Source organism: Lycium ferocissimum, chromosome 1 (assembly GCF_029784015.1).
Source record: "Lycium ferocissimum isolate CSIRO_LF1 chromosome 1, AGI_CSIRO_Lferr_CH_V1, whole genome shotgun sequence".
NCBI classification, from domain to species: Eukaryota; Viridiplantae; Streptophyta; class Magnoliopsida; order Solanales; family Solanaceae; genus Lycium; species Lycium ferocissimum.
Window position 1 is genome coordinate 18,999,501 of NC_081342.1, and position 72,089 is coordinate 19,071,589.

Sequence of the window (72,089 nt, forward strand, 5' to 3'; positions counted from 1 at the left end):
ATCTTGTTCTTCACTTTGGCCGAACCTTCAACACTATTGAAGTGCTACACTTCTTTGTTTCGTTTCAACAACTACTACATATTCTTGTACACTAAATGAGGAGTTGATTTGAGGAAGAAAACTGATTTTTTTGATCAAAACATGAGGCTTCATTCTCGGCCAGCCATGGCCGAGAGTTTCTCTCTCTATCTTCTTGGCTTCTCTCAACTTTGTGAAGATGAAGAATGAGTTGTTTAGTGGAGTAAAGCAGATTTTTAATATATACATTCCCTCCATACGTTGGACATGTGTACCACACTAGTCTTGGGTCAATAACTTTTGACCATGGCACTAATTTACACGGCTACACATGGAACAAAAATATGGGCAGATTTTTTTTTGTTTCCAATCCCACTTATGGTTAGTTTAATCCCAACTTTCCATTTTGCTGCCCAAGGGGGTCTCACACGTTCCCCCAACTAAGCATGGGCAAAAATCTGATTTTGACACATGATTTGTGGGGCCACACGTCCACTAATACATAGCAATAGTCTTATGTTGCTGCATACATCCACTTTGTCCTCCACTATAGTACCAATGAAACCTTAATTTAATGCCTAGCTTAATGTAATGATAAAACATACCATGTGCTGTAATCCAACTCTTTTACAAAGCACAAATATTTTATCCTCTTGTGTACGCATGGAATCATGATGTGTACTCCTAATCCCTTTAATTAAAGAATGCCACATAACAATATATATAAATTTGTCATGCTAGTTGCTGCCACGTTAGGGGGTGACATCCAAAATAATTCATCCACTTAATCCATAATCAAATAATTAACTTCCCACTAAGTTCATCAAATAACCATTTACGCATAATTAATTTCTTAAGCACACTTCACATACTTGTTAATTAAATAACCGAATCACCCGTTATCGCAGACTATAGAAAGCAAGATTAGACCACGAAAAGGGTGTTTTAGGAATATTAGGTCTAAAAGTGCTAAACGACCAAATGGGTCGTTACACATACCAGGTCAACGCTCCTTTCGATAGTGTTTCCCCAAATTTTTTCAACAACACAGACTCAATTTCATCCTCTTCTACATCATTGCCTTTTATGGCACAGGTGTACGAAGTCACGTGCTCCTGCGGGTTCGTTGTATCGTCGTGTTTCTGGATATTCAGCATCTTGAACCTCTTCGGGATAAATTTCGGAGCCGCACTTGGAGGGAAAGGTCTTTAAATGTACCTCTTTGAATTCGGCCCTTTCAGAATCAGCGAAGCTCCCGGGATCTGATCCACTCGAGAGTTATACATTTCCACCATCTTCTTCGTTGAATCTACCCGCTTTGCCAAGGTCTAGAGCATCTTTAGAACTTTGGTGGATGATTCAGCTCCCGATCCATTACTCTCGACTATCCGTGTTTCATCCCTCCTTGGTTCGGTGACCCCTTTTGACCTTTCCGTAGCTGCTTTATCATTTTTGCTCTGCAGCTGTGCTATTGCAATCCCTTGTTTGGCTATGGCGGTCCCCTGTTCCTATAACATTTCAAAAATTAAACGTAAATTAATCTCATCCGGTGTTTTCCGGCCTTGAGCCCGAGATAAAGTAATCGAGTTATGAGTATTCAAGGGATCAGTAGATGGTAAGGCGGCATTCTCCTGATTCACGGTGTTCTTCCAGTTGAGGCCTTCTCTCGAATCAACAGGTTTGGATCAACTGGATCTGCAGGTAGGTTTCGCAACCCACTGTTCTTGTTTTCAGCCACAATTTCATTGTTGTTGACATGACCGGACTGTCCGCTGCTTGCCATTTTGTCCTTTTTTTTGCAGAGATTAGCAGATTCCTTAATCAACGGGTAAAAGAAGAAGGAAGCAAAGATTAAAAAACCACTATTAGCCTAGCCCCATGGTGGGCGCCAAACTGTTTACTCCGGATTTCGGTAACAATTAAATTTGTAAGTGAGGTATAGGATATGTGGATGAATTTTAATCTATTTTGGTTGGTATAAAATGTATATGGATTTGTTTGTTGCAATATATATATTATGAGTAAGTGTATTGAGATTGATGATTTAAGCTAAATATATATACTAGGCAACGTATTATGTTGAATGGACAAGTAAAACTAAAGAACACCACAAATCCGGACCAAAATCAGAGAGAGAGAGAGAGTGAGAGCTTCAATATATTTTGCTATTACAATGTTTGAGATCTGAAAAAAGCTAACCCCCAAAAAGTGGGAAAATGTCCTCTATTTATAGGTATGCCTCATGGGACTTGAATACAAAGCCCTTTTGAATAAAGAAACCCTAAAAAGGATAAGGTAGGACCGTACGGTCTGACACCCGTACGGTCGTTAGTACAAAATGGCAGAACAGTTTCTTGACGCGTGGCAGCATCGCAACCGGTTAACCGGACCAACGGACACCTTGAGTTTAGATCGGCGCACCCGGACCAATGGACACGTTGAGTTTAGATCGGCGTACCCGGACTAACGGACACACTTTTCTTGTATCGGGTCAGCTGCATTCGGTACAATACCCTGGTATGAAGAAAAGACCGAACATGCTCGTGCTCATTTGGACTTACCCTCGGGTTCAGACTCTCCGGTCGTACATTGACCCGATTTTTACCGTATACACTTTGGGCCCGTGCTTGCGTGGGCAAATCCTTTCTAGTACGATAAGAAGAATAAAAAATAAAGAATTGTTTGAGGTTCTTGGACGATGTTCTACGTGGACATCCAATGCATCAAACGTTACATAGGTGTGACACAATTACAATTAAATATAAAGAATTGTTTGAGATGCTTGGACGATGTTCTACGTGGACGTCCAATGCATTGCACGTTATATAGGTGTGACACAATTACAATTGAATATAAAGAATTGTTTGAGATGCTTGGACGATGTTCTACGTGGACATTCAATGCATCGCACGTTATATAGGTGTGACACAATTACAATTAAATATAAATAATTGTTTGAGATGCTTGGACGATGTTCTACGTGGACGTCCAATGCATCGCACGTTATATAGGTGTGACACAACTACAATTGAATATGCAAATACTAGGGGCCCATAACACTAAAATGGATAAAGATAAACTAAATATAAATAGATATACCGTCTCAAAAAACGTACAATGGGTTCAAATCAAAGCAGACTTAACTATAATAACTGAGCATAATGGATGCCGACATCGCTTATATAGGCCATGTGATATTGTTCAGTAGTTTAGATTAAGATTTAATTATTGGTGGTACTCCTCCAGGTTTAAAAAAATGCCCACTTAGTCATTTACACACCCTTTAAGGAAATTTATACCAAGTAATTAAAAAAATTCTCTCGCATGCACCTAATACCCTAAACCTAGATTGCCACCATCGACTATGGCCACTCTGGCCGGCGGCCAGCCTCCTCCGGAGACTGGTCAGCCTTTAAACACTTCTAGTACTAAGTTCCCACCATTGAACAATTTAATTCAAGTGATTGAAGAAAATGAGAATAACCCAAAGCCTGTTCTATTGAGAGATCTTTTGCAAACTACTATCAATGTTGACCCTATTCCTATGAAACCTATTACTTTTATTAATGGAGTTCCTAGAATTCAGTGGACTGAGAATGAAGTTGCTAGAATGAACATTATTGAAAAGTTACAATATGCAGTAGTAGGAAATTTTTTCCTACGGATGGCCAGATATTGAAGAACTAAGGACGATCATACCAGCGCAATGTGGGATGAAAGGAGAATGTAGGGTTGGGGTCTTTAGGCATAGACATGTGCTAATTCGGTTGTCTTTAATGGAGGACTATGTGAACCTTACATCCAAAGGATCGTATTATCTAAATTCCAAGGATGGATATTACTATCAAATGCGACCTTTGATCTATGATCCCAAATTCAATTTAGAGGAGGAAACTACAAAAGTCATGGCATGGATCTCATTTCCAAATCTATTACCTACATATTTTGTTAAAGAGTCTTTATTTTCTTTAGCTTCGGCAGTTGGAAAACCATTACATCTAGATCAGGCAACAATAAACAAAACCCGTCCAAGTTGTGCTAGGGTTAAGGTGTTGGTGGATCTCAAGTTAGATTTACCAAAATCTGTTCAAATGGATATAATAGATGAGGAAACTGGGGCTGAGAGGACAGTAGTGGTTGAAATAAGATATGACTATCTCCCCAGATATTGCTTTGAGTGCAAACTTCAGCGGCATAATGAGGAGGAGTGCAGGGTGCTGAATCCTGAATTAATACCTACAGAAGAGGAAACCATCAATAACAATGATAAAGGAGTTCAAGAGGGAAAACAAAATGTAAAGCAAGGGAATGATGACATGAGGAACCTTGACTCTAAAGGTGAGGAAAGAAAAGGAGGATACAGTTATAGAAATTATCATAGGTACCCCAGGAAGTTGACAAGTGGCAAGAGAGTTGGAAATTTACAGAGATGGAATCCTAAGAAGGATAACAAGGAGAATGGTACTGAGAAGAATACAGGAAAGGAGATAGTTAGAAAACGAACAAAGGGGCACACAAATGTTAAGATACAAACTCATAACAAGTTTGATGTACTAATAGAAGAAGGGAAAGATGATAATACAGGGGTGAATTCTGGAGACATCAACAAAGAAATGCAAACAACAGGAAGTCTAAATACATATGGAGAAGGCAAGGATAATACGGAGGCAGGGTCTGAGAAGAAGAATGCAGGAGGAGAGAAGAAGGGTGCGAAATCTAGGGTACAAGATAAATTTGGAAAGGTTCTCAATGAAGAAGGGGAAATGAAAAGCAACTATGAAAAACAAAGTGAATTATTAACAGATCCAGGAGATACTAAGTGTAAACGGGGAGACAGAGTAGAGGACATAGCTGGATTAGAAGCAGAGGAGGGTGATTCCTATCAAGAGGTTAATTCATCTTCATCAACATATGGGGATAATGAGGTCGACAGTGTTCCAAATATTCCAGCAGAACAAAAATATGAGAAGGAGGCAGGAAGGAGTGGCAATCAAGAAACTGTTACCTGTGGTTCATGCTCTAATTCACAGATAGGAGAGAATGAAAATAAGAAAATACAAGAGGGAGACAATTTGATGGGGGCACAAAAACCACCAGGAAGACCACCAGATATTCAAGAAGAAGAAGTGATGGTTAATGTGTTGCAGATAGAGGATGATTCCAAGGAAATTTAACAGAACACTATTAAAATATGTGAACACCAGGGAGAGAAACATACCATGGAAGTGGCTGCAGATAGTACTGATTTAGTAGAGAACCTTGGGAATTCCATAATATCATCTAAACCGGCCCCTGCAAAGGAAAAAGTAGATTGTGAGGAAAACATGCAGATTACAGTTGGTTAGGAGATCATCACAAATCTTTGAACCAGTAGAAGTATTGCTACCAATTGGAGAATCAGCTGAACAACAACCTGCAAGAGAAAGCAAAGGGGAAGAAGGTAAGCAGCTAGTAATCAAAACAACAACTCCAAAATCAAATGACATCCTTCAGGATATTGTTGCACATAAGGTGACAGAAACTGAAATACAACAATCATTGGAGGAATCTCAGCATATAGAAGAAGATAGAGGTATGAACGACAGATCACAAAATATTAAAAAAGTAGTTAGAGATGCAGATGTTTCACCAAAGGCTATAGCAAAGAGTGGAAAGAAGGCCAAGCACACAGAGATTCAACAGACCAAAAGGTCTATGCCAAAGAGGACCGCTTCATCCAAAAAAAAATGATGATTAAGGCTCTCATATGGAATATTAGGTCTGTTAATACTCAACAGGATATTCAGAGACTAATCAACATGCAAAGACAATACAAATGCTTCATAATTGCTTTAATGGAAACATTTCTGAATTGTAGGCATCTTCAAAAATATAAAAGAAGATTGGGTGTGGAGGCTGCTTTATCAAACACTAATGGAAAGATATGGGTATTTCTTGATTCTGAGATGCAATGGGAGATAGTGTTAGATACAGAACAACAACTTACTCTGAAGTTACAACATCAAGGCATAGGGAAGGACTTCTTGGCTTCCTTTGTCTATGCTAAATGTGATGGAAATGAGAAGCTGGCTTTATGGGATAATATTTATCAGATAGCAGATAGCATGAACCTACCATGGATGGTTAGAGGGGACTTTAATGTTATTTTAGTTGATGAGGAAAAATTAGGTGGATTACCTGTCACATTAGACGAATGTGAGGATTTTGCCTTTTGCATAAACTCTTGTGGTTAACTAGATATGGGATTCAAAGGAAGCATGTTTACTTGGTGGAATGGAAGATCAGTAGAAGATTGTATTTTCAAAATCTTTGGACAGGATCCTAGTAAACAATTCTTTGCAGGAGATGTTTCCCTAAATTGAAATTGAGCATCTGATTAGAACAGGATCAGATCATGCCCCACTACTTATGTCTTATGGAGAAGAAGTTACCAATGTTATTAAACCTTTTAGATTTTTGAATTTCTGGGTTCAGTATGAATCATTCAAAGATCTAGTTTCTCTTGGAGCGAATTTGTGGGTACTCCATATTTGGCCTTCAAGCAGAAATTGAAAAATTTGAAGAAGGCCTTGTCAGCATGGAGTAAAGAAACTTATGGGGATATTTTTAAACAACTTTCGATCAGGGAAGAGGTGGTGAAGGTGAAAGAAGCATTATTTGAGGAAGAGCCAAGCATTGTCGTAATTGTTCTTCAGAAAGCACAAGCTGAATTGAAGATATACTTACGCTTTGAAGAACAATATTGGAGACAAAAAGCAGGGGTTACATGGTATACAGAGGGAGATAGGAATACTAGCTTCTTTCACAATTATGTGAATGGAAGGAGGAAGTCTTTGTAGCTGAGCAGAATTCAAGATGGCAGTGGCACTTGGCTGGATACAATGGAACAAATTTCTCAAGAGGCGGTAAACTTTTTTCAGAATCAATTCACTCAGGATGGAGATACTACTGACTCTGAGATTCTGAAGCATGTTCCTACTATGGTAGATCATGAACAAAATATGGGCATGTGTACTTATCCAGACAAGGATGAAGTTAAAGAAACAATTTTTGCATTAAGTGGAGAAAGTGTTAGTGGTCCAGATGGATTTACTGGGATTTTTTTATCAGCACTGTTGGGATATTGTTGGAAATGATGTCCATGCAATAGTCCTAGATTTTTTTGATGGAGCTGCTCTTCCCAAGTCCTTAACTCACACTAATTTGGTCTTAATTCCTAAGAAGTACCCTGTTCAATCCTTCTCTGATTTAAGACCAATTAGTTTGTCTAATTTCATTAACAAAGTGATTTCTAGGGTGCTTCATGGGATATTGGAAAGGTTAATGCCAAGGTTGATTTCTCCTAATCAATCAGGATTTGTGAAAGGAAGGAGCATTTTTTAGAACATTCTTCTTACTCAGGAGATAGTTTCAGATATCAGACTTAGAGGAAAGCCTGCTAATGTGGTTATCAAATTGGGTATGGCCAAGGCTTATGATAGAGTCTCTTGGAAGTATTTACTTCATGTTCTCAGAAAGATGGGATTTGCAGAACATTTTATAAACTTGATTAGGAGGCTGGTTGATAACAATTGGTATTCTATTCTTTTGAATGGGCAGGCTACAGGTTTCTTTAAATCTTCTAGAGGTGTTAAACAGGGAGAACCTCTTTCTCCTGCACTCTTTTTCCTATCAGCAGAAGTGTTATCTAGGGCCTTGAACTCTCTTTTTGATGACAGTAGATTCATTGGATATGGGATGCCAAAGTGGACCTATCCTATGAATCATCTTGCTTATGCAGATGACACTATTATATTTGCTTCAGCTGATGATTAGTCTCTGAATTGCATTATACAAGTGCTGAGTGCATATGAGCAGACATCTGGGCAGCTTATCAATGAGGGGAAAAGCTCTTATTTTATGCATAGCAAGATTGGGAATGAAATGTTACAGAGAGTAGGTGATATAACAGGATTTGCAAAGGGACATTTTCTTTTTACTTATCTTGGGTGTCCTATCTCTCATGCCAGAAAAAAGAAGATATTTTATGCTGAGCTTATTAAGAAGGTGAAGAGTAAACTCCATTCTGGGAAAGGTAAATTGCTATCTTATGGAGGAAAGGCTATTTTAATTAAAAGTGTGCTTCAAAGCATGCCTATTCATCTTCTATCAGTGGTGGCACCTCCTAAATGTGTCCTCAATGAAATTCATAAAATATTTGCTAAATATTTTTGGAGTAACACAGAGGAAAGGTAATGTAGACACTGGGCAGCATGGCAAGATGTTTGCTTGCCAACACAAGTAGGAGGTTTGGGCTTTAAATCTTTATTTGAGGTTTCTAATGCCTTGTTTACAAAATTGTGGTGGAAATTTAGAACAACAGGCACTATGTGGGCTACTTACATGTGGAACAAGTATTGTAAAAAAACAAATTCTGACACTGGTGCAATGGAAGAGGGGATCACAAGTATGGAAGAAAATGTTGGAAATGAGGGAGGTTGTGGAACATGAAATCTGGTGGGAAACTAAAGGAGGTACCACTAATGTATAAGATGATGACTGGACCAAATTGGGAGCATTACACTATGTTGTGCCTATTGAATATCCTATTAATGAAGAATTAGTGGATGTAGCAGATTTAATAGAGGTGGATGTTGGAAAGATCAGCTACTGCAGTAATCTTTCCCAACAGACATAGTGGAGCATATTAAGGCTGAGATTCATATAGAGCAGTTACAAAGGACATGGGACAGACCATGGTGGATGCCAACTAGTACAGGAAAATTCACTGTTAATAGTGCATGGCAACTTGTGAGACACAGGGAACAGGAACAAGATGTTTATAGACAGATATGGATCAAAGGGGTGCCATTTAAAATCTCTTTTTTCCTATGGAGATTGCGGAAATTTAAGCTTCCTACAGATGACAAGTTAATGAGAATGCATATTCCTATTGTTTCTAGGTGTTACTGTTGTGATATTCCTTAACAGGAAACTATGCAGCATTTATTTTTGACAGGAATTTTTGCTACAGGGGTGTGGAAGGTATTTAAGGATGCTATTGGAATTCACATAAATCTGGTCCAAATTCATCAGGTGCTCCAGAATTGGTGGAAAATAAAATGTGCTAAGAAGTTCCAACCTATTCTTCATGCAGTGCCAGCAATGGTTACTTGGGAGTTATGGAAGAGGAGGAATACTATAAAACATAGAGGAAATGTTAGTTTTAGAAGGTTGATTCATGAGATTAATAATAATCTGTACTACTTGGCAAAGTATAGATATCCATGGTTGAAAAATATCTCCTTTTTATGGCAGAGTTGATCGCTTTTTTGGAGGAATACAAGCCCTTATTAATGACCAAAACTGTCTGTTGGAAAATCCCTTGGGAGAGGTGGTATAAGTGCAATTCTGATGAAGCATGGAGAGGGAATCCTGGCCCTAGCTCTTATGGCTTTTATGTGAGAAACTGGAATGGAGATTTAGTTTATGCCCAGTGTCAAAGTATTGGGCATAATACTAAGGTGGTGGCAGAAGCAAGAGGGGTTTTAGAGGGGCTACTATATTGTGTGGACAATGAATTGCATCCTTTGATTTTGGAAACTGATTCTATGATGATGAAGAATGTAATTGAAGGAAGATGGGAGTCCCTATGGTGTATTATCACATTAGTTGACAGAATAAGGAACCTAGTGGAGCACAATAATGTGATAGTACAACATGTTTTCAGAGAAGGAAATTCATTAGCTGATTTTTTAACTAGCCTTGCTTTTATTTTTGCAAGTACATCAAGATTTTATAATTTCTCAGAATTGCTTAGTGCAGGGAGGAGATTGTTGAACCTTGACAAGCACCAAATTGCTAATCTTAGAATTAGGAATGCCAAAAACACTGCTTTTACTAATTATTAAGGTTAACTGTGTTAATTCAATATTGTTAAGACTTCTAATGGTGGTATTAGCCTATGGCTCAGTCCGTTGAAGTAGTGACAATAGGGGATTAACATAGAAGCAGGTTTTTTCAGTGGTTTACAGAGGTATTATCAAGACGTGTAATTTTGGGGTAATTCTTGACCTTTCAGCAATTACAGTCTTCTACATTTAGTTCTAAAGGTTGAGAACTACAAGCTATGTCTGACAAAAGAATCAACGATCTTTACCATATGCAACAACATTCACACATTTCCACGAGGTTGATATGAGCTACGGATTTCAACTATAGAGATACTCTACGAGTCACATGCTAGATACATGGAATGGAGCTTCTATTCAACAACATCAGCACAGGATTAAGTAAGTTTTTGAAGGGATGGGTTGAAACTTTACCTCATAGATCAAGATCGAGTTTCCTCAGAGAATCAACTCCATAGCGATGGATTCACGGCACCTGGTGAGAGCTTGAGGTGCGAAGAAGTGCGTCCAGAGCGGAGAAGCTCGTATCGGAGCTATGGTGAAGTCCAATTCCATTCATTTTCCGGCCAGATCCGGCGGATTGGAATAGGAGAAAACCCTTAGGCTTCAACTTTCCTAATTGTGTGATGTTTTTTGTTCTGCTTTTTGGTCGGCTTAGACCCCTGACTCTATTTGTTTGTTTTGTCTTATTTTATATTTAATAAAATATCCCTCCACTAAGATTTCTTAGTGGTTGCTTAAAAACAAAAAACAAAAAAAAAACCTTTAAGAAAATACTATTTTTTATGCAAAAATATGTAGTTTGACTAAATTACCCCTAATTAAATAGTATTGTTATTTGAAATAGCTTAAATTTATCTTTTGTTACGTTTTTTGTCCAAAAATGTCAAAAAATACCCTCCAACTAGCTAAATAGCTCAAAATACCCTTCTTACTAACAGTTATTGCAAGACAAGAAAAAACGGTTTAATTTTAGATTGGGCTAAAATTATCATTTATCTATGGGAGTAGGTTCATTTTGGTCCCTCAAATATAACCCTAAGCATATTTGATCCCTTATTTATGGGAGTAGGTTCATTTTCATCTCTCAAATTTAACGTTAAGCATATTTAATCCCTTAATTATGCTAAAGTGGAGCACTTTTGGTTTCCCTAATAGAACATGTTTAAAAAGTAACGGTGTTAAACCCCTGTGACTTACGTGACTCGTAAGAGGCTAAATTCATTGGACAAAATGCAAAGCAGCATAATGGCATTTCTCTAAAAAATGTAACTCACATATAAGATATTAGCAAAGCAACTCATAATAGTTGGATCATATGGTTGGTAACTAACTCTTAAATGATAATGCGGCAAAGACACATAGAACCGTTCCACTTATTTTGGAAGCATGTTAATATAACCTTTTTGTTTGGTTAAATATTAAAAAAATCAAAATTCATTTTAACAACCGTTATAAATTATCTTAATTGGTGGAACCGCTCCAATTTTTTTCGGAAGCATGTGAATGCAAATTTCAATATATTGGATAAACTTTCTGTCTGTTTAAAAAAAAAAATCAGCTTCTTCTTCTTCTTCTTCTTCTTCTTCTTCTTCTTCTTCCAGCCAATTGAAGCTTTCAACAGAGAGGCTCGGGCTTTTTCCGGTGCAGTGTTTCTTCGTATGAAGTTGGGGGGAAAGGCGACTGAGTGTAGTATTTTTGTCTAATGGATTTAGCCTCTTGCAAGTCACGTGAGTGTCGCATGGGTTTAGCACTGTTACTCCTTAAACGGGTTCTGTTAGGGATACCAAAAGTGCTCCAATTTTACATATATAGTGAAGGGATTAAATATGCTAAGCGTTATATTTGAGGGATCAAAATAAGCCTACTCCCATACATAAGGGATTAAATATGCTCAGGGTTATATTCAAGGGACCAAAATGAACCTACTCCCACGAATAAGAGATAATTTTAGCCGAAAACTCGTTAATTGTACCCTGAAACTATTCGAAATGGGGCAGGTCTCGAAATGATATCTACCAATAAGCCTACGATCCATTATAAAATGTGAGATCTCAACTTTGATAATAAGATACGTTAAAAGTCTTAAAATTATTATTTACTCTGACAATATATACTGCTTAAAACTCCCTTCCTGAATCAACGGTCCTCGTTCTCCAACTTTTTTGGACCTTAAAGCGACACTATAAAGAGAAGGGAAAGAAATTAAGGTAGAGATCCTTCATTCGCTAATTACTCTTCAACAAGGCAATGCTTTCAACTACCCATCTAATGGAGTTGATCATAAGATATCCTGAGCTTTTTCTCATTTTAGTTCCAACTTTAGTACTAGTCGTACTAGTCTTCCACAAAAACACTAGGCGAAGAGTTTTCTTGGTAGATTTTGCATGCTATAAGCCCCTGAAAAACCAGCAACTTCCCGGACTAATGTTTCTCGATAAAAGCACCAAAAGTCTATTTTATAACAAAGATTCACTAGAGTTCATGGACCGGATCTTGCAACGATCCGGCTTAGGTGACAAAACGTACACTTTTAAAGGATCGTTCGAAGACCCTCCGGATTTGAGCGCTGAAGCTGCTAAAGAAGAAGTGAAGATGGCGGTGTTCGGAGCCATAGATGAACTTCTTCTCAAAACAAGTGTTAAATGTGAGGATATAGACATATTGGTTACTGTGTGCTAAGTATACAATATTATGCCATCATTGTCAAGTGTAATAGTGAAACGTTACAACCTGAGAGATGATATCCGCAGCTATAATGTTACTGGAATGGGTTGCAGTGCTGGCCTTGTCGAAAATCTGCTCAAGGTTTTGTGAGCTCTCAACTATTTCCAATTAATTTCCCTTTATCATGCAATATCTTTCTCTCTAACTTTTCGTAGTAAGCTTGATATATTAACTTGGAAACATAGGATTAATAATTTTGTTGCTTGCTCGTCTTAAATATGTCATGATATTTTCTGGACCATAAAAACATGTCGCTGAGAACAAAATGAAAATTTTAAAGTGAAATTATTTTCAAATGTAAAAGTGTTGTTCTTTTCAGAAAGAACAGAGTAATACAGAAAGTTTATGCGCTACGCAAAATGAAATAAACGGAATATAATAGTCTAGATTACAGTCATAAAGTTAAATTCACGTCATAATTTATTGTTGCGCAGGTGCATGATAATTCCTGTGCCCTAGTAGTTACCAGTAAACCCGTCAACCGGTTCAGTTGAACCGGTTAAAACCGGAACCGGAACCCGAACCGGTAGAATCGGTTAGCCGGTTCCGGTTAACCGTTAATTCTTTACCGGTCCGGTTCCCATTTTTTTGAAACCGAAACCGGACCGGTTAAACCGGTTTAAACCGGTTAAATTAAAAAAAAAAAAATTAAAGAGCCGTTGGGCTGGGACTGCTGGGAGTAATTGGACCGTTGGCAACGGTCCATTTGCAAAAATGGCCGTTGCCAAACGGTCATTTACTTAATTTTTGGCCCCCCAACCCCCCAAACTTTTTTTTTTAACACTTTAACCCATCCCTCACCCCTATATAAACCCTTCTTCATTTTCATTTTAATTCATACCAATTCACTCTTCTTTTTCTCTCAAATCTCAATCTCTCAATTATAGTTACTTTGCAATAATTAGTCACTTTATATTTCTCTCAAATAAATATTACAAAGTCTTATTATAGTTTCAATTATTAATTTTGCAATTATAATATTGTTGGTGGAGTTGGTGATTTTGCAACAATCCGAAGTAGCTTTGGTGGATTTGCAATTCTAGCCGCCTTCACTTTGTTTGAAATTAATCCGGCAATTTGGTACCTTCGTTCCAACTCTATCTTTATTTTTCGCAATTTAATTCTAGCAATTTATTTTTCGCAATTTAATTCTAGCAATTTAATTTGTTGTGATTTATTTGATTGTGATTTAAATTAATTCTATTTAATAATGTCAAAGAGATTAAGACGTGGTGCCGGTAGTAGTAGTGGTATTGTTAGGGGTGGGCTTAATGAGGAAACATTTGTGGAAGAAACACCTAATTTAGGTATTGATGTTGGAGGAAATAATCCACTTTTAGGTCATGAGGCAATGCAACAACATTTTACCGACACTTTTAATGAAGACTTAGATGATGATGATAAAACACAACCCCCCGAAAATTCCATAGGAGATACATGTCCTGCACAATCACATACACAAGACAAACCGCCTAGAACTCGTAAGCCAACAGCTAAAGTTTGGAAATTTATGACTAAGAATAGGGAAAACCAATCAGCTACATGTACCCTATGTGGACAAGTATTTAGTTTTAAGCAAGGAACTGGTAAGGATGGTGGAACGGGTACACTAAATGCTCATATGAGAACCAAACATATGGATGTTTGGGGAGAGCAAACGGGTTCAAATGTGGGGGGATTCAAATGACGATAGACCCACGAACCGGTAGAAATTTTAAGTATGACAAGAAAAAAGAGCGTGTAGAAATAGCTAAAATGGTAGCTTATGATTGTTTACCATTTTCCTTTCCATCGGGTATGGGGTTTGTTACTTACATTCAACGTTGTTATAATTCGTTATTTGAGGGTATTCCTAGAAGTACTTGTAGAGCCGATGTTATAGATTTGTTTAAAAAATATAGATTTTATTTGCGCCATGTATTTAATTCTTTAAATTGTAATGTTTGTCTTACCGCTGATTTGGGTCTTAGTCTTAACAAGTTAGATTTTTTTGCTATTACATGTCATTGGGTTGATGACAACTGGGTTATGCAAAAAAGAATTATAGCTTTTTTATATGATGAAGGAAAAGGTCGTCACGATGGAAAATTTTTAGCGGATTCAATGTCTACTATTATGAGATTATTTAACATTTATAGAAAAACACTTTGTATTGCTTTAGATAATGCTTCTAATAATACAAAGGCGATTGGTCTTTTAAAGAGAGAATTAAACCCTCCGCTAAAAAATATTTTTCATGTGAGATGTAGTTGTCACATTTTAAATTTAATTGTTAAAGATGGTCTTGACTGTTTTGACGATTCTATTCAAAAAGTTAGAGATGCGATTGCGTTTCTTTTTTGTAATGCTAATAGAGGAAGAATTAGAGATTTTAATAATGCTTGTGTGGAAAATAACCTTAGACCTAAGAAAATTCAAGTAGAAATTGAGACTAGGTGGAACTACACTTACATTATGCTACAACAAGCATATGAGTATAGGATTCTCATACAACAAGTTCACAACAAATATAATACTGATAGTGATGATTGGTTAAATTATTCGCATTGGGAAGATGTTAAAGAATGTGTTGACCTCTTAGAAAATTTTTATAATGCAACTCTTGCTTTTTCTAGACAATTCTATCCCACGGTAACCGGAATTTTAGCCTACTTAGCGGAAATAGCTAGAGTTTTACAAGAGTATAAATATAAACCCGGTTATCAAGTGGCTATTTTTGAAATGATAATCAAATTTAAGAAGTATTTTTTTCCCATCCCAACTTTATTTATATTGGGTTCTCTTTTAAATCCTTGTTTAAAAGTGTCTTATACTAAAAATTTGGTTAGTCAAATTTATAAGTTTTTAGAAATTGAAGAGGGAGTTCAACCATCTTTAGCTGAAGCCGAACTCGCTATTGATGATGAGTTTAGAAAAGTTTTTACTCATTATTCTAGTTTGGAAGAACGTGCTACACCAGTTGCTCCACGCCCTACTACTTCTCAGAGTAGCAAAAAGGGCTTGTCGAGTTTAAAAGTTTTACATTCACAACCAACTTCTTCTTGTACTGCAAACTTTAATGAATATAACTTTTATTTAATGCAGCCAAATATGGATATCAAGGAACTGGATGACTTGGACGTCTTAGCATGGTGGAAGAAGTACAAGGCAAGTTATCCGATACTCTCAAGAATGGCTCGAGATATCCTTACGGTTCAAGTATCAACCGTGGCTTCGGAGAGCGCATTTAGCCAAGGAAGACAGCAAATTAGAGACCATAGACACTCATTAATCTTCTTTAGCTTGCAAGTACTAGTGTGCATTCGCGATTGGATTAGATCGGAGCGACGCAACCAAAACTTAGAAGCGGAGGAAGGCGAAGAGGAAGAAATTGAAGATTTGATAGCTAGTGGACCGGACCAAATGGAAGGCTTTGAAGATATTTCCATGACCGAATATGATGTGGGGGAAATTAACGAAATGGTTCAAAATTGGTGATTTTATTATTCTACTATTTCTATATTGCTCATGTATTATTTGCAAGTTAAAAAAACTACAACTTGCAAATAAATGTTATCCAAGAATGAATAAAATATATGGCTCATTGAGCTTTCTTCTATTTACTTGTGTTCATATTTTTACTTTTATAAAGTTAGGAATATACCTAAAATATACTAAGAATATACTTAAATTAAAAACTAGAAAGTTAAGTTATATATATATATATATATATATATATATATATATACAAAGTTATACATATATATAAGTTATATATAACTTAAACATATTTATATATATTAAGTTATATAACCTAAGTATCGATACATATATTGATATATATATAAGTATATTCTTACTATATTTTAGGTATATATATATATATATATATTCGAATTTATAAACTTAGAAAAAAATTAAGCTATAAATAACATAAGTTATAATATATAAGTTATAAGTATGTATAGTATACTTAAAGTATGTATATACATATATATATAAGTTATAAGTATATATAGTATATAACTTAAACATATATCTATATATATATATATATATAAGTTATATAACCTAGGTCTATTGATATATATACGTATATTCTTACTATATTTAAGGTATATGTAGTATATAGTGTTAACTTAAGCATATAACTTAATATATATATGTATACACGTATATTACGTATTCTTTGACTTCTTTGTTAGCTTTGTTAGTCGGTAAATATTTAAACTTTACTTATAAACTTGTATAACATATATAAATATACCTACAATATACTAATAAATACTATAATATATATATATATATATATATATATATATATATATATATATATATATATATATATATATATATATATATATACAAAAAATAAAATAAAAAAAGGTTTTGGAGCATTTTAACCGGGACGGCTCCGGTTTGAGGTTTCAAACCGGTAAATCGGAACCGGTTAAACGGTTTCGATTTTTTAACCGGAAACCGGCCGGTTCCCTAACCGGTTACCGGTCCGGTTCCGGTTAAACCGGTTAACGGGCATAGTCACTAGTGAGAGCATTGCAGCAAACATATACAAGGGCAATGACCGGTCAAAATTGATAAGCAACTGCATATATTCCGCGTTGGTGGGGTCGCCCTTCTCCTCTCCAACAAACCGTCCGATCAGAATACCTCCAAGTATGAGCTCATCCACACTGTTCGTTCTCAAACCGCGAACAATGATCGCTCCTTCAACTGTGTTTTCATGGAAGAAGACAACGAAGGACATCGAGGAATCACCATTAACAAAGATCTCTTGTACGCAGCTATAAAAACTATTCGTCCAAACATATCGACCGTAGCTTCGTTAATCCTTCCTGTATATGAACAGATCCGTTATTTGATCAATATTATAATGCGGCATTTTAGCACAGGAAGTCACACTAAGCATTATAATCTTGATTTCTCCAAATCTATTGATCACTTCTTCCCACATGTCAGGGGAAAAATGGTGTTGGATGATTTGCAGAAGAAATTCGGATTTAGCGATGAACAAATGGAAGCTTCTAGAATGACATTGTACAGGTTTGGTAACACTTCCAGCAGTTCGATTTGGTATGAAGTGGCTTATCTTTGAGGCGAAAGGTAGGGTAAAAAAGGGAGACACATTATGGCAAATCATTTGGGTCGGGTTTCAAATGTAGCAGTGTGACTTGGCGAGCAACCCGATCCATTGATCGCAATGAGATGAATCCATGGTGGGATGATATTGATGAGTTCCCCGTGGATGTTAGCGAGATCGAAGTGCTTCCGGACCTATTCGTTGCTTCCAATTAGGAAAACTAAAAATGTGCTTACGTGCTCTCGTTTTGTGTCCCGTGCAAAATCATTTTTTTGCGCAGATTGCCCTTTTTTTTTGGGGTGGTCTTTAATTTTTGGCCCTCAAATTGGTGGTCTTTAATTTTTGTCTTTCACCTAATACCCTGCGATTCTGGGTTCGAAAGAGGCTTAGATTCGCAAGACAGAATTTTGCCTATAAAATTTTGCCTTAAGGCAGAGTTTTGCCCAAAACTCTACCTTGTTTGAAACTCTATCTGAAGCATGCAAAACTTTGTCTTGCGTGTTTTTTTTTTAAAAGTTTGACTGAGCGGGAGTTTGAACCCGAAACCAAGAGGTTCTAACGAAGGGCAAAAAATTAAAGACCAACAATTTAATGGGAAAATTAAAGACCACCCCAAAATATGGGCACTCCTGTGAGTTGCCCTTGCAAAATTTTTGTATGGACTTTCGAAAAGCCCAATTATTATTATTATTATTATTATTATTATTATTATTATTATTATTATGTACAATTTTAAAAGCTAAACTAGCACGAGTTCAATCCTAAGTCGAAGGAAAAAAATACGGGGAAAGAACCCCAATGTTCACTACACATAAAATAATTACCCTTCGATGCCCCCTTTACTTTCATACGCCCAAAAGTATTTACCCTTCCTACTCATTGTAGGGTTTTTTTCAAGTAATTATCTCTTTTTTCTTTCATTTTTTTTATTTCTCTACTTCTTATCTTCTTTTCTTCTTTACCTCTTTTCTTTTTCATTTTTTTTTCCTTTTCCCCTTTTTTGTTCATTTATTTCTTTCCCAAATCATCTATTTTTATTTTATTTTCACCATAACTTGATTCCATATTTAATTCTAGCTCCTTTATTTTTATATTTTTCTCTATTTTTTTAAAACTTCTTGTTCCTTTTTTGTTTCACCTATTTCTTTTCTTTTTGATTTTTATCTTCATAATCTAATTTCATTCACCTTTTTTGTTAGTTTTGTTTATTCTTCTTTTTTTTTTTTTTTTATTTCTGTGATATTTATTTGTTTATTTTCTTTTTTTCAATTTTTTTTCTTTAGTTCCTTTTTTTTTCTCTTTCATAATCTAATTCTACCTTTTGGCTCGTTTATTTTTACTTTTTTTATTTTTTATTTTTTATATAAATAAGAAGGATAATTGGTATTTTTTTTCCCTATATCTCAAAAAACAACATATTTTAGCATATAGTATACCAAATCAGTAGCAATTGAAGTATACTATTGGAGTATACTATGATGCCCACGTGGTATATACCATATACTAACATGGTGTCATAGGAGACTACCAGTTCATTTCTTCAAGAAAAATACTCAATCCTCTATGTGATACCCACATGGTATATATTATATACATATAAGATATCATAGAACGTTGGATCATTCCTTCAAGAAATACTACTTAGTCTTCAGTGATACCCACATGGCATATCATATATTGACATGGTATCATACAGGACTGACAGTTCACTCATTCAAGAAAACATTGAGTTCTCTATGATACCAACCTGGTATCTCATACACTAACAAGGTATTGTAGATATCAGATTCATTATAATGCGGCATTTTAGCACAGGAAGTCACACTAAGCATTATAATCCTGATTTCTCCAAATCTATTGATCACTTCTTCCCACATGTCAGGGGAAAACCGGTGTTGGATGATTTGCAGAAGAAATTCGGATTTAGCGATGAACAAATGGAAGCTTCTAGAATGACATTGTACAGGTTTGGTAACACTTCTAGCAGTTCGATTTAGTATGAAGTGGCTTATGCTGAGGCGTAAGGTAGGGTAAAAAAGGGAGACACATCATGGCAAATCATTTGGGTCGGGTTTCAAATGTAGCAGTGTGACTTGGCGAGCAACCCGATCCATTGATCGCAATGAGATAAATCCATGGTGCGATGATATTGATGAGTTCCTCGTGGACGTTAGCGAGATCAAAGTGCTCCTGGACCTATTCGGGGTCCGGAACCAAAATGCCCCCAAAAAAGTCATTTTGAACCAAAATACCCCAACAAAAAAAAAAATGTTACCGAAGTACCTTTAGCGCAGCAATTTACTACGCTAAATCAGGTAACGGGGATGGCTCGATTAGCGCTATAGCGCGATAATTTCTTGTGCTATAGTGTCCCCCCCCCCCCCCCCCCTTTTGGGCTCTTTTGGTTAACCTTTCTTCCATTACACTTTTTAACGTACTTTGACCATAGATTAATCATGCTTGGGGACCCCGAAACTTCAATATTTTATATAGAACCCTACTTATTTTTGTGCGATTAATAAGGTAGGATCAATACATCAAGGATACACAAAAGTTCGGATGGCCGTTTTAGTGGTTGAAAAGTGCTCGAACGCCATTTTCGTTTGAAGGCTCGGTGTCATTAGCTTGAAGTTCTTTACGAATACTTAAAATTGTTCATTAATAATTAATCAAAATTTAGTTAAAATGGCAGCAGTCATTAAAAAAAAAAAAAACTTAATTAAATTGCATCATTCATAACCTTGAATAGATGAAAATACTTAAACTTGTTCATATTATTCAAAATAACAGCATCATCATAAATTAAACTTAAAACTAAAATCATAACATTCTTAATCATCATCAGAGTACAAGTCCTCAATATCGTCCTCAGAAAAATATTGGCGGTTTCTTAAGACACATCTTTTTTCAGTAGCATTTAGTTCTCTACTAGTTGATGATGCTTGTTCTTCGGCCAACTTTAGCATGTAAAATCTACATCGTCTTGCCGACATTACGTTGTTTTCTTTTCTAATCCTTTGCACGGCAAGCTCGCAAGTTTATGGACCTACTTGAGGTATGGTTAAGGAGTACCTTGTTGGGATTGGAGAGTTGAGATTTTCCAAGTCACGAACAAGACGTTCTGATTCGGCAAGCCGATGTGACCATTCTCGGCATAAACCGCAATAATATTCCCGCGGATCTGAATATTTCACACTGCAGAAATCATCATTACGCTCTATAAGAAGATGGGGATTTAGCTCATCTAGTTTGAAATCACTGGTATCGCTCGAAAAGCTGCTATGATTTGAACTCTTATCATTCTTGCTTTTTGGTTCTTTTGGAAGGAGTACGGACAAAAGCCGAGTTTCTACTACTCGACATTGAATATGGTGTAGTCTAATAACAAAAGAAAGGGCTACTTATATAGTTGCAAACCCCCAAGTACCCTCGGGGGAGGGGGAGGGTCTTTATGACCCTACCTACTTACCTTATTATAAGAAAAATATTAATCTTCATCGGACATTTCACAGTCCGAATCTCACTTGGATCTAAATCTTGTGCTACCATGTATACCATATTCTACCCTACGGTAACGTATTTCCATCCGATTGTTCTCTTCGCGAAAACGATTAAGAGCAAAATTAAACTCTTGTGGAGTTCTGCGAAGCATTGACATAGCACGTTTTTTTGGGCGTTCCAGCCCTACTGACGCTAACTTGTGCTCCAGTCTTTGCAGCCTCCCTAACACGCCAATCCCACTTCTCTCTCATTTCATTATTGTATTCTTGATTAAACCTGTCGTTAGGGTTATTTGAGTAATGAAAATCATCATCATCTAGTTCCCACGTCCTACCAATTGCTTCAAATATGTTTCTTTGGAGTGAACGATATAACATGACTAATATCTCCAAATTGGTCAAAAAATGACATAGTAACTCAATTTTGTGTGGAATTTTGTGTGGTTGGTAACAACTATTCGTCAAATTACGTTATATAACACTTAAAGTTTGATTTGAATTATGACGTTTTTCTGTTTGACAGTTGAGGTGACAATATATTGCAGAGGTATAGCGCAGTAAAATACTGCGTTATGACAGTATAACGCAGTAAATTATTGCGTTATACTGTCATAACGCATTATTTTACTGCGTTGTGACAGAATAACGCATTATTTTACCGCGTTATTCTGCCGAGACCTGACATAACGCGGTTAATTCATGCGTTATGCAACACTCCGTACTCAATTCGATTTGACGTAACACTGCAAGACACACTAATTGCATGCATGCGTTGGTTCTATATTCAAACTTCAAATCTTATTAATACCGAGTTTGTATAAGGGAAAAAATTCTAAGTTTCATCCAGTTTTTTGTATTTTGTATTCATCCTAAATTATTCAAAATATGGCAGATGTTCCAAGAATTAGAATTTCTTTATTCTGGGACGGACAAATTATATTCGAGGAAAATAATTTGCGCTATGATTCTCCCCCAAAATACCATGTTAAGTTTCCACTTGACTTAAAATTCTCAAAATTACTCCAAGCCTTGTATAATAGACTATAAGTTAGTAGAAGTGATTTTGATCTAAATATAATTGGAAAATATCCAATGTCATTTACGCCGCAAGGTGTAACTAGTTATGGACAGTGGTACATTCAAGACGATGGTTCTTTAACTGATTATTTGAAGGCGCCTTATGATTATAGGAAATGCATAACTTTAAACGTCCTTGAAATGTATATAGAGAAGGTCCCCATTAATCGACTTGTATTCATGGGTAGGGCTCCTCGGGAAGCCCGAAATAGACCTCGTCGGGAAGCCCCGTCTATAATTCAGGCCGAAGTCACTCAAGCGGAACCTACTTATCAACACAATTACCCTAACATAAGTACTTATGAAAGCATTTTGACTAGCCAAATGCCTCTGGATAGTTTAAGTCAGCAATTTGATGGGCAGTGGTAAATATTCATTTTTTACAATATTATTATTATTATTATTATTATTATTATTATTATTATTATTATTATTATTATTATTATTATTATTATTATTATGTGTAGTGACACTTGAATGCTACTAATGATGTCGATTATATTATTTAGGGGTTATACACACGATATGGATCATATCGGACGGTCTCCTCAATCGGGATGGATGAATCGGTTGGAACATCCTCGCCCTATCCAACAACTCAAAGCGATGGTCCTTCCTCAAGTTTCGGTGCAGTTGATTACTATCGGTACGTCTATTTTTTTAACTGCGCTATAGTGTTATTTGATGTGTAGTAGTTAAAATACTCTAATTTCTTATGTAGGAAGAATGTGGTGGTTGCACCAAATTATAGGCAAAGGCATGCTATGGATGGTTCAGATTATCCGAATTATATAGTGACATCATCCAGCGATAGTGATGAAATACCTAATGCGGAGGAAAGTGATGATGAGCAAAGTAACGATGAGATTGAGGTTGGAACTAATCCTCAACATCAAGTAGAAGCGTTGCAAGACATGATGAACGATCAAGCACACCAGGAGGAACTGAATTCAGAGCAACCATTTGAACAGCAAGAGTCGACTCCGGTTCAGCCGCAAAGCCAATTTCAACAGCAAGAGTCTACCCCGATTCAGTGGCATTCCGATGAGATCCCTATCTTGATCATCTTCAAGATCGCCCAGATGCCTTTGTCTTTACTAGGGATGATGATCATATTCGGCGAAGTTTGTGGAAAGAGCCAGTGGATCTTTTAAAAAAAAAGGCTCATATTGAAAAAGGCGTGATTTTCACCTCGAAAAAATCATTGCAAAGGGCTGTTAAGATTTATTGCATCCAGGGGATGAGGGAGTTTAAAGTTGACGATTCCACACGAAAATTTTGGCAATTGGTCTGTAAGCGAAAATATCAAGGCTGCGAATGGATGCTCCGTGGTAAGGAAACTACTGAAAATATGTGGATTATTTCAAAGTTCTACACAAAGCACACTTGTGATATGGGTGACCTCCCAGATGATCATTGCAATCTAGATACTAATTTGATTGCGCGTGTATTAGTTCGACATTAGAAAAAACCCAAGGTATCCCTTCGCCTAAGTTTATTTTATTTTTGGTGTTAATATAATGTTCCTCGTTGTTATATCTTTGATATTTCAACTTTTTCGGGTTCCTATTAAAGATTGTATTACAAGTAGTCATGAAAGTATATAGCAAAACTGTTACTAAGAGGAAGGCGTATCTTGGGCGTAGGTGTGCACATGAGATAGTCTACGACAATTGGGAGGGCTCTTTCAAGAAGTTGCCGAGATACATGGCGGCTCTACAACACTTCAATCATGGTACTATTGTTGAATGGAAGCTCAAATCGAAGCTTGGTGTGCCCGGTAATATTTTTTATTTTGTGTTTTGGGCATTCAAACCATGCATTGATGGTTTTGGTCATTGTCGGCCTGTAATATCAATAGATGGAACACATGTGTACGGGAAGTATGACATAAAGCTGCTAATAGCAGTTGGAATGGTATATTCCCTCTAGCTTTTGCAATTGCAGCTAATGAGAGCATTAGTACGTGGGGTATGTTTTTGGATTACTTAAGGCAACACATTATTAAGGATCGCATGGGAATATGTGTGATATCAGACAGAAATCTTTGGCATATTGCACGATATGTTCAATTTACAGGGGGTGGCAGCCACCTTTTGCCTACCATCGTTATTGTTTAAGGCATTTGAAGGCAAACTTCCAAAAGGCATATCGAACCCCAGCACTTTGCAATTGGATGTGGGCGGCTGCAATAGAGCATCAGGAGAAGAAGTTTAACCTGCATATGGACATTATTAGGCGGGCGAATGAGGAAGCCTTCCACTGGTTGAATGCAATTGATAAAGACAAATGGACATTACACCAAGATGAAGGTAGGCGATAGGGTATGCTGACAACAAACAGCTCTAAGTCATTCAATGGCTTGTTGAAATCTGCACGGGGACTATCTGTCACTGCAATGATGAGAATGACATTTAAGCAGGTTGTGGAGTGGTTCGTCAATAGATCAAAAGAGGCCAAAGCACATGCAGCAGCAGGTCTAAGATAGATGCCAAAACCATCAAAACTGTTCGAGTACTACAAATATAAGGCTCAGAAACATGACCGGATGGAGTACAACTCTGCAGAGCGCATATTTGAACTCACAACAAGTGTGCACCAAGGTAAAAGAGGTAACATCCACACAATTTGTGAGATTCCAAGAACATGCACATGCGGCAAGTGGCAATCATATCACATGCCATGTTCTCATGCCTTCAAGTGTTTTATCGCAATGGGAAAGAACGCCTCCCCGTACATGGGCGAGGAATATACGGTTGAAAATTATGCAAGAACGTATCTTTGGAAGGTTCTACCCACTTGGTAGTGAGAGTTATTGGCCACCGGATCCATTTTCAATGGTTGCAAATAAAGCATTTATCCGTAAATTCAGAAAGAATGCATACTCGCGTATTCATAATGAAATGGATGTTCCACCGGGGAGATACACTCGAAAATGCTAATTTTGCAATTATGTTGGTCATGATAAGCGCAACTGTCCCTTACGGCATGGCGGTCAAACTATATCTCGCGGTGGAAGTACCTCTCGTGGTGGTGGCACATCTCGCGGTGGCGGCACGTCTCGCGGTGGTGGCGGAAGATCAACTCAAGGGCATTAATTTATGAATGTTTTTTAAGTTTTTTTCTTACTTTGATGATTGTATTTTAAAAAGTTTGGGTTTCTTATTAATAAACAAGTTTAAGTATTTTCATCTACTCAAAGTTATGAATGATGCAATTTAATTAAGTTTTTTTTTAATTATGTTTTATGAATGCTGCCATTTTGACTAACTTTTGATTAATTATTATGAACAAGTTTAAGTATTCGTAAGGAACTTCAAGCTAATGACATCGAGCCTTCAAACGAAAATGGCATTCGAGCACTTTTCAACTACTAAAACGGCCATCCGAACTTTTGTGTATCCTTGATGTATTGATCCTACCTTATTAATCGCACAAAAATAAGTAGGGTTATATATAAAATATTGAAGTTTCGGGGTCCTGAAGCATGATTAATCTATGGTCAAAGTACGTTAAAAAGTGTAATGGAAGAAGGTTAACCAAAAGGGCCGAAAAAGAAGGGGGGGGGGGGGGGGGACACTATAGCGCAATAAATAGTTAACGGAGCCGTCCCCGTTACCTGCTTTAACGCAGTAAATTACTGCGCTAAAGGTACTTCGGTAACACTTTTTTGTTGTTGGGGTATTTTGGTTCAAAATGATTTTTTTGGGGGCATTTTGGTTCCGGACTCACCTATTCGTTGCTTCCAATTAGGAAAACTAAAAATGTGCTTACGTGCTCTCGTTTTGTGTCCCGTGCAAAATCATTTTTGTTGTACAGATTGCCCTTTTTTTGGGGTGGTCTTTAATTTTTGGCCCTCAAATTGGTGGTCTTTAATTTTTGACCTTCACCTAATACCCTGCGATTCTAGGTTCGAAAGAGGCTTGGATTCGCAAGACAGAATTTTGCCTACAAAATTTTGCTTTAAGGCAGAGTTTTGCCCAAAACTCTACCTTGTTTGAAACTCTGCCTGAAGCATGCAAAACTTTGCCTTACGAGTTTTTTTTTAAACATTTAACTGAGCGGGGGTTTGAACCCGAAACCAAGGGGTTCTAACAAAGAGCAAAAAATTAAAGACCACCAATTTAATGGGAAAAATTAAAGACCACCCCAAAATATGGGCACTCCTGCGAGTTGCCCTTGCAAAATTTTTGTATGGACTTTCGAAAAGCCCAATTATTATTATTATTATTATTATTATTATTATTATTATTATGTACAATTTTAAAAGCTAAACAAGCACGAGTTCAATCCTAAGTCGAAGGGAAAAAATACGGGGAAAGAACCCCAATGTTCACTACACACAAAATAATTACCCGTCCATGCCCCTTTACTCTCATACTCTCAAAATTATTTACCCTTCCTACCCATTGTAGGTTTTTTAGGTAATTATCTTTTTTTTTTTTTATTTCTCTACTTCTTATCTTCTTTTCTTCTTTACTTCTTTTCTTTTTCATTTTTTTTTTCTTTTTCCCCTTTTTTGTTCATTTATTTCTTTCCCAAATCATCTATTTTTATTTTATGTTCACCATAACTTGATTCCATATTTAATTCTAGCTCCTTTATTTTTATATTTTTCTCTATTTTTTTTAAAACTTCTTGTTCCTTTTTGTTTCACCTATTTCTTTTCTTTTTCCTTTTTATCTTCATAATCTAATTTCATTCACCTTTTTTTGTTAGTTTTGTTTATTCTTTTTTTTTTTTTAATTTCTGTGATATTTATTTATTTTTTCTCTTTTTTTAATTTCTTTTTTTTTCAAATTTTTTTTCTTTAGTTCTTTTTTTTTTTTTTCTCTTTCATAATCTAATTCTACCTTTTGGTCGTTTATTTTTATTTTTTATTTTTTATATCAATAAGAAGGATAACTGGTATTTTTTTTCTATATCTCAAAAAACAACATATTTTAGCCTATAATATACCAAATCGATGCTTGATTGAAGTATGCTATTAGAGTATACTATGATGCCCACGTGGTATATACCATATACTAACATGGTGTCATAGGAGACTACCAATTCATTCCTTGAAGAAAAACACTCAGTGCTCTATGTGATACTCACATGTATATATTATATACATATAAGATATCATAGAACGTTGGATCATTCCTTCAAAAAATACTACTTAGTCTTCAGTGATACCCACATGGCATATCATATATTGACATGGTATGATACAGGACTGACAGTTCATTCATTCAAGAAAACATTGAGTTATCTATGATACCAACCTGGTATATCATACACTAACAAGGTATCGTAGATATCAGATTCATTCCAAGACTGCTCAATCCTCTATGATGCTCACACGGTGTATTCACATCTTGAGGTATCATAGAGGACTAGTTCATTTCTTCAAAAAAAAAAAAAAAAAAAAAAAAAAACACTCATCTGTCCTCTATGATACCCACACGGTATATTCATATACTACCAGGGTATCATAGAGGACTGGTTCATTTCTTCGAAAAAAAAACACTCCTCGGTCCTCTATGATACCCACATGGTATATTCATATATTGCCAGAGTATCATAGAGGACTGGTTCATATATTCAAAAAAAAAAAAAAGTCCTCGGTCCTCTATGATACCCACACGGTATATTCATATACTATCAGGGTATCATAGAGGACCGGTTCATTCGAAAAAAAACACTCCTCGGTCCTCTATGATACCCGCATGATATATTCATATATCGTCAGAGTATCATAGAAGACTGGTTCATTTCTTCGAAAAACACTTATTGGTCCTCTATGACACCCACACGGTATATTCAGATGCTGCCAGGGTATCATAGAGGACTGGTTCATTTCTTCGGAAAAAAAAAAAAAAAAACACTCCTCAGTCCTCTATGATACCCTCATAGTATATTCACATACTGTCAGAGTAGCATAAAAGGCTGGTTCATTTCTTCAAATAAAGCACTCCTTGGTCCTCTATGATACCCACATGGTATATATCATATACAGACAGCGTATCATACATGACTGATTCATTCGTTAAAAAAAATTCCTCAGTCTTTTATGATACTCACATGGTATACGTTATATACTGACATAGTATCACAAAGAACATGTTCGTTCCTTTATAAAAAAATAAAAAAAATAAAAAAAAACAAATATTAAGCTTAATTTTTATATCTTTATATCATTTTTTACAAGTTTTATAAAATAAAATAAAAAATAGGGTCATATTTGTTATATAATTTTTGTTTTCATTTCCAAAAGAAATGAAAAATAATATATTTTCTATTAATTTAGGTTTTCATAATTAGGCTAGTGACTTTAGTGTCTTTTTTTAATTACTTCTTTTATAGTCTAATTATTTAATTTTATATATTATTATTATTAGTCTGAAAATAATTAGCTAATACTTTTATATCTGTATTTTATTTTTATTTTTGAAAGAAAAACAAAAAGACACAAAAAAAAATGAAACACAAAACAGAAAAAAAAAATAAAAAAAAAATTAATAACTACACACACAAACACGTTGGGAAAGATGTAGTGCAGTGGCCCATCATGGAACTGGAACACACTGCTTTGTTTACACAAGAACTTCGGGAGTTCGGGTAATGATGTTGTGCCTTATGGGAATCTCGTGTAAATATTTTATGGAGGGGCAATTTAGTGTAAATAATTTGCTTACAGTGGATAATTATGTTGTTTTTCCAAAAAATATTTGTATCAGTTATTTGAGTAAAAATTGCTGGCTTGTTTGACTATGTGTTGTGTTAGTTAGATTCGACTGTACGCATTTAAGCGTGACATCGTGTTTGTGATCTTATATTACCATTATGCACAATTGAATTCTAATATCAAACGAATATTTTGGGTATTGATCTTGTTTATTTTCCAATTGATAGTTATGGTTCTCTCTCTCTCTTCACATCAGCCTTTCTTGTTTTGTAATAGTAGTTTTCAAGACCAGAACAGAAAAAATTTGCATCTTTTATACCTTTACAAAGCAGAAAAGGCGATTGCCTCAAAACAACATATCATAAACAAGTAAACATTACAAAGAGATGCGCATCCTAGATTTAAATTCTATGAGTTCAATCTTAAAATTCTTATCATTGAACCGATTATAATTTTAATATTATGGGTTCAGAGTTATTATTTGCTGCAATTTTAATGCATTTTTATACATATGCTTGTACTCGGCACTAAAAGTATTGTAATATTGTATTCAGATAAGTTGGTGCTACAAGGCTGTATCCGCCTGGCAAACGGTGCATTATCTCTTTGATACCAAAAGTCTTCCAGGCTTCAAACTTGTTCTTTACATGCCATTTCCCCAAATCTTTACAGATGAGGGCAATAAATTTTTGTAGCTCATATAAGAGTATTGGTGAAGTATATACAGCCGGTTAACAGTCATAACCCTGTTGACTTTGTGTTCTTCTAAGCAAATTTTACATTTGCAAATAATATTTCTTGTGGTCAATTTTTTTCCAAGGGAAATGCATTTTATTTTAATTTGTCTGTGTCAGTACTCATTTCCACTTGGATTAACCTTTTTCTTTTACAACTGAAAGGCAAGCTGACAATCCTGGCTTCCTATTGGGTAGATATATACAGTAATAAGTTTAATTTGTTTTGTTTTGTTCTATATAATTTCTATTAGTGCTTAGGTTTTTTACTCTGGATTTCCACTCCATGGTATGCAGCTGAGAGTGCTTGTTTCTAGAATCGAGCTAGGAAGTCTAACAAGGGAATTCAAAATAATACAAAAATGTCACACCTAGGATTAAAACTTGCAACAGATGACAGTTTTTGGACTACTTTTATTACTATACACTAAAAGCTTCCCTTGTGTCAAGGGGATTCAACAATTATATACAAAAACATATTGGTTTATGCCATTCACACAGTATGAATGAAATTAAATTGAAGCCCCTTCGCCACAACAGAGTTAATGTAATCAAGCTACACAGGATAGAAGATTATGAATGAGGAAGATATTAAGAGTAACAAAACGGATTTCATCAACTAGGATATTCCAATAACAAAGTTTGAGGTAAAAATACAGATTCAACTTTGGCTTTCTATACATGATATAGCCCTGGAGTCTGAGTAAAATATCATACACCATTCAGTCAATCAAGCCACTGGAGAGATATTCCCATTTTTACAAGCTTAGCTCTACCAAAGAATTGATCTCTGGCTAAAAGTCTAACTTGCTTTAGATATGTACCTAAAGGCACAACCCCTTTCTCAACTACGTTGTCTAATGAGTATATCAAATCCTCTGTTGCCCTGTCTGCTGCTATGCAATCAATTAGTACCTTCGAATCCTCATCAGTGGCTTCAAATGCATCCTCAATTTTATCTTCTGGAATTGAACTTTGATCATTAACTTTTAGCCAACTCGACAGTTTATCTGCTTCGTCTGTCAAGATTTTCACCCTTTCCTTCAATTCTGTCCTTTCATTTTCATGCTCATCAACCGTAAACTCTGCAATAATTGCCCTTTTAACCATTTGTTCTCTAAGGCTTGAAAGCTCCTCCACTTCATCATGAGTCTTGGACAGTAATTCCGTCGTGTCATAGTAAAGGTTGCACGAAAGTCGGTCCACAGCTTCCCTTCTAGAAGCTAGAGAAGGGTGAAAGAAATTATCATTGGAAGGTGAATAGTAAAAAGGATGATTATGTGAAAAGATCTTGATAAGGTTGTGCACAAGATCAGATAGGTTGCACCCGGGGTACTTCCAATTTACTAGGTAAAATGAAGAAATAGCACCTGATGAAGATTCCACAAAAGGATGGTTGTCATAAATTGGAAAGTCAATATTTGTAGACACAAGGACAATAGGGGCAATAAAGGGGTAACTTTCATGTAACCAAATGGTAAGAGGGATTGGAGGGGTGGAGGAAGAGACCTGCAACTCTCCATTTGCATTAAGTAAGTTGACACTAGTACCATCGTCGTGTGTAAAGGGATCAATGGAAGGTTTGAAAGAAGGATAATCTTGAAGCAAAGAGACGAGGTGTCTTCGAATTATGCGTATTTGATTAGGATCTGTGTAAGGTGGTGCAAAGATGGGGCTTGTACAAGAAAGTGCAGCATCTATGAATTGGATTGAAGTTGGAGGTGTTTCAAAATTGTTGAAGAATAACTCATGAGCTAGTGATTTGAAGTAATCCATTTGAGGTGCTGATTTTGAGAGTGATGATCAGTCAGTATATATAAAGTGAATTGAGTAAACTAACACTTTGATCCTCTAGCCGACAAGTGTATATATTTTGTATATTGAATATAAATATAAAATGTAATATACATATTGTGTGTGTGTGTGTCTCTCTCTCTCTCTCTCTCTCTCTCTCTCTCTCTCTCTCTCTATATATATATATATATATATATATATATATATATATAGTATACATAATCAGTGTATAAGTTTTGTGTATTTTTGCTAGCCCCATAATTAATTTAGGCTGGAGGGCCAAAAAAAAAACTTTAAAAAATGACCTTGACGCAACGAAGTCGTTTATTTCTAAAGTTTTTAAGTGTTATTATGTAGTTGCTTGGAACTTTTCTTTTGATGTGAGTAAAGTTGTTTTCTAGCTTCCACTCTGTCTAATTTCGTGAGTCAACGAGTAGCAAAATCTTACATTAATGCAAATCGTACATAAAATAAGCAGATTAGTTGGATAAGCTTGTCACGCAAGCATTTATAAAACAAAACGTCTTGACCATATTGCTTGCTCCACAAGTGTTGATTTGCCTCTTTCTCATTGTTTATTATTCTGCATGCTATGGGTTGGGAGTTGGCATGGAAAATATGGAAGGGACCAGTTATTATGAGGTGATAAGTATTGATGGATATACTTGTTTGACCAAGTAAGAACCAAAAACTGAAAACAGAAAATAGTTGTAAGGGTAGTTGCATAAAAGAAACATCTATGGCATACAAAAGTGGAAAAATGCTCAATTGATTTTATATTCATCTGATTAAGTTTTGGTGGATAGAATTATCCGATATTTTGTCTTAGGTAAAATGTAATGTTAGTGGAATAGTTAAAGTGCATGCAAACTAATTCGAACACCGTTATAAAAAGAAGGGCAAAGGTGCAAATATACCCCTCAACTTTGCGAATATATACCCCCCCTGCCCCCCCCCCTCTCCCCCCCGCCCCCCCGTTTAAAAAGTGGTGTATATATACCCTTGCCGTTACATACCCTTTTCGCTAACGGGATTTCTTTTTAAAATCATTAGCTTATTTTTAATTAAAAAAATGTCACGTGGCTTTAAAAAAAGTCTACTCATTTTTTTGAGTAGACATATTTTTCTAAAGCCACATGCTAATTTTTTCCTGGTGGATCGGGTCTGGTTGGTTTTAAAAAATATCTCTATGGCTTTTAAAAAAAAAATGAGTCTACCCATTTTTTTTAAAAGAATCAGACAAGACCCACCAGAAAAAAAATTATCATGTGGCTTCAAAAAAATGTGCCTACTAAAAAAAAATGGGTAGACTTTTTTTTGAAGCCATGTGATATTTTTTTAATTAAAAAATAAACTAAATGATTTTTAAAAAGAAAATCATCAACAAAAGGGGTATATTTGCACCATTTTGTAACGACTGGGTATATTTATGAAACTTTTATAAGGGGGTTATATCTGCTCTAAATCGCAAAGTTAAGGGATAAATTGCGCCTTTTCCCTAAAAAGAATCTATAGCAAAAATTTAAACAAAGTGGAACATCAGTAACAACAATACAAGCAACGTAACCCTCTCACATATTTTTGCCTTGATGATGGTGTATGGGCCAACTTGCACGTACTTCGACTAATTCTATCAAACTTATAGTCTTTACATCATTTTCGTCCTTTTTCGAGCATTGATTAGCTCATTTTTTACCCGAGGGGACCGTTGACACGCTTCCAATGGTGTTTAGATCGGATTCGGGTGACTTTTTGGTGAAATTGGGCTTAAAGTGAAAAATAGTTGACCCAAAGTTGACTTTTAGGTAAACGGACCTTTTTCGGGAATCTGTTGATCCCGAGAGGTCCGGATGGTCGTTTAGAATTTATGTGTGTACATGGTTCGGTTCCCAATGCACTCGGGTGCATCTTGGAACTTGGGTTGGGAAATTGGAATTAAGGTATCAGGGGTTGACTCGGTCAACGAGACCTTCTTTGGGAATTTCCAGGCCACAAGCATATTCGTAGCGTGTTTTTATGTGCGTCTATATGTATGGTATGCGAGCAGATGGCCTCGGGAATTAGTCAGAAAATTGGATTGAGTTGTGAAACTTGGGTGAGTTTTCTGGTGTCTGGTGCCCACTTTGGCGGCACCAGCACCACGGCAGCAGTACCGCTGGAGCGGTCACCCTGCCGTTGGAGCGGTCCAAGCCAATTTGTGCATGACCGCTAAAGCAGCCAGTGGTCCCAGTGTTGCCAAAGCGGGTGACGGGCAGTGTGTATCATTAATGAGGTGTTAAAAGCCTTTAGTTCCTCATTCATTACCATTACGAAAATTGACTCATAGGAGCTGTTCTTGGAGACTTTTTGTGGAAATTCTTGGTGGTAAGTTTCCCTACTCCTTTTACTATTTCCTTAATCCTAATCATCATAGATTCCCCCTTCTCTTAATAATTCCTTAGTTATGGAAGATTGAAAGTGAGTTTTGATGAATGTCCTATCTAGGCTAATTAATGATGAAATTGATGGGGTTTATGCTAGATTTTGATTAATCTACGTTTGTTAATCATATAGCTTCCATTATTAGAGTTAAATTCTTGAATCAAAGAGTTAGGGTTTATACCTTTATACCCCAATTTGGGGGTTTTGCTTCAATTTCAAAATTGGGGAATTCCATGAGTTAAATTAGCAATTAGTGGTTGGGTTATGATCACCTAGTGTTTAATTTGATATTTTGCTTCCGAATTCCCATTTTGCTGTTGTGGGTCCCGTTTCACCAAATTCGAGGGTTGGATTTGACCTAAATTGGATGGTAGCAATATTAGTATCATTCTTCATGATTTCTAATCTAGATTTCGATTATGCTTAGACTACTTTGGTTCTGAGGCTCAGCGGAAAGGCAAGGCAAATGAGTGAGTTGTTGGTGTTGCGGTTCGGTCATTCAGGTAGGTTATGGCTTATCCTTGGTGAGACTTCGCATAGCGAAGCATATATTTAGATTATATCATTGGAGAAAGCATGTGAACCTTCAAGTATGAAGTTGAGATGGATAGTCTTAAGTTGGGCCCTGTTGTGTGTTTGGGACTAGCCATTCCGTTGTGTTATGATTGATTGTTCTATTATGTTGGTTTGATGCCACATGTTGTTAGTAGTTATCGGCATCTGTTGTTCTATCTTGATTACTATATTGTTGGCGTACCCACTGTTGGTACCTGTGATTCGGATATATTGTTGGCGTACCCACTGTTGGTACTTGTGATCCGGATATATTGTTGGCGTACCTATTGTTGGTACTTGTGATACTGAGCATGATTATTGATATGGATACATGCATTGCACGCACTCTCATTCTTCATGATATATTGTTGAGATATTGATGATATTTGATAAAACACTTTGATGAACTGGGCTCGGTTTTACTTGAGTGACGTGAGAGTCCGATATCCGATGTTCGTCCCGAAATCGTGGATTGAGTGAATTGATGCTTGATGAAAACTCTTTTTACTTGAGTGACGTGAGAGTCCGATATCCAATGTTCATTTCGAAATCATGGATTGAGTGAGTGCATGGACTCCATGGGTCCCCCGGGGTGGTATCAGTGAGAACCCCCCGTGGGCAAAGATCCGGGACGGGTAGCACTTGGACTTCGCGATTCACCTTGGGTTGTGCTACCGAGATGTCGATATTTCCGTCCGAAGTACATGTGTACACAGCATATGCATTGCATCCATACATTATTGCATTGCATTGCATCACAGCTTGATTTGGAGATGATTTGATGTTGTACTTGTGATGTTGGATTTCAGACTTGATATGTTGAGATTTTGCACACTTGGGATTAGATGCTCTACTTAGGCGTTGATGCATACTTGGCTTCCATTATGTTTTGATTTATACTCGTTGGTTTAATTGCCTATCTTGCTTTATTATCTGAATTGTGTTAGCTATGCTTGGTCGGCTGATGATGCTACCGGTACCATTGTTTTGTCGGCTTTGCAACTTGCTGCATTCCTTTATGAATGTAGAGTATCGAGTTGGGTCTACTTCCATCTCCCGTGGCGATTGTCGTCTTCGGCTTTAGCAGGAGTCTTCGGGGGTGAGCACGGCCGTTCGCTGCCTTGAAGACTTCTCTATTATTTATGTCCTATTACTATTCAGAGACATAGACATTTTTATGTATTATTATTCCAGACTTGTATTAATTCCTTTTAGATGCTCTTGTTTGACTTAGACTAGATCTGGGGTATTATTATTATTCCGCACTATCTTTACTATATATATATATATATATATATATATATATATATATATATATATATATATATCGTGAGACTTACGTATCTATTCTTTTCCGCTTGATTAATTATGTATTTGTGTCTTTATTTATTGTTGGGTTGAGGGTTCGCTTACCGAGGTGGGAAGGTAAGTGCCCGCACGGCTTAGGCAAAATAGGCCGTGACACTTATTTTACCTCCCACCAATAGGGCGGAGCCAGTAAGGGGCAAGGCGGTTTTATCTGAACCTCCTTCGGCGAAAATTTATACTATATATATAGAAGGTAAAAATTACTCCCTCTGTCCCAATTTATATGACACGCTTTATTTTTTAATCAGTCCCAAAGAGAATGACACATTTCCTTATTTGGCAGCAATTTAAATTTAAACTTTACCCTTTATTCTTAACGAGATGATTTATAACCATACAAATATCTTTGGCTTGTTTTAGACCACAAGATTCAAGAGTTTTTCTTTATTTCTTAAACTCCGTGTCCAGTCAAACTACATCACATAAATTGGAACGGAGGGAGTATATTTTATGTATATATAGTAAATGTTGAATCCTCTTGGCTTCTTCATGCGTTCTTTTTTATATTTTTGAAACCCCTAAATAAAAATTCTTACTCCACCACTGCTACCAGTATAAATATCGATCGAATAACTACGTGAACAGATGTGAAGCAACCCTCTTGCATCATTCTTGTAGGATTGTTTTTCTACTAGTATAATGATTTGGTCACCGTTGGCAATTTTATGGAGAACATATGTAGTAGCGACATGCAAACTAAATACCATGTTTATTATTTTTATCAGAACATTTGATATAAGAAAAAATCATATTTATTTGGAGTATATAAAAAATTAATAATGTCAGTAATCAGTGGTTAAAAAAGGTTGCGTCGAAGACTTCTTATGTAGTTATGAGTATTCCTCACCGTATAGAGTATTCTTTACCTATTCTATATTTGAGCAAGAACCCGTTAACTTAAAAATTAAATTACTAAAATACCCTTTTATAAATTAAAAATGTCATACTTAAAAAAGAGACCTAATGCCTACGCTGTAGCTAACGTTTCATATCTGTTCCTCTTGGCGAATAGTTGCCCGCCTCTTTATTTTTTCCTTTAGAATCAAGGGAAAAGGTGCAATATACTCCTTAACTTTGTGATTTAGAGCAGATATACCCATCGCTATAAAAGTGGTGTAAATATATCCCTGCCGTCAGGGGTGGAGCTACCCTACATCAAGGGTGGTCAGCCGAACACCCTTGGCTGGAAAATGCTGACCACCCTTCGCCGGAAAATTATATCCGGTTAATTGGTCAAATTTGTATTTTGTGGATATATAAAACATAATGAACACCCTTGGGACATCCACATGGCATGGCTCAGTGATAAAGGCTGTTCAATTTCGATTTCAGTTCGCAGGTTCGATTCCGTACTGAAGCTATTTTCATTCATGTTTTGAATTTAAAACACACGCTGGTTGATACTTATTCTATAGATCTATGGCCAAATCCAATAGCCCAATACACCCTAATTATAATAATAGGCCAATAGCCATTTTCAGTAAGTTTATATTTGTGCGCGAAGCGCTGATAGTTTTAGTAATTTTATTTAAAATAAAGTCTGTCTCATTTGCTTTTTAATTACTTCAAAAGTTTGTTTAAAATCTCATCATCTCCATCCGTCAAACGCTACCGAGATGGTTTTCAAGTTCGTTCCTCTCTATTTCTCTTTTTATTCACTTTTGTCACCTTCCAACTTTTTAATTTTACTTGTGTCTGGTAATGTTTTTCATTGGACTGCCTTGCATGGTTTTCTTTGTTCAACTAAAATTTTCCGCACAAAACAAAAGTACATTTCGAATTTAGTGATGGATTATGCTTTGAGGACAAACTAGCATGCAAAATGGCAAGCTATATATTATGTAGTTCGATTTAAATTTTTTGGCGCACCCATTTATTAAAAAAAATTCTCCTATTTACTTTATAAGTTTGAACACCTTTCCCCATATTCCTAGCTCCGCCACTGCCTGCCGTTACAAAATAGTGCAAATATATCCTTTTAGCTGACGGATTTTTTTTAAAATCATTTAATTTTTTTTAATTAAAAAAAATACCACATGGCTTTAAAAAAAAGTCTACCCACTTTTTTTAGTAGACATATTTTTCTAAAGCCGCATGATAAATTTTTTTCTGGTGGGTTCGGTCTGGTTCATTTAGAAAAATGGGTAGACTTTTTTTTTTTTTAAAAGCCATGGAGATATTTTTTTAAAAGGAACAAGACTCGACCCACCAGAAAAAAAAAAATTACCATGTGGCGTTAGAAAAATATGTCTACTCAAAAAAAATGAGTAGACTTTTTTTAAAAAGCCACTTGGCATTTTTTTAACTAAAAAATAAGCTAAATGATTTATTTTTTTTAAATTCCATTAGCGAAAAGGGTATATTTGCACTATTTGTATAAGGCAGGCGATATGTTTGCATCATTTTGTAACGGTAAGGGTATATATACACCACTTTTTTAATGGGGGTATATCTGCTCTAAATCGCAAAGTTAATGGGTATATTTGCACTTTTGCCCTAGAATCAATTGCCTTTATGAATGTTCCTTTACTCTTTATCTGTTGCATTAGCGACTTCCTTTGTGCTTTGAATAGATTGTCACCGTTTAGTTTCACTTTTATAACACCGGTTTTGGCAAGTCAGATTTCAAACATAGATAGCCCATTTTCTTTTGTATCTGTTTTTTACTCTCATCAAAAGATTTTTCTTCTTTTGGTTTATCCACTTCAGTTAAAGGATTTTAATTTCCAGTTTTAAATAAGGTTTTAGGACATGAAGTTGAAAGTGTTTAGGGTTATTGAAATGGGCTTCAATGAGTTTAACAATAGCGAGAAAAAGAGGGTTGTGGGGTATATATATAAGTAATATGTAAGCATGTAAGGCAATGAAGAGGCTTTGCTACCAAAAAAAAAAAAAAAAAAAAAAGGAAGGGAAAAAGTCTTAGCCAACTATATGTGTATTGTTATGAAATATATTATTTATGTGGATGCCCACTACACTTGAATGTAATGCCCCCACTACTCTTTACCATTATTTGTAGTAAATACCCACAGATTCAATGATTAGTTAAATGTACTACTCGCATCTCTTTTTCTTCGGAAAAGGCTCAAATATGTCATCCAACTATCAGAAATGGCTCATTTATGCCACTCGTTAATAGTTTGGCTCATTTATGCCATCGAACTATAGGAAATGACTCATTTATGCCATCGAACTATAGGAAATGACTCATTTATGCCATCGAACTATAGGAAATGACTCATTTATGCCACTCATTAACAGTTTGACTCATTTATGTCATCGCCCATTACCAAAATGACTCATCCATGCCATTTTTTATTAACGTCGGTTTTATAATACCATATGACACGTGGCCTCCAATTAGAGGTCTACGTTGTTTAATTAAACCTACCCAATTTTAAATACCAAATTAATAAAAAATCCGACCCATGCACCTTGCCCATCCACAACCATAATCTAGTTGGAGGCCACATGTCATATATGGTATTGTAAAACCAGCTTTAATAAAATATGGAATGGATGAGTCATTTTGATAACGGGCGATGACATAAATGAGTCAAACAATTGATGAGTGACATAAATGAGTCATTTCCTATAGTTCGATGGCATAAATGAGCCTTTTCCTATAGTTTGATGGCATAAATGAGCCAAACTATTGACGAGTGGCATAAATGAGCCATTTTCGATAGTTGGATGGCATATTTGATCCTTTTCTCCTTTTTCTTTGTGGCTCTACTTTATACCTCTCATTCATCTCCCACACCCTCATAATCTTCCCCACATTTTCAAGGGTTAATGCCTATAAAACACCCTTTGGTGTGCTCCATGTATTCTTATAAATAGTTGGATTGTATGTAATGATTGAACTCACTTGGAACACGCTTGGATGAATAGAAAGCTCTCATCTCTTGTCTCTCTATTTCTATTGCTTTCATTTTATATCATTACTCTTTTAGCTTGATTTTATAACATATTTTGCAATTAGAATGACAATTATTTATTGTGTGTTGAATTAAATACCTAATAGTGAAAATTTTAAAAACAAGTAAAAAGGAAGCAATGAAAGATGATGTTTGCAATATTTTCCAATAAGCATATGTGTGTGCGCGTTTAACATAATATACAATGAGAAATTAAACCCCAAAAGAGAAGGGGAAAAACCATTTAATATTTTCTTTAGTATTTTGGTCATCTTTAAGTGTTTTGCTATAATATTCTTCAGGTATGTGCAACATTCTCCTAATTATCTTCCCATGTAACTGAAGAATACAATCTCTATAACAATTATGCGACAAAGGAATTTGATTAATTTAGCCATGGCTCACTTGATCAGTGCTTGTTGAGTAATTTAGAACGGGTCATATATAAAAAGTGCATCTTCCTGTGTCTTATCACAACTTACGCCACTTCCAGTAATGACAAACATCAATGGTTTGACATGGAAAGCTCATCTCCAACTTTTAATACTATTATATTCAAAATCCGAAAAGTACAAGAATAAGAAAATATATAGAAGAGAAAGTAATTGATGATGAAAGTTATGCTTTACCAATAAACACAAAATAGAAATAGAAATTTTATCGATGACAATTAGGAGAAGAGGAAGAAACAATTATATGATTAGTATCAATATACAAATTTCGGTTTTGCACATGAATATGTTGAAATAGCTTTGGATCAACAATATGTAGAAGGAAAAAGAAGTTAAGAAGAAGATAAAACATGATAATGGTGAGTTCCAAAAAGGAGACGAGATATATAATTATACATTGTATGCATATTTAATAGAGTAGGGGAAAAGAATCATGATTATTACATAAATTTATCTTTCCTTAAAGAGGTTCGTCTCGTACATAGAAATTTGGATTCTTCAAACGGCTTATGCAATGATACAAGGATGATTTGTAGAGGTTTGAAAACAACATCATACAAGTAGAAATTATAATGGGTTAATCTGTTTTTAAGCATGTGTTATTTACAAGAATTCAATTTTTTCCTTCTGAATAAGAAGAATATCTTTTCAAATTCGTTCGACAATAATTTCCTATGCTTTTATGTTTGTAATGACAGCAAAATAAATCCTAAGATCAAACAACCTCCAATTTCGGATTATATCTACCACAACATATCTTCTCACAAGATCAACTTTACGTCCACTTCAAAAGGGGAGAGTATTGTTCGACAAATAAGACATTAGGTTGTAATAGAACAGCCAAAATGAATGAAAGAAACATACACCAGAAATATCATCTACAAGGAAATATTTGGTGAGATACGTTTAATTACATGATTGTGCCTCTTAAAATAAAAATAAGTAGAAACAAAAATACATGTATCGAATTATACATTTATTGTTCATCTTCATATGTTCAAGTGATATTCAATTATGTTGAGATCGAAAAATAAGTGTAATTTACTGAGATCACAAATACGTGTAATTTTTTCTTTCATCTATAATCTTTAATTTACTGAATTCCTTCTTTACAAAAATGTGTACAATCTAATGTCAAGCGATATCCAATCATCTTGATCAGATGACTCGACAACTACGTGCAACTCACGTATAGAGAAACTAGTTTTTATAAAAACACAAGTTAAGTACTCTAGAGTCACGCAAAAATAGGTCACAATTTTTTATGTTCTTATGAGAGGTAATGATTTAAACAGAAAAGGGTCAAATATACCCATGTACTATTGGAAATAATTAAATGTACCCCTCGTTATACTTTTGTCCAAATATAGCTCTCATGCAAGAGCGGAGCTAGCATAGGACTTGCGGGTTCAGCCGAACCCAATATCTTTGGTTCAAACCCTATATTTGTCTTGAGAAATTCATTGAACATGTATACATTGTTACTTTAGAACCTAGTAACTTAAGCGAATTGGAATCCTGAACCCACAAGCTCCAAATTTCGGTTCCGCCTTTGCCCTCATGTTATACTTTCGGTCCACATATACCCCTCCCATTATATTTTGGCACAAATTTGCCCTTAAATTTGACAGAGGGATAGATGTCAAGCTTAGAATCAAATACCCCTCTAAAGGAATCAGGATGTGATCTTTTTGTAATTTTCCATTTCCTATTCATGTTAATTAGTTTCCTTTCATTTTGTTCTTTTGTTTCTGGCTTTTAAAGGATATGGGTTTATGTTTGTTATACCTCCTTAATAAGACCTGCTGTTAGTCTTTATGTAATGCATAAACAAAATCGATGGAACATTATGCTAGTGTATTTCTAGTAGCATTATTGACGTTGTGCTTGTTGAATAAAGTGTTAAGTGTAAAATAGACTAGGAGGGTAGATTAGTCATTTCATAATGTAGTTAGTTAGAGTAACTATAAATATGAAGTGTAATGCATATGACCGTTTAGTTAAATAAAGAATTTCTCCCTCTTCCTCTATCTCTACTCTTCATATGTTCTCTCCTCTTCTTTTTGTTCATCTTGTGCATGTTAACAATTAGGATTCCATTGATGAATACTTAGATAATTTTAGTATGACAGTCATTGACTAATCCTTTATTGACTTTGTATGACAATCGATCATTCTATTTAATAATTGTCTTCTCGAGTCTAATTGGTCACAACAGAAAATCAAGATGACTTTCATCAGCACTACAACAAAATATGCTTTTAGCGGCAAACTGGCTCTAGGTCCTCCGGTTTCTTTGTCCCTGGCCTCCTTTGCCCAATGATGATTAATTAGAATCTTTGTTGCTATATAAGTTGAACCAAAATAACACTAACAAGTTTCCAAACAAACAAAACTTCTAACAAGTTTCTAAACAAACAAAACTTACTTCGGGACACTTTAGAACCCCTAAAATGACGATCCAAACGTTTAGGTGTACTTAATGTAATGAGCCGACATTATTGTACGCAAAAAAAGATATCAAGTTTTATATAAAATATTGATATTCCGGCGTTTTGAAACATGACTAATCTTCAGTCAAAGTACGGAAAAAATGTCAATTTAAAAAAAAAAAAAAAAAATTGGCCAAAGAACAAAAGGGGCAATTTGTTACCTCTTTCACACACAGCGTGAAACCTAGTTTTTTTTTTTTTTTTTTTTTTTTTTTTAGTGCTATTTTGGTTCAACTTTTTTTTTTTTTTTGGTACCACAAAAGTCGCGGGCTCTTGCCTTTTTAGGCCGAAGGCTAGATGGGCTTAATAATCACAGTGATGGCGGACCAGAACTATTGTCCATAGAGGCATTTGAGGGATCCACGAAATTACACTTAATGGACCTTGAATATTTGTTCCCGCTTTTCATATGGACAAACTTTTAAGGTCAAAAGTAGAAATTGTTAAACTTAGAATTTTGGCCATAAGGCAAGAACGGTTACATTACTCATAACCAGTATTTTAAAATGCGGGGCCGTGAATGGAGCGAGACGTAAGTCTCATGGATCTTTAAATTTGTAATTTATAACATAGTAAAATAGTATAGTAACATAAAAATAAAAAATAAAAATACATTAATAGTTGAAAAATTAAAACATGATTAAAGAAACTTATAGAAAACAAAACTTTTAACATGATTTTACAAGTATAAATATTGTAATGATATAAAAGCTATTATGAGATGCAAATTAACTCTAACATCTTAACTTTCAAACAATAAAAGAATCACAATTTCTTAAAATATATGACTATCATACTTCGTAATTTAACTCCCTAAAAGAAATAATCAATAAACTTTATTAGTACTATAATTAAAACACCATCCTTCATGAATAAAAAAAAATTACTTTCAAATAGCAAATAATAATATATGATAATTCTGATACATAGGAGAAAAACATGAAGACTGGTAAAGATGTAAAATTCAGCCATGTATTTGAAAAAGAAATGTTAAGTGATTTTAACTTGACGGTGTTCTCAAATAGTAAATATGAGATACGACGTCTTGTTGTTCAAGTTACTCTCAATCTTCTTATCTCTATGGATTAAAAAAACTATTAAGCATCATTAAGTATTAAAGAATTATGAGGATCAATAGTGTTAACTAAAGTATTTGACACATAATTATGTAAGAACCATTAGGCGGGCCCAAGCGTTGGCCACTAGGGGTGTTTAGGGTGTAAGTCGGGTGCTTAAGACGTAGGTCTCACAAAGCTAATCTTCACACGTGAGCATCGAGGCGTTTTGCCTTGCCCCGCCTAGGGCGAGTCCCAAACCTGCCATTTAAAACAACTGATCATAGCTGAAGTGTATTTCACTTTCTCTTATCATTAACGGCATGGAGTATATATCCGCCCGACTTGTCCTCTGCAACAATAGTTTTCTTGTGCCTAATCAGAAAATCGGACAGTTGGTTTTGAATATTGGCACGTAACCCACCCATACCAATGTGGAGAAGATGTTGCCGTGCACATGTGTACGTCCGGCCAGATTGAGGCTTTGGAAATCAAAGTCTTTCAATTATTGGAAGCTTTTAGCTAAAAAAAACATAAGTAATTTCATCAACCAATGCCTTGTTATAAAATTGGAGAAATTGAAGAGAAAATAAATGACAACTCTTTGCATCAGTTTTTGTATTTATTCAAATTATTAGAAGAGCATACAAGTATTTATTAAGTAATAAATAACTAAAGAGAATAAAATAATGAGAATATTTTATTTTCCTTATAAATCTAAACTAAAAGAAAAATAAGAATGCATTCTCGAATGGGCCTATGCTGCGCGAATCCGAATATAGTTGGGAAAAAAGTTGAAAGGAAAGTAAATAATTCTAGATGATTCCTACATTATTATTTTTTTTTTAAAAAAGGGTATTTTACCATTAATGCAGATCATGAAGTACAAGAAAATTAAATTTTAACATTTCAAAAACAAAATCTTTCAAATTATTTGAACTTTGAAGCTAACTTTTAGCTCAAGAAAGAAAATTTTCATCAACCAAAGCACTTCGCTTGTCTATTTATTCTCTTGCAATTTCCCCTCTATTTACACCTTGCATATATATCTCCTCTTCTTCCATATTCTATAACCAATAACTAACGTAACAATACTCGCTCTAGCTTCATTGCCAACAATGGAAGGCAGCATTAGTAGTATTGGATTCAATCCCCACTCATCCCTACTACAAGAATACATGGCTCTCTCCGAAGAGATTGACAAAGTGAACCAGGAATTGGCGCATGCCCGGCAAAAGGAGGAGGATGCGATAAAGGAGATACAGGCGAAAAAGGAAGATCTAGTGGTGAGCTGCCTGGATGAAGCTATCGGGCTTGAGTTTTTCCTTGAAAGGACTTATCCTCAAGGTTGGCGAGGAAAGATCGTTGTTAAACCTAACCCTGAGGAGGAAGAATACAAGGAGAAGATTGACAAATTGAAAAGCATGTATGAAGAGGTTGATTGGCGTACTTAGGGTTAGCGGCCTTGTATGGTCCGTTGCTACTAAATTTGGTGTTTCTAGAATAAATTGTTGGAATGATAGTTTTTAATAGTTAGATTAATGAGTGGAAACTCTGTTTTTAATTCTCAGTATCTGCGTCAAGTTTAGCTCTTTTGTAATTTCTGCAGTATTCCTTTGATACTGCTTTTTAATTTATTTATAAAATCTTAGTACCTTATAAAAAGTTCTTAACAAATTAACAAGGGTTTGTTAATAGGTTAAGAGTTTAAGTTTTGTGCACGGTTAGAGTACAAACTTGTATTTTTTTTCTTTCCTATAATTAAGCACTACGGTTGTTGTCTCTCTCCTTCAAATCATCCTTTTAACTCATTCTCTCCTCCAAAGTCCAAACCCGCCTTCCATGTTTTTATTTCTTTAACTTTCTTCCAACCCGTATGCTTTTGATCTGTTTTATGTAAGCACGTAATTCCATTTAAAATTCTGGTGCAAATCTTTATATTTGTCCGTAGTTATAAATGCTTCTTAACTAAAAAAGGGAAAAAAGGAAATTTGTTTATATAGCAGTCACAAAGAAAATAAAAAAACATGTGTGCTAGTGAGCCCTTAAAGCAATAGAAACCTTCAAGATCAACCATGGCTAAACCATTGAAGAATTCATTTTTTCAAGGTTCACAACTTCCAAGGCATTGAAGGATTACTTCACTAAATAGTCTGATAGTAACAATCTTGTTGGCAGGGGGGAGGGAGGAAGGGCCAAGGGGGTTCATCCGAATCCCCTTCGGCAAAAAATTATCTTTTGTTTATCTGTTTGTTAAAATTAATTTTTATGTATATATAGTAGACATTGAACCCCCTTTGACTTCTTCGTGTGTTTATTTTTTTATATTTTGAATCCCCTTAGTGAAATCCCTGGGTCTGCCACTGCTTGTTGGGAAAAAAAAAAACATGGAAACTTTGAAATTTTGATTAAACACATATTTGGTTTACGCTAAAAAAGGAAAATATATTTTATTATAGTACAATTAGCACTCTACTTGTTTTTAACATCTTTTTCTAAATCTTAATAATAAAAGTTGTCATAATGGTCCTTTAATTTACCTAATGGTATAAAGAATTTTGTATGTGCACTTAACTTAAACTCATAGTTCAATCTATAACAGGATTAAAGTTTGTACAATTATCTTTTATCTTTGAGGGTAAATCTAACTTTTTCCTCTAAATATAACCTTGAGTATCATGTGTCTTTTAAGTTTGCAAAATTTAAGCACATTTAGTCTATGTAACAGAACATATACACATTTGTTTGAACAAATTAATCGATTCCCTGTTCCTTCAAAAATCCTTCTTCATTTGAGATATGAGAGAACATCAAAAGCCAAGAAGCTCACATACGGACACCATGTAGCAATAAGCAACAACTAATTAATATATGACGTTTTCTTTACACATCTGTTGACATTTGACTTGCATTACATAGTTTAATTTCTGAATACGGGTAAATCTAGGCAGGGGCGGCCCAAGGGGCAAGCAGCCCAAGCAACTGCTTGAGGCCCCATCACTACGGGGGGGCCCAAAATTTTCTAAACTAGGTACTACTCGTATATGTTATTTAAATAAAAAATTAAAAAAAAAAAAAAAAAAACGTACAGTTTTAAAAGGAAATATGGGAATAGTTGAGATGAATTGAAAAGTCAATTCATATTCTCCCCCAATAGTCACAAGAATGAATAGCCCTCTTTCCTCATTTATACACAATCATCATTATCATAGGGCCCACATTATATTTATCCCTTATTACCTTTCTCTTCTTACTTGTATAGTATAGTAGACGATTTAATGTATAAAATTTAGTTTATACACGAAAGATTAAATCATCGATTCTTATAAGTATAAAGTTTATGTTCACAATCTAAGATGGAAATTGGACAAAGGCATCGGTATGATTATAGCACGAGATTAAATATACACTACTAAAAAACAGACAAAATTCGACGGACTGCGTCAGTTTTGTGTATTTCTAATTTTTTTAATTAAAAAACCGACGTCCCATGTCGGTTTTATTTTTAAAAAATATATTAAATAATTTATAATTCATTTTGTTTTGTAAAATATTAATAAACGATTTTTTTTTTTTTAAAGAAACCGACGGACTAAGTAGGTTTTTTTTTTTTTGGTCAAAGGCTGGTCAACATTTTAAAAAAACCGTCGGACCGCGTCGGTTTTTTTTTAACAATATGATAGAAACGGGTTTGGCATATCATTTGCCATCTTCCCCAAAAAAATACCCATTTCTCTCTAAAATAAAAAACCCTAACCCGCCGCCCACTTTTTGCCTTCTTTGCTAGCCGCCGCCCACCCGTCGCTACTACTGTGCCCCAACCCCACCTACCCTGACCCGTTTTTAACTTGTAATATGAGGTAGTTTCTTTTAAATTAGGGCTTTTAAAATTCTTTCAATTATAGTTTTATTTGTAGATTTTAGGCCTAATGTTAGTCTATTTAGCTTTGTTAAACATCATTTGTAATGTTATTAATGTTGAATTTGTGAAAAAATGTAAACTTTATTTGACTAGTTTACTTTTCTTTTTTTTTTTTTGCTTGAGATTGTGCTATATTTTATGTTCATTGTCAATGTATTTGTGTTAGCTTAGTTATCATTGTTTGTAATATTATTGATGTTGAATTCGTGCAAAAATGTATACTTTATTTGACTAGTTTTTTTTTTTTTTGTTGTTGGGATTGTGCTTTTTGTTGGAATCCATAAGTTAGTAGAATTTTTATTGAGCATTCAAAATTAGAATTGGTTGAGATTGTGCTTTTCAAAGTTAGAATTGTTAAGTTATAGTATTTCTATAACCTCAAAACTAAAGTGTAGACTTTATTTGACTAGATTTACTTTTCAATTTTTGGAATTGGTTGGGATTGTGCTTTTCCAAGTTATATTAAAGTTAGAATCCATAAGTTATTAAAGTTAGAATTGTTATTAAGAATTCAAAGTTAGAATTGGCTGTGATTGTGCTTTTCAAAGTTAGAATTGTTAAGTCATAATATTTCTATAACCTCTAAACTAAAGCGTAGACTTTATTTAACTAGATTTACTTTTCGATTTTTAGAAATAAAGTTAGAATCCATAAGTTATTAAAGCTAGAATTGTTATTGAGAATTCAAAGTTAGAATTGGTTGGGATTGTACTTTTAAAAATTATTGATGTTAGAATCCATAAGTTATTAAAGTTAGAATTGTTATTGAGAATTCAAAGTTAGAATTGGTTGGGATTGTGCTTTTAAAAATTATTGATGTTGAATTTGTGAAAAAAATGTAAACTTTATTTGACTAGTTTACTTTTCATATATATATATATATATATATATATATATATATATATATATATATATATATATATATATATTTGCTTGAGATTGTGCTATTTTTTATGTTCATTGTCAATGTATTTGTGTTAGTTCAGTTAGAATTGGTTGGGATTGTGCTTTTCCAAGTTATATTAAAGTTAGAATCCATAAGTTGTTAAAGTTAGAATTGTTATTAAGAATTCAAAGTTAGAATTGGCTGTAATTGTGCTTTTCAAAGTTAGAATTGGTTGGGCATAATATTTCTATAACCTCTAAACTAAAGCGTAGATTTTATTTGACTAGATTTACTTTTCGATTTTTAGAAATAAAGTTAGAATCCATAAGTTATTAAAGTTAGAATTGTTATTGAGAATTCAAAGTTAGAACTGGTTGGGATTGTGCTTTTAAAAGTTATATTAAAGTTAGAATCCATAAGTTATTAAAGTTAGATTTTTTATTGAGAATTCAAAGTTGGAATTGGTTGGGATTGTTCTTTTAAAAATTATATTAAAGTTAGAATCCATAAGTTATTAAAGTTAGAATTGTTATTGAGAATTCAAAGTTAGAATTGGTTGGGATTGTGTTTTCTTAAGTTATATTTTAAGTTAGAATTCATAAGTTAAAATATATTTCTATAACCTCAATAATTTGTGGGTATATTTTTGTAGATGGATCGTATGTGGATGTATAATATAAATAATAGTGATCGTGTGGGTGTACACGATGAATTTGTTGACAAGTTTACACACATGCAATGTCACTTCATCCTTTTCAAAATGAAGGGGTAATTAGGTGTGCTTGTTTTCATTGCCGGTGTAAGAAGTATTTGAAACCGGAAGCGGTTAGGGTTCATTTATATAGTCGTGGGGCTTATGTTTTAGTTTGGATTTCATAATGGACTTATGTTTTATGCTTTATGGACTTATGTTAAAACTATGTAGAACTAGTTAGTGGTACTTTTGGTTGAACATTTAAATATTTTTGAACTTTGAAGGTCTATTTAGATCGTATTTGATGTGTTTAGATAGTGTTTGATGTGTTTGATTGTTACTTAGAGTGATTTTATGTGTTGTAGCTCTTTTAGAATTGATTTAGAGCATTTTACTGCTAGTTTTGAGCAACTTTTGGTACTTGTTTTTGAGCTGGTGTGGCTGCAGAAAATGCAGCAATTGCATGCAGGAAATTTTTCAAAAAACCAACGCAGTCTGTCGGTTTTTACGGAAATTTTCCAGAAAATCGACCGAAAACCGACTCAGTCCGTCGATTTTTTGGAAATTAATTCTTAAAATTTTTGAGAAAATCGACGCACTGTGTCAGTTTTTTATTCAAAATAAAAAACCGACGCACTGCGTCGATTTTTTCATAAAATTTATATTTTTTTATTTAAGATAAAAAGTTCAGAAATTAAGAAAACCGACTCAGTCTGACGGTTTTTAAATTTTTTTAAATTATTGAATAAAAATCGACGGACCATGTAAGCGACGCAGTCCGTGGCAAAAAACCGACGCAGTCCGAGGCTATGTAAACCGACGGACCATAAAGGGTCGATTTCCCGTCGGTTTTTGGCAGTTTTTTAGTAGTGATAATGTATCTTCATTATGGGAACGGTATAGTTCCGTCTTCTTGTGCTAGTACATTTTGTATGTATTGAACGGACCAAGTAGAGATAAGTATTTTTGTACTGAATATATAAAACAAATTTTCTAGTTCATTAAATGTACTTATACTCTTAATCTTGATATAATTATTAGGATCAATGTGATTTGTTCATTATTTTGATTTATGAAAAAGCACGACTCAATTGCAGGTCTATGTATTCCTGTTGTCATGACCTAACCCCGTAGGTCGTGACTAGTGCCCGAGCTGGGCACTCGTACCCTTTACTAATCATAACCCGCTTATAGCAACTTATTAGGAACTTATATATATATATATATATATATAAAACAAACACGGTGACGCACATGCATACCTACGCATATATATGTATCATACATATAATCTGAGAATGTACAGAACGCAAACATAACTGAACAGTGCTACCCACAACCCACGTATATGTCTACTGTGCCTCTAAGAGTAATAACAGAATCATATGACGGGATTGTGGCCGCCGTACCTTTAATAAGCATACGCAAATATATACATAACAGAAGAGTCTGTACCAAATGTGGGCTCCGGACAAAGGAGCACTCCAAAATAGCTGAACAGGAGCCCTAAGCTGACGGCTCACCCAAACGAGTACCTGTACCTGCGCGGCATGAAACGCAGCCCCCGAAGAAAGGGGGTCAGTACGGAATATGTACTGAGTATGTAAAGCGGGAAATACATTAAACAGAATCATAACCGGAATGAGGATTACAGAAACAAGTATAGGAACCGGAAAACCATAACTTGCCTTTGAAACACTTATCATGTATATACATATGCCGGTAAGCAAAACATATCATAATCATGCCAACATATCATCGTACATATGTACCGTACCCGGCCCTCTAGTGAGGGACTCGGTAAATAAAGTCATCATATGCGTGTCAATTATCAGAAATCATATGCGAAGTACAGAAAACAGATATAATAATCAGAATGTCAGAATGCTTACTCTCTGAACATAAATCAGACATGTCAAACACATATATCATATGCGGTCCACAATGGGACCCGGCGGACGGAACGTGGTCGCCCCTCGCTTGGGCGCCACAACTCATCATACTTCGGAAGTTTTGCATATCTCCGAACACATCCTCCGTATCATATCATAAGTCAGAATCATATCATATTTCAGAACTCATCATACTTCGGATCATATCATATATCAAAACTCATCATACTTCGGAATATAATAAATGCGCACGATACATACCGGCCCGGGACTCGGCGAAGGAATTAACAATAATGTGCACGAGCAGAATCGTAGGAATCATATGCAATGTAAAACATTTATAAACCATATGCAACATAAACATTTACAAAGACTTAATAATTTAACGTAACGAACCATTATTTACAAATTAGGATCATAGTCCAATCAAATTTTCTTCCGAATGTCACTCGGGAATATATCGAACCGAACTCTGGAAATCATAACTACATATCGGAATCATAAGCGTATCAATCCTCATTTTAGACTCGGTAAATACGTAAGTAATCATATTTGGGGGTTAAGATAACAAACATGCTAAGTCCTTTACCAAAAACGTTAAAACTGTACAAAGAAAGTCTCGAGGGCCCACGGACGAACATCAACCCCGCCCGAGCCCACCTATGAAAGTTGGGGAATATTATACCTTAGGGAATCACCAATGAAGGTTTCGGGGCGATCCGAGCTCGTCTACGAAAGTTACGGGAGTTCGTAGTTACGAAACCCTTTAAGGACACAATTCTTTATAAAACATTTAAAACTCATTCATATCAAAACATAAAAACTTTGGATTGTCTACATTAGGAGAATTTAAGTTTAAGAAGTGAAGAAGAAACGCATATAAGCTCGGATCTTAAGAGTGGAGTTCCCCGAAGCTCGTATGATATTCACCTTACATCTAGGACATGCCAAAGAAAGAAAGAGTGAGCTTTACATACCTCGTTCGCTCTCCAAGCTACTCCGATATCACGTCGTGGACTTCCCAAGATCTACAATACGTCATTAAATATCAAACGTTAGCTCAAGGCACTTAGGAACCCGATTCCAACAACCACCAAATTCTACAGAAATTTGGGCAGCATTTCCCCTGTAAATACACCAACCCCGAGATTTCAACTCGGCCAAATTCAACACCAACAACCAAACTACAACATCAATAATCAATTCAAAATGCATTTTTAACATTAGCAGCTCTTTTACATAATTCAACAACTTTCATAATATTCCAATATACTCACTTCAACTACTCACATACAAACCAATATCAACGCTTATACATTCGATTACTAATCCAAAACCATTCAAACAATATTCAAGAACGCTTTAAACAATTCACACAATTTTCCAAACAATCCAACCCCACTTCCACCTTACCCGAAATCTCTCCCCAACTCAACATAACAACTCTAACACCTTTCTTTGTTCTAGAACTCATGAACAGCACCAACAATCTACACTTTAACAATGTCATTACTATAAATATAAAATCCACATAAGAATTACATTAACTTCCAAATCAGCCCACAACCATTACAACTTCAATTTGATTCATGAAACTTCCATTATTAACATAGAATCCATGACGACAACAACTAAAATACCACATAAAATTTATTCATTCCTTAACATACAAAACCACCCATTTTCGGCCACCAATTCAACATACAACTTCCATGATTTTTCATCTATTTCCATACACTACAACAACACCCCAAACATGCTAATTAACATTAATCCATTACTCCTACACAACATACACATATACACGGCCACACACACTCACACACGGCTACACTTCCACTTCCATATTTTCATGATTTTCATTCATTCCCACACTTAACAACATACATAAACCATGCATAACATATAAAAACAAGGTTAAAACTTACCTTTTTCTTCAACTTTACAACTTGCTTAAGGTGGTGAAAGATAAAAACAAATAGTCTATTGCTTCCAACAACCCTTCCACGTTAATGAGGACCCTTCAATTAGTAGGTTTACTTGAAGAAACAACTTTTTTTGATGGAGATTCTTGGTCTCCAAATTTCCATGGAATGGCCGAATGGCCCCTTTTGTTGGTGCTCTTCCAATTCTTGAATGTTCTTGATTTTTCTTAAAGATGAAAGTGGTAAAATAAGATGACTTAGTTATCTTTTTATTTCACATAATAGCCAACCATGTGGCCATGGCCCACATGCCACATGGCCGGCCACCTAGCCCTTATTTCTCTTTTCTTTCTTTCTTTTTTTTTTTTTTTTGCATTTTCATGAACTAATTACTTTTCCAAAAATAGAATACTTTCCAAAAATAGCTTTTGACCCCAAATGTTTCCTTAATATTCCATACCACCTTATCATGCACACTTACATCTTAAAACACAATTGTGGTTGAAATCTCGACTTTGTATCCCGGAATGGCTTTGTCCTTAACTTATCAAGGTTGACTCGGATTATCCCGACGTACGAAATACGAGATATAACACCTGTAAATTGGATAATGGCAAAATACATTTGTGAAATAATAATTAGTTGATAGAATCCATGTCTCGACTTTGAGATTGATGATGCCCCTTTATGGATGCTTATAAGTTTTCATGTGAAAACCCTGCAGGTGGATTTTGTATCCGTCACATAAAATAAGTTAAGCGGAAGTATAAAGGATTTAATTAGTCAATGAATTAAATTGTCAGTAATTTAATTTAATTGATTGGTATCTTTAATCTTAACATGGGGAGTTAAATAAGATTTAATGAAAGATTTCGAAATTGAACTGAGGAGTGCAGTTACGATTTTTTAGTGGAATAATTCGTAATTTATTATGGTAAGATTAATTCAGATATTGCGAATTAATTCCATAATAGGAAGCCTCGTTAATTAAATTATGTGGTCCCTATTGTGCCCGAATAATTAGGAATTAAATGGAATTCGATTTCTTGGTGGAAAAGGAAGACCTAGCAGGTTTGGGAAAGAAAAACCCTAAGACCTGTGGCTATATAAAGAGTCTTATTCCATAAGAAGTGGACGGTGATTTTTCATAAGTTACTACACGTTCTTCCATGAAAATTCGCCCACACGAATTTCTCAGATTCCAGCTTTATTTGGGTTACACAACAGAAGATCGTGGAACTGGAGGACAATCGTGTGGATGATATTTGCTCATGTTGCCGGATTTTCGGTCGCGGTCACGCTTCAAGAGATAAGTATCAATTTTATGTTTGATAATATCTTGATTATGTGTTGTTTATATTACATGCAAGTTCGATCCTGGTTATTGCTTTCGCTGTTTATGCCCGTATTCCATCACCAAAGACTTAGAAGCCAACATAATGATAATGCCTTTTGAAAGTGTTTCGGTGGCTGTATTGAATTAACAAATGTAAAGTGTTTGAAAGATTGTCAAGGAAAGCAGAATAAAGATTTATTGATGTTGAAAATTAATTTCTTGGTACATGAAACAAGACATTGTAAACTTCATCAGAAAGTGACAAGTGATGTGAAGCCAGTGGAATTTCGAACCGATCATCACAGTTGCAAGTGACGTCGAGATAAAAGTCATCACACACTACAAGTGCAAACAACTATGGTGTTATTCAAGAAGAAAGTGACAAAAATTGGGTTTTATTTTCTTTACTTTACTTATTGGATAAAGGAATTTTATCCTTCGTTTACCAAATGAAATCTGTTAGTTGATATACAATTTGGTAATATGCATGAAACAATATAAATGAAGTATTTAAGGTTGTAAAACATGAATTAGAACTTACACATGTACTTGAAAGTTGTTCTTGGGCTGATGAAAACAATTTGTACATCATTTTGGGTAAATAAAAATATACATATGCTAGTTTGATAAGAACAAAAGATCAAAACGTTGAAATATCTAAGGGTTACAAAAGATTAGTTGAAAAATTACTAGAAAAGAAAATTAAAATGCTAGACCGAGCAGGTGAAACACTATCCAATAAAGGATAATAGTTGATTTATAAATATAAAAAATTTCTAATCGGAAACTAACTCAACATAATTTGCAACAACCAATGATAATGTATTAAGACAAGAGATACTACAATAGTCGTGGATAAGAGTGCAATAACTCGGGACAATATGTAGTATGAATCTCAGTCCTTCTTTGAATAAAGAAAGAAAATCGAATCTCCCATTAAACCTAGGAGGAGTCAAAGGCCTACAATGAATAAGAAATTAGATTCTGATTTTATTTTTTCTCAAGCAAATACTAATCTTAGTTGAAGAAAGTACATGTAAAGTGTTATATAAAATATTTGTTTTGAATCTAGTTGAGGATCAAAAGACCTGAAGCAATGGATTAAGGTTGTGCTTCCTAAAAATGAGAAGAAAGTTATACGGGCCAGATCATGTAGGGGTATCAAATGGGTGGGTTGGGCTGGGATTGGGCAAGTTAAATTGGTTTGGCTAGATTGGCCCAAAGTTTATTTGCTGAAATGGATTGGGCAGAAATTAGTTAAAAATGAGCTGGGTCATGACCTGCCCAACTTGACCCAGTTATTTTTTGAAGGGTCCACATTCCCCCTACCCCACCCTTAGCTAAGGCCCACCCTCCCCTACCCTACTTCGAGGCTCGAGCCATCGGGTCTGAGTAGGGTTCCATGCCGAGGCCGAGAGTCCGTGGAAAATATTTTCGAGGAAAACATTCTCGTGAAAAATATTTCCTATGAAAACATTTTCCGTGAAAAATATTTTTCAAGGAAAACATTTTTAACATATTTCGTGGAAAATATTTTTCGTGAAAAACATTTTTCATAGGGCTTGTATGAATCACAAAACTCATACAGCAATACAGTGGGGCTTAAATTCTTTAAGAACATTGATTATACTATCAAAATCAATAATTCTTCCTCGTTTCTGAAATTAATTTTAACTAAGGAACAAAAGCTTCAGCAGTGGAGGATAGAATGAGATGAAGAAACATAGGATAGAATGAGATGAAGAAACATGTGACACATGAGTTTTATCGTTAGTTTGCACAATAAAATTGGTTATTTCTGTTAGTTGGACTCGATGTGTTCAAAGTCTCCAAACGTAAAGGACAAATAAAGCAAAGTGTTATATTTGAAGGACAAAGTTAACCTACCCTTAAAGATAAGGGATAATTTTGCCAAAAACTTAAATTTTCTCAATTGATATACTTTGGAACCATTGTGTTTTCACACCTACTTTCGTCAATAACAAATCAAAAACAAAAAGCAAGTAAAAGTAACAAATACGTAAAGAAAAATAAAGAAAGCAACCCCTGCTTTTCTAGGTGGTTGATGCAAACTTGAATAAGGACAATTATATATCCTGTAAAACACAAAATAAAAAACTCCAAATGGAACCTGTTGCCTAACAATAAAAGCAAACACAGTTAACACCTGCCTTTCATAGTAAACACCTAAGCGTAGCTTTTCACCGACCTAAGGCTAAGGTTGTTTAAGAAAAAATAAAAAGATTTAAGCAACCTGAAAATCAAATTAAATCGATGATAATATTATCTTGTTTAGTAATATTAGTGAAAAATTTTAAAGTTTGGGAAATTCCAGCAACCTTTCTGGTGTGGTTATTAATACTGTCCTGTTTTGTTTTTCTTTTTCCTTTTTCTTTAGAAATATTAGTGAAAAGTTTCATTTGCTTGGGAATGTAATTGTCAACAATTACAAATTCGGCAGAAAATGTTAGGTATGCATCTTAAGTAATTAATATTCTACATCTTTTGCTAACAGTAACCGATTCTTAACTAACGTATGGTCGATAATTTGTTCTCAATTTAAAATTTTCTTGCCATAGCAATGGTGTCCCTCTTTCTTAATTTTTTTAATAAGGCCAAAGTCATAGATGAACCCCTGAACTTGTCCTGATTTTCCATCTAGATCCCCCAACTGAAATGTTGACCATCTGAACTTCTGAACATAAGATAAAATGTGTCATTTGAACCCCTCGCGCCAGCTGGGCACACGCGTGAAGCTCACTTGTTGTGACATGGAAAAATAGACCAGTGACATGGAGCCATGTCATGTTACCTGTTTTTTTTTTTTTTTTTTTTAAAATAAGCCATGTCAACAAAAACAATTAATTTTAACAAAAACTCTATTTTAAAATCTATTTAAATAATTAAAAAAAATTGAAAAACCCAACTCATCCTCTCCAATAGCCCACCTCGCCGCCGCCGCTGCCGCCGCTTTCGTTTTTTAAATTTTTAATCATTAAAAATTAATTTTAACAAAAACTCTATTTTAAAATCTATTTAAATAATTTTAAAAAAAATTGAAAAACCCAACCCATCCTCTCCGATAGCCCGCCTCCGCCGCCGCTTTCTTTTTTTAAATTTTTAATCATTAAAAATTAATTTTAACAAAAACTTTATTTTAAAATCTATTTAAATAATTAAAAAAATTGAAAAACCCAACCCATCCTCTCCGATAGCCCACTTCACCGCCACCACTGCCGCCACCGCCGCCGCTTCAAAATCTATTTAAATAGCATTTTTGTTAAAATTAATTTATAATGATTAAAATTTTAAAAAAATAAAGCGGCGGCGGAGGAGGAGCGACGACAGAAGAGAGGAGGCGGCGATGGCGGCGGTGAAAGTGGGCTATCGGAGAGGATGGGTTGGTTTTTCAAATTTTTTTTAATTATTTAAATAGATTTTAAAATGGAGTTTTTGTTAAAATTAATGATTAAAAATTCAAAAAAAGAAAAAAATTGGTCTCTCACGCTCTATTTAAAGTAGTGAGCTTCACGCGTGTGCCAGCTGGCACAGTTTATCTTATGTTCGGGGGTTCAGATGGTCAACGTTTCAGTTGGGGGGTCTAAATGAAAAATCAGGACAAGTTCAGGGGTCCATCTATAACTTTGGCCTTTTAATAATGACAGTGTTTAATTATCATTACTTATTTTCTTCTATTAGCATAAGTATCGAATATCATGGAATACCTATTATCCCAACTAATACTGATATTGAGTAATTTTACCGACCAAAGTACCAATGTTTAGTCATATGAAAAGAAACTACTTAATGTATATTTGTTTTTGGTTGAAATTTAAACTTCAATTTTAAAATATATATTTTTTATTGATCATTATAGTACATCCTTGAGTGCTCAACAAAAGCAATGAATCTTTTGTTAATTAGCACCTAAAAGGTAAACTATGTGTATTGGGTAAAATCCGTACCCAGGTTGGTTTCCACAATCGGGAGCACGGAGAGACCGGGAGGATCTCCACAGCTGGCACCCACTTCCACCTACTCGGGTCATATCAACAGATCTCGATCAGTGCGTTGTGGCAGAGAAGCATGTGGGGGTACAGATAGGTCACATCAGTCGACCATTAGGGTTGAAAAGTCTTGTTTTGGTTTCTATATAGCTAACTTATCATGTAAGCTAAGGGACATCCATCTTATCTCTTGTAATATATCCCTTACTTTTTCTCTCAAGAACAATATATCCGGGCACATCGATTACTATCGTGAAAATATTTACCTTGCTTGATTTCTTATTTTTTATGCTTGGTTCTTTCAAACTAACTCTTGTAATCACGAAAACTTACCCGAAAGGAGAGTTTCCAGGATTGGATACGACTTATTTGTCTTCAAATCCTTGAAATACAAATCTCTAACTAATTATCCGTTTTCACCGAAAAACAGTTTGGCGCCGTCTGTGGGGAAAGACAGTTGTGGAGTCGTTCTGATTTACAACAGAGACTCTCGGAGAAACACATGCTTATTCTGAAGTTTTTAGCAACAACGTTACACTCAGTCATGCCTGAGTCAGGAAATAGCTTGTCAAGAAGCAGTATTCAACACGAAAGGAAGGATCCAGGGGATCGCGACCAAGGGAAGGACAAAATCCAAATAGGGAACAGGACCTGACGTTAAGCGAGCGGGAAGAAAGAAAGAAAAGAGATGACACCACCCTTGGCAAAAAACCGCGACAAAGCCCCTATAGAAGAGGGCCATCTCGACCACTCAGCGGAAAGCGAGGGGGAGATACTCACTGCAGGCGTTACTCAAAGAAAAGAAAAGACGCCTTCATCCTGTGGTAGAAAGGATGTACGGGGAAGAGGCACCCTTCTCGGAGTCCACCCTGGCCGCGATCCTAGCAACAAATAGTGCGAGGATAGAGCGTATGGAGAAACTCTTAAACTCTTTCTCTAGCACGGCACCGATGGAACACTCTGTTATACCCCGTATTTTATACGCTGAGTTTCGCCGTAAGATAGTTGACTTGAAGTTAGTAAGTGAGGATTGTTGTCAAGGTTATAAGAGATCCTACATGATTATTCTACGTATGCGGGAGTTTAAGTTATGTACACCAAGTATCGGGAAGATTGGAGGCGGGATGAACCAGAGAAACTGAGTATGACAGCTGAGCAACTTGACGGTTGCAAGTCGACAGACCGTCGAATGGTCAACGGACCGTCAACATGCATCGTCGAATAGCTCTCTGAGAATCAGATGCTACCACCATTCGACGGTTGCAAGTCGACGGATCGTCGACTGGTCGACGGACTGTCGACCTTGCTGTCGAATTGCAGGCGGTGGAAAGTTTTCTCTCTCCTATAAATTAAAAAGGGCCACGACTTAGGGTCATTATTTACACAAAAAATTAGAATTTTCTAGACTCTTCAAGCTCTCTCTACCCTCTCTAACTATCCATACACATCCTAAGCTAAATCAAGTGAGAATCAAGCTTTAAAAACCCTAAGCTAGCTCATAGATGATGATGGTCCTTGCTTTTAGTTAAAGTTGTGATAGTTTTGGTTGCAAACAAGATTGGGTGAGTTAGGGTTCTTCTAGAATAAGGTATGCTCTTTCTTTATTTCTTATATTGAGTTGATTTGGAGGCTAGTAAGTCATAAAGGTGAAGGAAATTGTGGTAGGAAAAGTTAGGAGGCATTGTGTTGTAGTTGTTAATTGTGAATAGAATTGGGAAGGAAGTTTTGGATCAATTTAGGTGTAAATTGTATATAATTTCTTAAATATGGAATTATTGACATTATTGTTGGTATTTGGGTATTGTTTGGAGGATGGGTGGAAGTAAAAGACATACAAGGAATGTTGTCCGATCTTCATTAGTTTAGGTGTTAGTTTAGTTGACCTTATGAAAGTTTCAATAACTTAACTCTAGTATAAACCCTCTTGAATGTAGACTTGCGAGCTTGGGAGAAAGAACGTTAAGTAACTAAGGAGGCGAAAGGTATGTTAAGGCTAACCCTTTCTTTCTTAAGGCATGATTCCTTTGTTGTGAACCTACACATGATATCCATAAAGTCCCTATTCCTAAAAATGCTAGAAGTTCATGATTCTCAAGGTTCTTATGATATTGTTGATAAATGTTCTCCATGATGATGGTGATTCCATTTCTACAGATACTAAAACTTATAGTTCTTGATGTTCTCGTGATATTATTGAGCTTGTTCCATGATTATTGATTTTTATTCAATGTTGTTGATCTCATCTTATGGTGATTGTTCTTTCAACGTGAGATATGGCGATGATGATGATTCCATAATAGAAATAGGAGGTTTACCGACCTTACATTACTCTGATAGAGTGGTAATGTTTTATTTTGGCTCTCATGCATGCTTTATATATATATATATATATATATATATATATATATATATATATATATATATATATGTAGCTATTTTCTCACACCGAGCCACGCTATAGTTAGCCGGGTACGGCACGTAGATGTGCACACCACTGCAGTGGGTATGTTATGATGTTACCCCGAATGTTGATGCCTCGGACACGGGATGATATGATATATGGATAGGGTTGCACGTTCCGCAACACTAAAACTTATATTATATATATATGTATGAAAATGTTTTTTTTAAAAGGTTAAGAATGCATGATATCCACCTTAAGAGGCCATCAGATGTACAGGTTATTTCTCCTATCTCATGTTGCTTCTATATTTTCATTATGTTGTTATTCATGCCTTACATACTCAGTACATTATTCGTATTGACGTCCTTGTGTTGGTGGATGCTGCGTTCATGCCCGCAGGTAGATAGGGAGACGGATCATACCCCTAGGTTGCTTCATCAGCGATTGTACAGAAGCGCTCCATTTGTTATGGACCTATAGTTCAGCTGGTACTATTCTTTTGTGTACATATGGGCATGGTGGGGTCCTGTCCCGTCCTTATGATTCTATGCACTCTATGTAGATACTCGTAGAGATATGTATATAATTAGATGTTTTGTAACCTCGTCGGTTCATATTTTTGTATAAAAATTTTTGCAGCTTTGTTGGCTTGTATATATGGGCATAGTTGATGATGTTCGCATAGACGTGCATATGTTTATTGAACTCTTGTCTTGTAAAGTTTATGATATTTATGAGTTAGCTGTGTGGTCCACCTAGATATGATTATGAGAAGTATGTTAAGAGGTGTTCGGTAGGTTAGCTCCGGGTACCCGTCATGGCCCTCCGGTTGGGTCATGACATGCCCTTTGAACGACCCAGAGATCGTCAAAGCACCAGAGACCTCTGCGGAAGACGTGGAGCAAGGGGGGACGAGGTTAGCCGAGAAAAACGTTGATCTGGCCAAGCTTTCCAAGCTGGAAAAAGAACTCCATGATCGCATGAGACAAATACCGGGGGCTTCCCCTATCCTGAAGGAAGCGGGAGCGAGGAAGTATGAAAAAATACCTTACAAATCAAGCGCGGCCCCCGTACCCATCCCTAGAAAGTTCAAAATGCCAGAAATACCCAAATACGACGGAACCACGGATCCGGAAGAACACATAATCATCTGCGAAGCAGCAATCACCGCTCAAATAGAACGAGATCGAATCAGTCATGCTGAAAAAATTTAATCAAACACTCATAAAGGGACTCTTTTACCTGAAAATTCTATTGACTTTTTTGCTACTCTTGCAGATTCCTTTGCGAAAGCTCATGCGGGGGCTCAAAAAGTCGAAACACACAAATAAGACATCTTCACTATTAAGCAGAGAAAGAATGAGTTGCTCCGCAGTTAAGTGGAAAGGATCCAACGGGAAAGGATGACCTTACCTACCATTCCGAAGGACTAGGCGGCCGCGGCATTCGCAGATGGTTTAAACATTGGCAGCTCAGATGCATCGAAAAAACTGAAGAAAAATCTGAGGGAATTCCCAGCCAAATGCTGGAATGAAGTAAACAACCGGTACACGGCTAAGATAAGGATTGAGGTTGATCTCTAAACACAAGCCCGGATTGAAGTAAGAGGAAGTCCATAGGACAAGCACAAGGCCACCCTCCCATTCAAACAGCAGGGCCCGAGAGATTGGTATGAGCCGTATGCAGCTCGCCCTCCTCCAAGGAACAAGACGCGAAATAACAGGCCACAGAATGATCAGGGCCAGCCCAGGAGAGACAGAGAGACACCGCGTTATATGTCTCCTGGAGATTCGGATCCGCCGAGAGTGGCATCCTATAACTTCAACGTGGAAGTCGGAGAATTGCTCATGGCAATAAAAGATATGGCAGAGGCCAGGTTCCTGACGGTCATAAGATCTAACCCCAACCGGCGGGATGTGGATTTGTGGTGTAAGTACCACGCTATTCTAGGGCATTCGACTGAGGATTGCAAACATCTCCGTTATGAGGTCGCAAACTTGCTCTGAAGGGGCATCTGAAGGAGTTCTTTGACAACCGTAACAAGCGTGATCAGGAAAAAGGGGTCAGGACTTCGCGTATCAGGTCAGCACCCTAGGGGAGGATCAATGTGATCTTCGAATGAAAAGTAGTAGAAGTGGTATCCCAGGATTCGCAGTGATAGGATCCCTCCTCCACCCGCAAGGGGTGGAGAGATCACCCTGAAGACTTCATCACATCCAATGAAGGAGAGGAAAAAGCCGCTGGTGTACTGGTAATATCTTTACAAATCTTAAATTTTAACGTTAAACGTTTGTTTACCGATCCAGGTAGCTCCGTAAATATAGTACAACATCGAGTACTTAAAAAAACACAGGTGGCGGAACAGATGATCTCGATAATAAAAAATTTGATCGGATTCAACTTATCAAATGAAACCACCTGATGGTAGATCAAGCTGGTCTTTTATGTGGAAAGGATCCCCTCGAAAGCTCTACTCGACGTCCTCGAAGGAAAAATGCCTTACAACTTGGTCCTAGGCAGACCCTGTTTGCATGCCATGAAGGCGGTCCCTTCGACTTACCATCAGGTCCTGAAATTTCCCAACCTGTAGAGGATTATAGAGGTCCAAGGGGATCCAGAGCCTAGCCAAAAGGATATGGCCCTGGTAGCTATCGAAGAAGAATTGAGAGACAATGGCCGCTAGAAATTACAGAACCCTGACCCCGAAGTCCATTCCCCGATCGGGCTCAGCAAACCACAAGTAAAAACCTCGCCCCCGAAAGACGCATTAGACAAAGTACCAAGAGGGTTTGCTGTACCAAAAAAAAAAATGGATGCTGGGAGATCCACAGCAAAGAGCTTGAATTGATTGTTTGTTGATTGAATACTCCCGAGGAGCAGGTCTACCTAGGCTCAGGCCTAAACACCGGGTCCCCAGGAAAGGTACTTAACTTTAAACAGATAGTTCGCGTAGCTCCACTTGGTAGGGGGTGGATACTGCAGGTGTCCCGACGGAGCTGGTCATCCACAAATTAATCATGCATCCAGACAGTCTGCCTATTCGGAAAAAAAAAAGCGCCCGGTAGCAGTGGAACGTAGCCAGTTCATCAAGGAAAAAGTGGCCCAGCTTATTAAGCTAGGAACGGTTCGCGAGATGAAATATCCTGACTGGCTGGCCAACGTGGTGGTACTTCCTAAAAATCCTAGTGGCTTTCAAATGTACTTAAGTTTTAAAATATTTGAATAAAGCATGCACAAGAAGCTCGCACCCCATGCCCCGTCTCGACAGAATTGTGGACTCGGTGACCGGATACGAATTGCTCAATTTTTTAGATGTTTTCTCAGGGTTTGACCAAATCTGGTTAGACCCAGCGGACCAAGAAAAGACTTCGTTCATCACGGATTATGGCACCTATTGCTATACGTCATGCCATTTGGGTTGAAAAATGCATGGACCACCTTCCATCAATTTACCAGTCGGATGTTTGAACACCAGCTGGGTCAAAATGTAGAAGCTTATTTGGATGACATAATTGTTAAATCCCTGGGAACAGAGGAGCATATAAAACATTTGCATAAAGTATTTGATATCTTTCGCAAGCATAATCTGAAGTTGAACCCGGAGAAGTGTGCTTTCGGGGTAAACTCTGGCAAATTCTTGGGGTTCATAGTGTCCAGCAGGGGCATAGAAGCCAATCCAAATCATATTCGAGCAATCAAGCAGATCCCGGACATGCTCACTAATGCCCGAGAGGTGTAACAACTGATCAGAAGAGTAGCAGCGTTAGAGAGGTTCATATATCGGTCATTTGATCGCTGCCAGAAGTTTTTTGGTGTATTAAAAAAAAAAAAAAAGATTTCAAATGGACCCTAGAATGTCAGCAGGCGTTGAGAGATTAGAAAAGGTATTTGTTGCACCCACCATTACTCGTGAGCCCAGAAAAGATGAGCCCTTGCTAGTCTACGTGTCGTGCTGGTCCGTGAAGTGAAAGGTATGCAATCGCTTGTCTATTATATTAGCAAGGCCTTGATCGAGGCTAAATCTCGTTAGCCGTATCTTGAAAATTTGGCCCTGGATCTCGTAGTCACGACACGAAAGCTGAAGCCTTACTTTCAATGCCATCATATCTGTGTGGTAACGAAGTGTCCTTTAAGAAACATCTTGCACAAGCCCGAGCTTTCAGGCAGGCTTGCGAGTTGGTCGATCAAGATATATGGTTATGATATCACCTATTGACCCCGGACTACTATCAAATCATAGGTCCTAGCGTACTTCATTGTGGATTACAGTCCAGGTTTGATGCCTCGTGCTCAGAAGGAAGCGGTTCGGGAATTCGAGCCCACTTTCGGAGAGTGGATCTCGTATACAGACGGGGCAGTAAATATAAAGGGTACGGGATTGGTAATTGTCTTGATAACCGTATCAGGTATCGTGATCAGACAGGCCATAAAATTCTTACCTTTAACTAACAATGAGGCCGAGTATGAGGCTGCAATTTCAGGTTTGGAACTGGTCTGAGCACTCGGAGCTGAAGTAATAGAGCTGAAAAGTGATTCTTGACTAATCGTGAACAAAATCCTCGGGGAGTACGAGGCCAAAGACGATCGAATGTGAGAGTACCTAGGAAAAGTCAAAGTGCTGATGGTCACGCATCCAACGGTGGAAAGTCACCCAAATCCCTCGATAAATGAACACTAAAGCCGAAACCTTGGCAAACCTCGATTCTTTAGCCAGCATAACGGAAGTAGAATCGGACTCCGTAGTGCACCTCCTACACTCCATCTTGAGTCCCGCCGTACATAATGTGAACCCCATTAGCCTGACATGGAACTAGTGGAGCGAAATAATGAATTATATCTCGTAACGGGAGTCTCCTTTAAGTGCTAAAGCGGTAAGAGCTCTGAGAGTCAAGGCAGCACGATATTGCATGCATATAAGGGAACTATACCGCAGGTCATACCTGGAACCCCTAATCAAATGTTTGGGGCCCACAGAAGCGGAGTACGTTATGAGAGAAATACATGAAGGCAGTTGCGAGAACCATGCTCATTATGGGTCATTGGTCAAAAAAAAATGAGGGTCGCATATTATTAGTCCCGGATGAAGGGAGATGCTAAAGCCTTTGTTCAAAAATGTGACAAATGCCAGCAGCACTCTCCAATGATTCATCAACCCACCGAACTACTTATCTTCGGTGGTGGCCCCGTGGCCCTTATTAAAATGGGGTATAGACATCGTAGACCAATTACCGGGGGCCGTGGGAAATGTAAAGTTCTTGCTAGTGCTGACAGATTATTTCACGAAATGGGTAGAGGCAAAGGCTTTCGCAAAAATCCAGGAGAAAGAAGTAATCAACTTCATCTAGGATCACATCATATGCAGGTTTGCAGTTTCGAAAGAGATAGCTTGTGACAACGGTCCTCAATTTGTGGTAGCAAAGGTCACCGAATTCCTGGAAGGGTTGAACATCAAACGAATAACATCTTCTCCATACCATTTGTGTACAAACGGGCAGGCAGAATCAACTAACAAGATCCTGATTCAGAATATCAAGAAAAAGCTGGAAGACGCCAAGGGGAAATGGCCGAAAAAATTACCTGGGGTGTTGTGGGCATACAAAACTACTTCTAAAATAAGCACGGGCGCAACCCCATTCTCCCTAGTGTACGGGGCCGAGGCCCTGATACCTGTGGAGATCGGGGAACCAAGCATCCGATATACTTAAACCACAGAAGAATCTAACAATGTGGCGATGGGTCATGGTTGGAACTGCTTGAAAAGCGAAGGGAAATGGCTTTTGTACGTATGATGGCACAGAAGAAAAGGTTTGAAAGATATTTCAACAGAAAAACGAATTTGAGGCATTTCAAAATTGGGGTTTACATCATTCGGAAGGTCACCCTTGCAACACGGGACGTTAATGCAGGCAAACTGGGGCGAGTGCAAGTGCTAGAGGCTTTCAAGACGTGGTTCAGTGCCCGCAATGCCCGACTGCAGCAGCGCCGGGCTGCCGACTAGCACTTCTATAATATTCTAAATGACTATATCATGTTGAAGACCTCGATCGGTGTTCTCCTAGATATCAAAAAGGGTCGCATCCGAGGCATTGACTCTGCTCTGACGGATGCAGATGTGGATGTGGGGGTTGCCGGTATCACTATGGACGAGCTCCGTGACCGGACCCTTTCCTCCTCTAATGCTTCCTCTAGTTTTTCAGACGATGAAGATGCCGCTCTCCCCGCTAAGCTCATGTTTGATATTCTACGGGCCTTCGTGCCCTGTTAAAACTACTCTGGAAGTTGTGCCTTTAATTGGTTTTTGTGTTTGTTGAAGGGTGGGTCTGCGCACCCTTAATCTGCTTTTTGTATGAGCTTGGTGCTCATAGTTATGTTCTTTTTTGTTTTTCTTGCCGGATATCGGGCCTGTATGCCCTTAATATGTTTGTCTGAGCTCGAGTGCTCAAAGAAAAATACTTCCCGTGATGTTTATATATATGTATGTGATTGCGTTTACTTGATTTCTGATTCCGCATCTATTCCTTTTTTACGCTTTAACATGCTCTTTGCTAGCAAAAGTTGTGATTACAAGTAATCTTATTGGCTTTTTTTTTTAACACTTAACCGTCGGGGCATGCCCACTATGCCCGTCTACCAGAACTATGTTTATATTCGAGTGTTGGTGTTTAAGTTTAAAAATAGATGACTGGTGCACACATTTTTTCACTTTAGCATTTTGTGTTTGAGCTCATTATTTTTAGCTTAATCTGGGTATGTCACTTCCGGAAATACTTTTTGCGATTAGGAATTACTCATCTGATTCACAATAAAAGAGGGGGGGAGGGCCGGATTTCGGTGCTGATAAGAAAGTTGTCTCGACCTCATTTAATGGCATAAAGGTTCATAGAACCTGCACGCTCGGAGCCTCACGGGTCCATATGGCTTCCGAGTTTGATTTTGCCTCGAACGTTTTTGTTCTTTCAAGAGATACCTTGTTGGCGAGTGCTCTAAAAAATAAGTGAAGATTCTTATTTCGTTTTCCCTGAAGTTTACATGAACAAACTGTCTGATTGAAGTATAACATTTCTTATACAAAATCTTAGAAAGATATACAAGGGCGGGGAGTGTTATGCAAGGACTAGTGTTACTTTTCTCCTAGCAGTCCCAGTCCTTGTGCGTCTGTTCGGCTTACTTGATATCCTTTCTCTCCCTCCGATACTCGTTTGTGAGGTGTCGAGGATTCGAGTATCGCGTTTAAAAATATTTAATCGAGCTCTCTCCAAGTTTTCAACTTCTGATCGAATGCGACACGTTTCTGTGTTGTTACCTCGTTAAAAAGCTTGCCAGTAATACCCATTTGGGACAAAACCTAGGCCAAGAAAAAGAGTGCAACACGTGTCTTCGGTCCTCCTTCCGGCAGTCAGGGGGGAGGGGATGTCACGACCCCACCAGAGGCCGTGACGGGTGCCCGATAGTATCCTACCGGCACCTCTTATCATGTATTCTATTCGTGCTACCGAGTGGGCCATATGGACGATACAATCATATCTTACTCAACATAATCATCAATAGCATACTCGTGAACGAGTGTCAGTGAATTTTACCAAAAGATTATACATCCATAAAGGCGAGTAGGACTACAAACATTTGACTGTACACGTCTGTCTACGAGCCTCTAAATAAGATACATATATCCACAAGTCGGGGCCGGATTCCACCGTGCCCAAATATATACACAAAAGTAAGACCGTAAACCGAAGCTCCGAACAACCGGAGCGCTTCCAATATGCCGGGGTGGGGCCCCTAGGGATCGGATGCGTCTACCGTTTACCCGCGGGCATGAACGCAACGGCGTCCACAAGAAGGGACGTCGTACGAGCAATGTACCGAGTATGTAAGGCATGAGTAGCAACATATGGAAGGATACAAAGCATGAATAGTAACAAAACGAAAATATAGAACATATCATATCATGGGATAAAGAGCAACCTGTACATCTGGGTGCCTTTTAGGCGGGTACCATGCATGCTTAGTGCTGCGGAACGTGCAGCCCGATCCATATATATATATAATATTATATTGCTGCGGAACGTGCAGCCCGATCCATATAATACATTGCTGCGGAACGTGCAGCCCGATCCATATAATATATTGCTGCGGAACGTGCAGCCCGATCCATAACCACATATCCCGCGTCCGGGCATCCCGCGTCCGGGACGGTATCATGTCATATTATACCAACTGATCAGGTGGTTACGCGTATATAACGCTCTCGCCCTTTCCCAAAGTCTCCATATACATATTCATATATCATATTCATATATCATATTCATATATCATATGAGTAGCATGCATGAGAGCCCAAATAAAGTCATGTATCTATCGGAGTGACATAAGGTCGGTAGCCTCCGATCATATTATGGATTAATCGTGGCCGCTTCGTCTCACTTTGGAGGAACGATTATTATCGTGCGAGATCCCAATGAAGAATAGCTCCACGAGGAAATAGCTCAACATTCTCATATCGTTATTGAAAATCCGGGCAATAGTTATATCAAAATCTTCGGACGGTACTCGGGAACATATCAATTCTCATAAGTATATCAAAGTATCGTAGGGACCATAGTCGTATATCAAATCATTCCGAGCCCGCCTATGAAGAATCAAGTCATCATATGTTACAAAACTTTCTACGAATAAATCGAAGCGATCCGAGCCTTTCGGTGAAAGTTACGGACTTTAATTTTAATCGTTTAGAAACAAACTCTTTTGAAAGCAAAATCTTTATGCAACTTTTGAAACTTGATTATACAAATGACATAAGGACTAGGATTTGACCACATTAAGAATACAAATATCAAGAAGCCAATGAGAATCATAAATACGGATCACCGAATGTAGTTACCCCCGAAATTCGTGTCATAACTTATTTTCAACTAAGACATGCCAAAGAAAGAAGTGGGCGAGCCTTAACATACCTGCTCAACCTCCTCCTACCATACGTCTTATCCGCCCGAGCTCGCAAATCTACATTCGAGAGGATTCACACTAATGTTAGTCTCCGTATTACATACTTATCTCAAGTTCCAACTTAAACTATTTTATATTCTATTGAAAATCGGCAGCATCTCCCCTGCGTTTAGGTGCCTAGCCCGAATTCTCAATTCATCAACCAACAACAACAACAACAATATCAATATCAATAATATCATTTCCCATAACAAAGTATTCCATAAAAAACTTCTACACGCCGTTTTCTAACTTCCATAACTAGTCAATTCTCTATTCAATCATTTAATTGTTCTGCCGAATTCATAAACTACACCAACAATCCGCATGCCAATAATCATCATTCCTATGGAAACAAGAACCTATATTAACATCATACTACTCTCCAAAACAAATCCCCACAACAATTGCGACGTCAATACGAGTCATCAAACATTCATTTTCATTATAGAATCCGCAACACAACATTTCAAACATACTAAATAAAATTAGTCCTTCATCCCTATATAATACTACATGTACACGGCCCAACTTACAACAATCACAACTTCAATTTAAACCATTCAATACCTTCATTTCCATCACATAGAATTCACAACAACAACAACCAAAACATGCTAAACAAAGTTGATTCCTCACCTCTACACATATGCACCTATTCGGCCAACACCATAATCCATAGTTTCATGAATTCCATTCATTTCCATATACTATAACATTCTCAAATCATCCATAGAACATGTAAGGGAGGATTAAATCTTACCTTTTCCACCAACTTCTCCCACGGCTAGCTTTAGTGAAACACAACAACGAGCGATTTTCTTGTTCTAACACCCACTCCACGTCGACGAGGACCTTCCAATTAGTAGAGAAACTAGAAGAAAATAATTTTTGGTGATCAATTCTTGACCCTCAAATTTCCATGTTCTTGGCCGAATGGCCTTGTTGTTTTCTCTCCAATTTTCCAAGTTTCCAAGTGACGAAGATGATGAAACGAGATGACTTGGTCATCTTTTATTTCAAGTAGTATCCAACCATGTGGCCATGGCCCACACCAAGGTGGCCGGCCACATGGCTCCCCTTATTTCTTTTTTTTTTTTCTTTCTTTCTTTCTTTTTCTCCAAGTTTCTAGAATTTCTTAAGTCATAAAGATGACCAATTTTATTGCTTGCCTAGTCATCTTATCCACATGTACACTTAATCCTTGAAATATAATAGTTTCCGAATTCCAAGTTTGCCCTTAATATTCCATGCCAATAATATTTATAAGCGACTTGCGCATTAAATCAAAAACCGGAAAATGGCCTTGTCCTTAACTTTCCTTCCATAACCTATTATACGAACTCGACTCTTGTATTGCAAAACGAGCATCAACGATCTTGCATCCTTTCGACAATAACTCCGGTGTCTATAGTTAACTAACTAACTCCTAATAAATCTCAATGTACCGAAACTTGGGGGTGTAATAGGGGAAGCAGGTGGTTCTTCCCGGAGTGTATCCTATCATGGAGAGGAAGCAAGTGTTACACCTTGAAATTTTTTGCATCGTTCGCAAACCAACGTAAGCTCGGAGAGGTCATGGGAACCTTATAAGGTTAAGAAGTACTCTTAACAAGTGTTAAGCAAATGTCTAAAGGTTTTGGGATCGAGCAAATCGAAGAAAATAAGTTTGTCAAAAATTTAGGAAAAAATTGGCAGAATTTTGGACAGAAATTTTGAGTCAACTTCATAGAGATATATCTCTTAGGATATCAGGAGTTTTGAGGTGTTTCAAGAGCCTAAAATGAAGTTCTTCGAGTGTAGTTTCTAATGCAATAAACCATTCATCAATACGACGTCGTAAAGAGTTATGGACTTTTTAAAATGGACTGCCAGAAGCTTGTGAACCTATGCGGAAATTCTAGAAACTACTTAAAAAGCCCACCAATTTCGGCCCACCTGCCCAAACCGAATTGGACTACTATATATACCCTCTTAAGTCATCTAAATCATCTCATTTTTCACCATTTCTTATCTCCACACTTCTCTAGAAGCTCCCACAACATTCATCCAATATTCTTACACCAAGATATAGCAAATTTAGGAGTTCCTATATCAAATTAAGCTCGGGTTTGTAAGATTAACAACGAATCTCGATGAATCAAAGAAAGGCCACGACTTTAGGGCTCATATTTTCACCAAAACCGAACCTTCTAGACCCTATGAGCTCTCTCCAACACTCCAAACCATTCCAAATCAAATCAAGAGAAGATCAAGCCATAAAATCCTTAACTAGTCTACGGAAG

General features: G+C 36.4%; 1 protein-coding gene and 1 pseudogene across 1 annotated transcript; one reads left to right on the plus strand and one right to left on the minus strand.

The window, feature by feature from the left end:
* Positions 1-12,179: 12,179 nt before the first annotated feature.
* On the plus strand, positions 12,180-17,927 carry LOC132063077 (3-ketoacyl-CoA synthase 2-like; annotated as a pseudogene).
* Positions 17,928-30,110: 12,183 nt separating this feature from the next.
* Positions 30,111-31,542, minus strand: LOC132069448 (protein ELC). Its single transcript, XM_059462793.1, has one exon. It carries the CDS (start codon positions 31,470-31,472, stop codon positions 30,423-30,425), a length of 1,050 nt encoding a protein of 349 aa, XP_059318776.1. The 5' UTR covers positions 31,473-31,542; the 3' UTR covers positions 30,111-30,422.
* Between the last annotated feature and the right edge of the window lie 40,547 nt (positions 31,543-72,089).

Bases quoted from the DNA above. Each gene is read 5' to 3' on its own strand.
- LOC132069448 (XM_059462793.1), bottom strand. From the start codon at position 31,472: ATGGATTACTTCAAATCACTAGCTCATGAGTTATTCTTCAACAATTTT.